The 72,089-nt window shown below is 27.9% G+C and overlaps 1 protein-coding gene across 1 annotated transcript; it reads right to left on the bottom strand.

Moving 5' to 3' along the window:
- Window positions 1-49,198: 49,198 nt before the first annotated feature.
- Window positions 49,199-71,734, bottom strand: LOC113389197 (sodium-coupled monocarboxylate transporter 1-like). The gene is made up of 11 exons (XM_026626256.1): window positions 71,413-71,734; window positions 69,108-69,318; window positions 67,073-67,350; window positions 62,902-63,124; window positions 58,169-58,309; window positions 57,673-57,802; window positions 56,430-56,627; window positions 53,631-53,792; window positions 52,445-52,623; window positions 52,212-52,370; window positions 49,199-49,551 (listed from the first exon to the last, which is right to left on the bottom strand). The coding sequence occupies exons 2-11, from the start codon at window positions 69,287-69,289 to the stop codon at window positions 49,431-49,433; spliced, it is 1,773 nt and encodes a 590-aa protein (XP_026482041.1). The 5' UTR covers window positions 69,290-69,318; window positions 71,413-71,734; the 3' UTR covers window positions 49,199-49,430.
- Window positions 71,735-72,089: the final 355 nt, after the last annotated feature.

Genomic DNA, 72,089 nt, shown 5'->3' with positions numbered 1-72,089 from the left:
AATATTATAGACCTATGAAAAAATTATTTTTTATGAAATTTAGAACAATATTAGCAATATATGGAGATGGTCCAGTGGTTAGGGCTACGGTACCAATATTTTATAAAGTATTTGCAATCATAAATTTGTTACCTACATTTTTTAATCAAAAGATGATATTTGAAGGAAATTTGCAGGTACATATATTATATTTGCGTTAAATATTGATGTAACCTGGAAATTAGATATATTATGAATAATGTAATATGTCATAGGGCTCTAATATTTTAATAACTTTGACTAGGCAAAGTTTTATTTGAAATTCCAGACGAGTAACCCTAAGGTTGTCCTAAGTAATAAACTCAGAAGCAATATATTTATTTGGATACCAAATTTATCCAACAATTTTTTAAATAAAAATATAAACGTTTATTATTTATTTAGTAAAATTTTTATCATGTCTCATTGGTCTGAGTGCGTTTAATAATCAATATTTATCATATAATAATATATCATATTATATAAATATTATTATTATATAGAGCTTGTTTCAGCCTTTAGTGATTTTAATGAAAGGTAGAACAATACTTGCATTGTATTTTAAAAAAATAATAGCAAAAGGTATTTTGATAAATAAACTAAAGGGCAGTATAATTTATTTTACAATTGGATATAACTCTAAAAAATTTCTAATTAAATTTATTATTGAAAAACTGTGTACCCATAGCTTTTTATCCATAAACATTTCATTCTAAAATTAAATTCTATAAAATATCACGCATATCATAAATATAAGAATGTATTTTTCAACCATAGACATTTGTACCAAAATTATTTTTTCAAATCACCAAAAACAAATATTTGTCGGATAAATAATTAGAATTTGACTTCTGAAACTATTTTCGAAATAAATTAAATTTTGGGCTTAGGTCAGCTCGATAATGACGATAAAGTGACAAAAATTGATATAAATTTATCATAAATAATTAATAAATTTGAAGTCAATTTTTTATTATTCTGACAAATATTTGTCCCTGTCCACCCTGCTATTATTTTACAAAATAAGGCTAATTTTTTTAAAAACAAATAATATCATTAATGATCGTTGTTGAAGGATATAAAAAATAATAATAATGATGTGTATAGAATATTTTCTATAGTATTTTTACATAAGGATTTTTTATAAAACACTTGACACAAAAAATAACTCTGAATGGATAAATAATATTCTAATCTAATAATTCTATTTAATGCACTATCGTAAAAAATAGCTGTAGCTTTTGTAGCTTTACAGAGAGATCATAATATATATATATATATATATATATATATATATATATATATATATATATATATACATAACTAAAACTAAATCCTCCTATTTTTAAATATTTTTAAATTTACTCTTTATTTTTTACATAAGAAAGTATTTGTTTTATTATTTTTATTCCTTACGTAACAAAGTTATATTTTTTTATAATATTTACTTGCAACTCATTACATATATTTAAAACCTTTTTTTTACAAAAATAAGACATTTACTCTAACAAATTTAAATTCTTCTATACAAAAATGGTGTACAAAATCAATTGTAACGATTGTGCAAAATCTTATATAGGTTAAATTGAATAACAAATTTAAAATTTATATAATTTTTGTAATAGTACTTACTTGAAACTCAATACATATATTTGAAACATTTAGTCACAAAAACAAGACATTTACTATAACAAATTTAAGTGCTTCTATACAAAAATCGTATACTAAATCAATTGTAATGATTGCGCAACATCTTATGTGGGTTAAATTTAACAAAAAAATTAAAATTGATATATTTTTTTTAAATAGTACTTACTTGCAACTCAATACATATATTTAAAACATCTTTGTACAAAAACAAGACATTTACTGTAACAAATTTAAATGCTTTGATACAAAAATCGTATACAAAATCAATTGTAATGATTGCGCAACATCTTATGTAGATTAAATTGAACAAAAAATTTAAAATTGATATAATTTTTTTAATAGTACTTACTTGCAACTCAATACATATATTTAAAATATTTTTTTACAAAAACAAGACATTTACTGTAACAAATTTAAATGCTTTGATACAAAAATCGTATACAAAATCAATTGTAATGATTGCGCAACATCTTATGTAGATTAAATTGAACAAAAAATTTAAAATTGATATAATTTTTTTAATAGTACTTACTTGCAACTCAATACATATATTTAAAATATTTTTTTACAAAACAAGACATTTACTCTAACAAATTCAAGTTCAGATGCTTCTATACAAAATCAATTGTAATGATTGCGCAACATCTTATGTCGGTTAAAAGGAAGAAAAATTAAAAAATTGATATAATAATGACACTTCAGACAACACGTAAACTTTCATAATTCATTTACCAATAATAAATAATTAAATAAATTTATAAAACACTAAAAATTATTATTAAAACACTCATTATTTTTGATTTCTTATCAACAATTTTACACACATATAATACTCTTGATATAAGATTCATTGTCTAAATACTCATTTTTTACCACGTTAATTTTTAAACACGTCGATTGCAATGTCGGTCATATACGTCTGACTTATGCAATTTGGTAAGAAGAAAAAATTAAATAAAAAACTGAAATTTCCCAGGAATTTTGACAAAAAATGTTCCGTTTGTACTTAAAGTTATCTTGATACATTTTGAACTAAATTGTGTATTGTGTGATAATGTTACCATGGCATTTTATTATTAGTATTTTATTTTTTATGAATTTATTTATATATACATATATAAATAAATATATATATATATATATAAAATATGATCTCTCTAATAACTAATGCTTTATGCTAAAACGCTACAAAAACTAATCACAAGTTTTAAGCAATTTTAAATTAAATTAGTTTAAACTAACAATATGCTTTTAAAATCATTTAAATTATATTATAATGTAATTTTTGATCACTTTTTGATTTTGTTTAGTATAAAAATTAGAATTTACGAGGTATGTTCAAAAATGAAAAATAATGGATTTTTATAATTGATTATTTGGCATACATAATTTGTTCTTGAATAGGAGAAGAAAAAAAAAAATTTTTGACTACATTTTGTAATATTTATAATACAAAGTTAAGTTAATTTTTTTTAAAATTTTAGTTTTTCTTATTTTTTAAATATTTGTTTATACTTAATTAGTTAGACATTGTCTAGTACAATTTATTCACAATGAATATATTTACAAAAAAAATGATTTTCTTATATATTCACTAGTTAGAGTTGTTATAAATATTTATTATAATTTTCTGAACATACCTCGTATTTATTTTAAATTTAAAAAAAAATCATATTTAACTAGTCCTCCCTATTACAAGACTTTGTAAAATAGTTTGTCGTCAGAAAATATTCTTCCAAAGAGCTTTTCTAGTTTAGATGTTATTAAAAATAAAAATATTAATTATTTACGAGATCGCTTTTGTTTAATAGATATGTATACGTACATTTAGCAATTTTAGCAATATTTTTAAACTGCAAAAATATATTTAAAAACATATTTGCAAAGTTTATTTTTTCTAGCTGTATATCAGAACTCTGTGTGTATATATGTAAAAACAAATCATTAGTTACTTGAAAAACTGTTCTTTAGTACTAAATAGTATATTATAATTTGACTGAAAATTCATGAAAATCAGGTAATATATTTTTTGTATAATCACAGATTTTAAAGTAAAAATTTTTTTTAAAATATTAAAGAATAGTTAATAATAATAATTGGTCAATAAATCGATAAAATAGTTCTGTGTGTTGCATCGTTTAGTAAAAAAAATCATTAGGGTATATTAAAATTACTTTAAATATGGTTTGCTATACAGTTTTAAAAATCATAGGAACATTAAAGAAAAAATCTCGGAAGTTTTAAATAATATTAAATTAGAAAGTACAGTAATCATGAATTATTACACATAACGTCTATTGTCACTATTATTTCCATTTATTTTTGTTCTCACGAAACAAACTTATATTTTTTTATTTTTGCTTTTAATTCAATTACTCAAAAAGGATAAAAACACAGCATTTTTTATGAAACAAATGTTCTAAATTTTTATTACTTTAATATTTTTTGATAAATAAATTTTATCTTTATTAATATTGATGTAAAAAATTACAAAAATAGGTTTTGTAGTAAATAAAAAATTTTGTCGGAAAAATATTGTCATACTAAGTACATATTTTGGCTGTATTTGCTTATTGCATTTGATATGCATATTTTGGGAAAAATAAGTAGTTTTTATAGATGTTGAAGAATATTTAAAAAATCATCTATATTGTATTTTTTATATCAAAATGGTTTACAGTTTTTACATGGTTTTAAGAATCGTAGGAAAATTAAAGCAAAATGTCTCTAAAGTTTTAAAAAGTATAGTATTTAGAGTTGCATTATTTAATATCCATTGACACTATTTTTTTTTTGTTTATTTTGGTCTCATCGAACAAACTTATATTATTTATTGCTTCTTTTATTATATTAACTAAAATTGAATACAAAAACACGCTAAATATAAATGTCAAATCATTTTTTGACTAATGAATTCTATTTTCAATAAAAAATTTAAATTAAACATCTTGTCGAGAAATCTTGTCTGAAAAATTATTAATGCTACAAAACTTTGTGGATTTTTTTCATAAATTTATTAAATAAATAGATAAATTCTAACATTTGTTTTACATTTTAAACAATATAATTCACGTTACAAAACTTAATTCATTTCTGTATATATATTTATGAAAGTATAAAAATACTTAATTCAAGTAATGAAAAATTGATTTTCTTTTATATAAAATTATTAAAATTTAATTAAATTACTAAATTGTTATTATTATTAATTTATTATTTATTATATTATTATCAATTATTATTATTATTAAATTATTAAAAAAAATATTAAAATATTCTTCACGAAAAAATTAAATCAATAATAATATCATTATTTTTTATAAGACGATGCAACTTACAATAAAATAAATTTATCAATAATATATTAATTTAATTTTTTTTCATAAATTTGATCTCCTCGCGCGCTTTCCAGCTCAAAAAAGCTTCTCTCAGTATTTTAGTTTATAAGAAAAAGCAATGTTATTATTATAATTATTATAATGAATAATATAATTATGTAATAATCGATGTTCGATGTGATATGTACCATATATAAATATAAATTTATATTTAAATTGAAACTTTCAAACGATTTGTGTATAAATCGATCGTTTGTTGCTCTTCTTATATTATTGTCACTTGTTTATACATAGGATTATTTTTAATAAACTACTTCATCGCATAAGGGAAATAAATAAGTAGTTTGATTAAATTATAATTTGAATTTTTTATTTAAAAAAAAACGTAGAATTTTTCTAATAATTTTACAAGCCAATTTGTTAAAAATAACGAAATTATCTTAACTATTACCCTAATTAAAGTAATAGTTAATTAATAGTTACTCCTGGGGTTTGCAGATTTTCTAGTTATAAAAATATAGTAAATTTTGAATAATATTATTTACTATTATAACTGTATATTATTACCCTGAGGAATTTAAAAGTTTATTTGCCAAATATAAAGACAATCCCAAATACTATTTTTTTTCTCAATTTTAAAATGCATATCACGATTTATTTGATATTACGAAATGTTTACATATTAAAATTAAGATGGGACAAGTATTCCGTTTTAAAATTAATTCTAATAAATTCTTCTGTATGCCTTTTTATAACGGTATGATAAAAGACAGTTTTATTTACTAAACTCGTTTTTTCGAATAAAAACTAATGATTTTTAGAAGTACTATTCAGTACGATTTTGAATGTTGAAAAGTGATTATTAAAATGAGAAATTGGACGAACTGAGGTAACGAAATTATATATATATATATATATATATATATATATTATGTATATATATATATATATATATATATATATATAACATATACCAACATTTTACTACTGAAATCTAAAATTGATAATTAAATATAATATTACCAGATTGCTAAACTGAATTTTATAATTTTTCTTCCTTATAAAAATGGGAATTACTTCTAAATTAGATATTACTTTGTTTTAATATTTACTATGATCATTTTTAAAATATTCTTTTAATATTTGAAGAAAATAATTAAGCATTTTCAGACAACTCAGACGAAATATTGAATAACGAGAAATCATTTTTCTTTGAAATTTAAGTGTTTCTGCAGTTTTATATACAACAAAATTTAATTAAAAAAACACTTTTTCTTATTTTATTATACATATTTCACCTTCATAAATACCTCAAAAATAAAATATATGACATCAAGTAAAATAAAATATTAGATCACTTACTTTAGAACATTATTTTTACAGACATTTTGTGCTTTAAAATTTGAATTTGAATCTGAAATTTAAGTTTTTCTGCAGTTTTATGTACAACAAAATTTAATTAATTTTTTTTATATATATTCTACATATTTCATAATCACCTCATAAATAATTTTTTAATGTACATAACATCAAGTAAAATAAATTTTTAGAACATAATTATTTTCACAGATGTTTTGTGCTTTAAAATAATGTATTTTATATTTTTGTTATAAATGTTTTTTATATTTATTTTGTTATATTTTTCATATCTACTGAAGATGACATCAAATTGTAAGTCAAAACGTGTGGAAATATAAACTTCTTCTAGAACTTTTTTTACTTAATGCTATTTTCTTCAAAAATTTATTTATAGGGATTTCATAAAAGATATATAATAATTTAACAAAACAATTTTTCTTCGGACTTTCTTTAAAATAATTTAACAAAAAGATTTTTTCTTTTCTTTTAGATCAAGTTTTTAAAATATCCAAAGGTATCTACCAAAGGATTTTTTCAGCCAAGTTTTTGCAGTTTTATTTTCATATAAAATTCTTGTAAACGTTCCGAGTTTTAGGCTTATTTTTAGTCCAAATTTATTTTTTTTACAAAAAGCACAAACAGCATTTTATAAACAAATGTGTCTAATTGACATAATAATTCTAAAAATAATTGAGAAATTAACCATTTTTTTCCACTTTCAACAATTTCCAATTATTTATTTATTTATACATTATTTTTATTATTATTATTATTCTTGAATTCTCATTTATTTGAGCAAACTGTGAATAAATTGTTTTTAAATGAATTGTAAATCATTTTGCAATTTGTTGATCTTGTGACTTACTACAGGATATAATTATTCAACATTTAGTTTTTTTTAATAATTTTAATGCCATTAAAATGTGAGTTTGTTTTTCTTTCTCATTTGAATTTGTTTAAATGATGACACACATAGTGTCTATACGAACAAAGAATCCAAAAATGAATAAAAAACGAAAATGTTTTTTAAAAAACCATTTTTTTTTTATTTACTATGTTTGAATTTGTCTTCATTTATTTACTGTAAAGGAATGGTTTTTTAAAAAACTTTTTCGTTTTTTATCACTTTTTGGATTCTTTGTTGGAAGCTCTACAAAATATTTACAAATCCAAGGCTCTATATATGTATATATATATATATATATATATATATATATATATATATATATACAAATATATAATTATAACTTAGAGAATATAATTTTCTAAAGTTCTTTATTTTATTTTCCAGATCAAAAATGAAACACATAGGATTAATATTATTAGTGATCACAATTTATCAAATTTTGGTCCAAGGAGCACCAAGTGACCCAAATATTAGCACAGATTTAAGACTAAGTGAAGACCACATTTCACAAATATCCAAACAACAAATTGAGGAAATAAAAAATTTGCGAAAGCAATTTGCAGAAAAGTTGATAAAAAGTCAAATCAAGAAAGTACCAGATTTCATTGTACAGACACATGATGACAAATTAAATGAAACAAATATTATCAACACCAAAGATAACGAAGATCTAAGTACAATTTTGGATGCCCAAAATGCTGATTTATCGAATAAATATTTAGAGTTTGATTTGGAGCTTCAGAATAATAAAACAGAAGTCGAGGATCAGATTTTTGAGGATTCCACAGGAAATTCTACAGAAAATCCAAATTCTTCCAAATTTATTTTGTTGAACAAGGATCGTTTGCAACAGAAGAAGGATAAAATTAATTATTTCATCGACAAGTATGTTTTGCATCTGAATGTCACCACTACTAGTTCCACGACGACGACGCAAGGGACCACTTCTGGTACAACCACAGGTAAGAGAAAAAAATACTGTAAAAATCAAACTAATTACATCACAACAAATAACACATACCAAACAAGAAGCTATTTTAGTGAAATTTCTCCCAATTTATTGCCGCAGAATTACTTAACTTTGTTATTGAAGTCTAACGTTAAGTCTTCGTTAGGCGCGACTAGGTTGTAAATCCGTACCAATGCAACGGAAGTGCGTTACGGCAGATAAGATAAGAGTCGAGTGCCAATGATTCGTCATTCGCTTTTCGATGATATTCTATACGGGTCGATTGTGATTAGTCGTCGCGTATGTAAATAGAGATCTGTCGTTGTATGCGTATCGGCATCAACGTTGTATGCGTACCGATATCAACAAGGAAATCGGCATAGATAAATGAACATTTTCAAGTTACATTGTAGTACAAATCTTGATTTAATAAAAATGCCTAAATCAGAAGAATATTTTATCCTCTTCCTTGAAAATAATAAAACACATTAAACATTTGTGCCGTGTACTAATCGTAAGTTCATTGATTAGAAATTATTTCTATATTATTCGTAGTTTCTATAAATCTTTGAAGTTATTAAAATGAAAAATATCTTTTAGGCAAGACAGATATTACAACTGTTCAAAGAATGAGATTATATCGCCAGCAAAAAAGTAAAAAAAAAATGCAAACAGTAAATTAATGTATGATAATTTTAATTGCATAAAGTTCTTCAAACACAATTATTACGTGAAGTTGCAATAACAATATTTATTAACTTCTCGAAGAAGAAGTTTATGTTTTCATAAATAAATCCGATTAACTAATTTTATGTTTTCTCGACGTTTCACGCCATTCTGAATCGAATGAGACCAAATTTGAAAAAAGTATGTGTGTGTATGTGGACAGATTTTTTGCCGTAAATTTCGACGATTTCTATGATTTTTTTTGGCGTAGATACCAAAGTCTTGTAGATCATACTAAAATATTACGGTCCTACCACAAGTCGTTTAATTTTGAAAAATCGTCCAAGTTTGCAAAAATTAGTATCGTTTCTTAGCATTTGACAAAATTAAACCTTTGATTGGCGTTTTCTCAAAAACGTCTGAACCGATTTCAGAAATTTAAAAGCCATTTGATGTATCTCGATGAGGACTATCGTTTGTCAGTTTTGTGCGACGATCTGCCAAGCCGTTTCTTTGTAATTTGAAAAAAAGTGTTAAACTTTTCGTCCACATTTAAGCTAATACTACCGAATCGATTTTAAAAAATCAAAAACTGTTCTAACGATATTAGAAATGATACTGATTAGTTTTAGGTGGAAATCTACCGAGCCGTTTTCTTATAATTAACTGTTGAAAAAAAAAATCAAACGGATTTTTATGGAACTTTTTTTGATGATATATATCTTAGGTCTTACACGACTTACTGAAATATTACGGCCTTACGACAAATAGTTCAATTTTAAAAATTCATCAAAGTTTGATGATTAATGAGTAGTTTTGTTGACGTTTATTGAAATTAAAATTAGATGATTTAGTTGGTATAACGATAGATTATTTGGTCTTAATAAACATATACTAAATCATTAACGTCCTACGAAAATTGGTTCAATTATAAAAATTATTGATTTTTAAAAATTGCTTTTAAAAAATACTCCGATCGAGTTGACGTGTTCGATTTTCAATAATGTGTAATAAATCCACTTCGAATACTTTTAACTACTCGTAAATTAATTTAGTTTTTATTGATTAAGTCGATTAATTACATATATCGGGAAGTTCATGTAACTTGCCTCAAGGCAAAATACCAATGCCAACTAGTTAAATATTATAAATATTTTTAATGCCATTATAAATATATAACTTATAATTTATCATTATATTATAAATGTGTATAATGGTCGACACTAATAAATGTATGCATCACGAGTGTTACCATATTACTAATCAACATTATTCAAAATTGTTATATGATGTATTTAGTTTTACTTAAATGCCATCTTGTACAATAGCAAATAAGTTTTATTTCAATCGCGTTTGAACCTTACGCGCACTCTTTTTTTTTTTTTCAAAATATTGACATTTACTCCATTTTGTCCCAAAGGTGAACGGGCAACCAGGTGTAAGCTAACTCACTTTGTTGATAGACAATTTGGATAGTTTTCTTTATCTAGCTTAAAAAATTGTGGTCATACTTCGATCACTTATAAACTATATCTGCTATCCTTTTATCCCAGGTACAACAACCACCACAACAACGACCACAACGACCACAACCCCAAGTAGTATGACAACTGGTGGTGTAACAGATCCAGCAACAGAGATGGTAACAAACCAGCCAACCCAGATGCCTCCTGATCCGACACAACCACCAGTGACAGATCCTCCAGTAACCCAACCACCAGCTCCGACAGATCCTCCGGTAACCCAACCACCACCACCAACAGATCCTCCAGTAACCCAACCTCCGGTAACAGATCCTCCGGTAACCCAACCTCCGGTAACACAACCACCGCCAACACAACCTCCGGTTACTGAACCTCCGGTAACTCAACCACCAGTGACTGAGGATCCTGGCCCTGATCCTGGACCAGGTAATAAAGGACATTTGTTTTGCAACAGACCAATGTTATGGCAAGGCCATGATACGCTCCAACTTCCGCACATTATACAGAATCATACTGTCAAAATGTCATGTATTTGCTGTGCATTTATGCGTTTTACACATAAACTGCAACGTTACTCGTATGTTATGAAGCTGAGTCAGAAAGTCCCTGTTATCTAAGATCGTTTGTGCGGTTTCTAGGTTAGATTTCCTATCTGACAACTTGAGAAACACGCTTGATTGCACAATAACTACATGTCTTTTCCCAATATCTTCTATATATATAAAATAAGTCGGATTTTCTTTCCTGACAAAATAACTCCAGAACGCACGAACCGATTTCGACAATTTTGCATTCGTTGGAAAGGTCTCGGGCTCCGCAAGGTTTATAGCTAAGAATATTAGCGGTGCATAGCATCGTGCCCTAATGAAAATTGCTGGAACTTCATGCACCGTAATTGAAAATTCGAGTAATAACATTAGTACGAATTGTCAGAATCATGCTTGGTTAAGTCAACGAGCAATTCTTGCCGCAAAAATAATGATGTACACGCACTGAATTTCACCATTCAATCAAAAATTGCTGGCGATTTGGCATACCAATGATTCCGACTGGTCTTCCGTTTGACTTCAAACGATTGCAACTTCCAGTTCGCCTAGCGTTCGCAATAACAAGTCGCAAGACCAATCGCTTAGTGTTTGCGGAATAAATTTCAAATAGATTATTTAGAAAATCATTGCTTTTCGCATGGGCAGTTATACGTTGCCTGTTCACAAGTTAAAAAGCCATCCGCTTTGTTTGTGTTAACGTCAGACCAAAAAACAAAAAATGTGGTTTACCAAAAAGCACTTCCATGAAACGGATAATTTGCGGATTCACTTTCATTTACTTAGAGAAGTTCAACTAAAAAACACTTAATTTTTGTAATCGAAATGAATACATCACTGTTGTATAATAAATCAAATTTTTCCTTTTCAAATATAAAACAAACAAAAAATTTCTTCATCTTTCTCACGAAACCATCTGGTGGCGAAACGGAGTTCGTCGGGTTTGCTAGTTTAGTATAAAAAGTTCTTCATAACATAGCCTTGCCATAACATTGGTTTTTTGCGGCCGAATCGGTTCAAAAGATTTTGTAGTTACATATTTTTTTGTTTTAGATTTCCCTGACTATGATGTTTTGCAACCGTCAGGCAAAAGGAAGTTGCTGGTGACCAAATGGAAATTATGAGAGGTATTATTAAAATTTAAGAAACTTCATAACATAGCCTTGCCATAACATTGGTTTTTTGCGGCCGAATCGGTTCAAAAGATTTTGTAGTTACATATTTTTTGTTTGTAGATTTTCCTGACTATGATGTTTTGCAACCGTCAGGCAAAAAGGAAGTTGCTGGTGACCAAATGGAAATTATGAGAGGTATTATTAAAATTTAAGAAAATTATACCACCATGTTTTCTCATTTTTTGGGGTATTTTTTCTCATCTTTGTGAATTCAACAATGTGGTAGCATGAGTAAGAAAAAGGTCTCTCTCAATTTGGGATACAGTTTTATATAGAGTCCGTCAAATAACTTTTTTTTTTGAAAATGCTATATAATAATAGAATATTTTCTCAATCTAAATCTTTTTTATTTGAAAGTACAATCTTTCTGATTAATAATCGAAAATAATTTCATCGAAATGGCTGTCTAACTTTTAAATGGCTGGCAAAATGTTCTAAATTGCTACCAATAAAGAAAAGTTATATGGCGGATTCTTTACTATATTTTTTACTTGTTTTTGGATTTATGGACTCACATGTTGTTTCTGGTACCTCTGCTTTCAAATCCCTGAGTTTTTTTGCATTTTTGCACAAATTTTCATCATTTTTTTAGTATCAATCTTTGGAGCAGACATTGCTGATTGTCTGAAAATGTTGTAGATTTGTCTGGAAACGTCGGGAATTAGCTGAAAAAGTTGGAAATTTTCTAGAAATATTCTCAATTATCTATATATATACTAGCTGACCCGGCTGAAACGATTCATTTAGGCTAACATAATACCGAGCTCCCTTTTTTATACAAAATTATCTGGAAAAGGTGTAAATTATCTGAAGTAATTTCTAGAAATGTATTATATTGATATTCATTTCTATTCTATTATTTACTAGAACAGATTCGACCACGACCGACAAATCCAAGATCATTCCAATAATAGATCAACTATTTGGAAATCTGTTCCAATTCCAAAAACCTGAAAAACCGCAAACTTTGCATTTGCATGAAATTATTGGAGACATAAGGTGCGGTTGATAGTACAAATATACAGAAAGTATTATTTATTTATATTTAATATTAAAAAAAAAAACAAATTTTATACACTATTATGGTTACAAAATGTTAAGTTAAATTAATAAAAGTTAAATTCATTAAATATCATAAATTTTAAAATTTTTTTAAAGTATTTTCAATATTTATTACAGACTTATTTTAATTTTAATTAATTGGATCCAACTTGGTTGTAACTATCCAGAAATATTTTTAGTTAGTTTTAATTTTTATAAAATTGTTTTAGTTATATAATTATTATGCCTCATATTAAGCTGAAATATTGAGAATAAAATTATATAAACTGTGATTTTTTAATGTAATTTTTTATATTAATATTAATAATTCAAACTAGTGAGGTGTATGGCATCATGCCTTAAGGCCAATTGCTGGAACTTCCCGTACCGTAACAAAATGTTCGAGGAATACTAAATGTCTTCAAATAGATTATTATTAATATTGTAGCATTGTCTAATATTTTAAGAATTATATTAACTGAATTGCAAAGTTGAAATTATTTGTTTAAAGTATATTAGAACTATAGTCAGAACTAAAAATAAAATCTGAATTATTTTCGAAAATATAAAAAGTTTAAAAAAAAAAATTGAAACAAAAATTTTTTTACACAATCAATTATTTTGTTGAGACAAGCAGAAAGTTCTTTGAATCAATTAAATCGGACGCTTAGTTCCCTCAAAAACTGCCATTTTTTGTACATTTAGCACCGTATCTTCGAAATGGCTGGGGCCTGCCTTTGCAAAAAACTGATAACGACTTCTCCCAATCATTACTAATTGAATGTTTTTTAAGTCATTCAAATCGGATGCTCCGCTCTCTCAAAAACTCGATTTCTTTTTTCTGCACTTTTTGCTCCGTATCTCCGTAACGGCTGGACTTGCCTTTGCCAAAAACTAATCAGCACATCTCCTTATCAATAGGAATCAAATATTTTTTGAACCATTTAAATCGGTGGATCCGTTCGTACGAAAACGTGGACGAAAAATTGTATCCATACATACATACACACACACATCCATTTTTTCTGAAGTATGCCAAAATGTTCAGAAACCTTCAAAACGTCGAGAAATGTAAAAATTTTCAATTCCGATTTTCGGCCCATTACAATAACTTACCCTACGGGAAGTTAATAAAAACACGACATCTATTTAAAAATTAATATACTATAACGTTTTCTTTGAGGATGCTTTGTTAATATTTCAAGTTGAAAAACCAAGATAATAAATTTTTTAGCGTTTTTTATTTGATTAAAAATTTGAAATTTAATAATTTGATCAAAGAATAAAATATGAGAATTCTCAGCAGTTATAAAAATCCAAAAATTGTTATATTTAATATATAAGAATAGTAATTATCAAGAATAAAAAATATCAAAAAATATTTAATAGTCATATTAGTTACTGTATATTTTCTATAATTTTCTTCAAATAATATTATAAAAATATTTTATATTCTGAAAAAAATTATCACAACTTGAATCTTAAGGGGCACAACTAGTGTAACCGCCTAAAAAAAGGTGATTTTTGGAAATTTATATTAACAAAACTACTCTATCAATCTTTTCAAAATTTAGTAATATATTTATACATGTTTTAAGAATACATAGTAAACTAAATTAAACTAAATTGAAGAAAAAATTAAATTTTTTTTAATTTATCGTCGATCTTCAACGGCGCGACAAAAAAAAGGCCCTTAACTGCTGCAGTGATTCCGGCCTTCTACGCGGATGAAATTTAAAAAAAAAATCTTGTTAAACTAGATAATAATGTCTGTAGAATAAACTACGATGAAAAAATAATCAAAAATTGACAAAATGGCACCGTTTTTTAAAAAAAGTCGAATTTTACCCAAAGTTTTGGTCGTTTTTGGACTGCCAAAACTCGATTTTTGATCCGATCAAAAAATCAATAGTTCATTTTACGGAGAACTATATATAGAACGTGTGAAAAAAATTCGATAGTAATTGCATCATTTGTTTTTGATTAATTGCTGCAGCAAATTCGGAAAATGCTGTTTCGAGAAAAACGCGTTTAAAGATTAAATGATCGTTATACCATATACTATATAAATACTCTTTAAATGGCAGTGACTCAAAAACTATTTAAGATATCGATTTAAAATTTTAGTATGTTATTTTTGAAGGTATAGTCTATCGAAATATGGAAAAATGGAAAATTCGATTTTTTGAAAATTTCACACTAGTTGTGGCCCTTAAATGTCATGTTATAACTTTAGAAATAAAACTCAACATCAAAATTTTCTGTAACAATTTATTTTCATTTTATTGTTTTCTGTTATAATAACAAAGATCACTTTACACTCTTCACACACTTCAAGTCAACATCCATTCTTTCCAACTAAATACTAGATTTTATTTAAAAAAATACAAATAAATAAATAAATAAATAAATTATCTTTCACTTAAAACTAAGTCCCAAATTCTGGTTCTCTTGGTGCACCAAATTTCATTTACCACTATGTACAATTTTAATCCTAAACCAGAAATCGTCTACAATTCTGTCACTTGGACGGAACCGACGACTTCTTCTGGTTTTGTGGATTTTTCATCAAATTTTTCGTCGAATTTTTCGATTTTGGGTTTGTCTTCTTCGGTGACTTGGTCTTTGTCGATCACATCTTTTTCGAAAGTGGTGTCTATGTCTTTTTCGATCACGTCTTCCAAAGTTTTTACCAGACTTTCGACGATGTCGACTTCTTGGTCTTCTACTGGTTTGGTTTCTGGTGACTCTTCTTGGGGAACTGCGACTGTCTTGACAACCTGGTGGTAAAAGACACATTTGGGTAAATTTAATTGATGGTAAAGGAAAAATTGAATGACTGTTTTTAAATTTTTGGTTTTACCTGGGCATCTTCTGGTACATTTGTTTCGACAACTTTTTCGTCGACAACTACTGCTTCTTGATTTTGAGGTACTGTCTTGACAGTTTGGTCAACTTCTGGTACAACTTCTTTAACGACAACTTTTTCCACGACTTCCAAAGGAACTGTCTTGGTTAAGAAGTGCACTTTTTCCACCTAGAAATAGACCAGATTTTAGATCGTTTTGGATTTGTTGTTCAACTATGGGGCAATTCTGCCGTAACAGAAATCAGTTTTCTTTTACCATCAGAAGAACCTTAAGATCTACATGCCTTCAATAAACTATCTCATGAAATAACGTTGTCAATGAATATGTCTATCTATTTGCTGTGCGATCAGGCGTATCTTATATATAAAAATGAATCGAAAAATGTGTTGATAAGCGCATAACTCAACAATGCCTGCACCAATTTGGCCAATTCTTTTTTTAAAATGTTCATCGAAGACCAATGATGGTTCTTACGGAGAGAAAAATGCGAATAATTGCCGGAAAAACCCTAAAAACAGCCTTATCTTTTTCTCATATAAGCGTTTTCTAACTAAAATCAATAGTGTAATCAATTTGAGCTTTGCTGCTATTACATAAAGTTCATATTAAATTACAAGTACCCACTGTAAACTCCTTCTAAACGATTATGCGGATTTTGATAAATCTTTCTGTAGTTTGTTGAGGAAATTTTCTAGGATGTATATGATTATAAAGTACTAAGATGTATGTCATTGTTTGCATTGAAAACAAATGAAAACTAAAATCTAACTAAACCAAAAATTTCAATTTACCTATGAACCTAGACAATATTAGAATATGTATAATAAATTAATGATTATTAATAAGAAAAATTAAATGACTACATTATTATTGCCAAAAAGCAGCTGAGATGTGCCAGAAATTAAAACTAGTTTGTATTGGTATTTTGCTTTGAGGCAAGTTACATGAACTTCCCGATATGTATAAATAATCGATTTAATCAACAAAAATAAATTAATTTATGAGTGATTAAAAGTATTCCGAGTGGATTCATTACACATAATTGAAAACGAACGAACACGTTAACTTGGAGTATTTTCTAAAAGCAAATTTTCACAAATCAACAATTTTTATAATTGAAGCAGACCAAGTACTCTATCGTTATACCAAGTAAATCGTCTAATTTTAATTTTAACAAAAGTCAAAGAAAACTACTCCTTTTCTCAAACTTTGATGAACTTTTAAAATTAAACGACTTGTCGTAGGGCCGTAATATTTTAGTATGATCTAAAAGACTATATTACAAGAAAACGGCCCGGCCGATCTTTACCAAAAACTAATCAGGTCGATTCCAAACCAATATCAAAATAATTACATTTTTAACTAATGCTAAAAAACGGAAAAAATACTTTTATTATGAATTTTCAAAGATTATCTCCAGATAGCAAAGTCATAAGAATCAAGGTTATAGCTGGATATACATCTTTATCCCTCTACTTTCAAATGTTGTTGTGGTGAACTTTTTTAACCCCGGACCTTCATATATTACTATCTATTCTTCGATAAATTCTGGGAAATTATAACTGGGAAAATGTTATTCAACAAAAAGTCCCTTTGATCGATACCGAATTTAGGTTCTGAATTTAAATAACATAAATAAAAAATAATAAGACCTAGAAAATGTTTTATAAATACCAATGAGTATATAATTATATAAATGAGATCTTTCAGAGCACCGTGTTTGAGAAAAATATGATTTGCAAAAAAAGAGTGCTACAACGCCAAAAGTGCTTTTCATATTAGCAGTTCAAAAAAGTTGATATTTTGAGTTTCTAGTAACACTTGAGGCCGGTTTAATAACGTATTTGTGTATAAATAAAAATACAAACAAAACTACTTACTACAATTTAATCATAATTAAATAATATTCACGTAAAACGTTCTATTAAACGTAATTGAACATCATCTGTCAAAAACGTTTGACATTTGACGTATTAGCCAGCGTCCATTGTTTTATTTAAATCACGCTTCTACAAAAATGTTTAAATTAAAAACGTAAAGTTTCTACGCGATTTTGAAATAATATCTCACCTTTCCGACAACCTACTGAACTAGCACGAATTTTTCAAGGCTAAGACTGGCCAAATCGGTTTAGTCGTTTTCGAGTTTTAGCGGATCATTTTATCGAGAGCTACATTTTTATATATAAGCTATCATTTATTACCTTATTAACGTTCCTCAACTCTTCACTATCATCATCTTCCTTGATGATTTCGTTCTCAGAACTCTCCTTAACATCGTTTTCTTCTTCCTTAGCATCAAGGTTGATGATGTTGGATGTGACGTCATTGGATGCAACTTCGTCATCATCAGGATTGCTTCCAGTGACTACTGGAACGTCGACAGCTTCCACAATCGGTTTTGCTGGTTGAACTTGTGGAGGGTTGAACAATTGTTGAACCGGTTTCACAATGGTGTCTTGGAAGTTCTGGATGACTTGTTGGATGATGTTGGGGCGCTGGACTTCTACTGAGGGCTGGTCAGACTGGGCACCTGGTAAGTAGAAAAAAAATAACTACAGTAGAACCTCCTTATTCGCGGGGGATGCGTTCCGCAAAAATGCCGCGAATAAAGAATCCGCAAATACAGAGTGGCATTTTGTATGGGATTACGGGAATACGTTCCAAGATGACAAATAATCCGCAAATAATGAAAAATCCGCGAATACGGGATGGCATTTTATATGGGATTGTAAGGTATACGTTCCAAGGTGACAAAATAATGAAAAGTATAATATAATATAAAAAACTATATTATTATTTATATAAATAAATATTAAAACTATATAAATGCATTTGATTAATTATATTATACATTAAACATTTTGATCCTTTTTGTTTAGAAATAGACAAAGATTTGAAAAACTTTGTAATTTTTTCTTTCTTACTAGGTTTCAAAAGTGTCTTTAATTCAGACTGATAAACGGCAGTGACATCTGAAATTTGCCTTTTAAAGAGAATACTTCTCTCCATATATTGATCAATGTTCTTAAAAAAATCACACAGATCATTTGTCATCTTTAAACCTTCACTGAGATAATCTTATTTTATCTTCAGATTTTTTTATCGATCGTACGATAGATTCATTAACATTATATCAGCGCGATATGGATGCGAAAGACTTTAAGGCGTAAAGTATTTCTATCTTAATTTTAAGGGGCAACACTGACTTTTTTCTTGTCCAAATTTTTTAGTTGACATGTTAATTTAATTTTTATTTATTGCTATATTAATTTAATTTTAATTTTAATGTTTAATTTTAATTTTAATTATTTTAATTATTATTATAATTATATAGAGGAAAAGGTCTATTAGTACGTGTTACTCGATCACAATATTTGCTACAAATGAGAAAAATGAAGAAATAAAGCATGCATATATGATTGATTCATTCATTCCCTGTTTGTTGATCAAAACTTGATAAAAAAACGCTGATAACTGAGAGGACGGCGAACGCAACGCAATTATATAGGTCAAAAAGACGGCATTTGCAGAAAATATTGGATTTCATATACAATGAAATCCGCGAATAACGAAATTTTTAGCCGCGAATAAAGGTATCGGGTCGCAATTTTTTTCGCCGCGAATAGCGAAAACGCGAATGAAGGAGCCGCGAATAAAGAGGTTCTACTGTAGTTGGTTTGGTATTTAGCCTTGAGGCAAGTTACATGAACTTCCCGATATGTGTAAATAATCGACTTAATCAAAAAAAAATGTGTAAATAATATACTTTATCAATCCTACTTTGAAAAAAACGATAATAATTTTAGCAAACTTTGACGAATTTGTAAATTTAAACTACTTGTCGTAAGGCCATAATATTACAGTAAGTTCTATAAGACCATGATGTATATCGCCAAAAAAGTTCCATGAAAATCGGCTTAAATTTTTTTTTCAACAGTTAATTACAAGAAAACGGCTCGGTAGATTTTCACCTAAAATTAATCAGTACCATTCCCAACTAATATCTTTCGAACAGTTTTTGATTTTTTAAAATCGGTTCGGTAGGATGAGCTTAAATGTGGACGAAAAGTTTTTTCGAATTACAAAGAAACGGCTTGTCAGATCGTTGTACAAAACTAACAAACGATAGTCCTCACCGAAATACATCAAATGGCATTTAAATTTCTAAAATCGGTTCAGGCGTTTTTGAGAAAACGTCTATCAAAAGTCTAATTTTGACAAATGCCAAAAAGACCATACTGATTTTTGCAAACTTTGACGAATTTTTAAAGCTGAACCAGTTGTCGTAGGGCCGTAATATTTTAGTTTGATCTAGAAGACTATGGTATCTATTGTCAAAAAAATAATCATAAAAATCGTCGAAATTTTTTTTTAAAATACTTTATTACAAGAAAACGGCCCGGCCGATCTCTACCAAAAACTAATCAGCACGATTCCCAACCAATATCTTTCGAACAGTTTTTGAATTTTCAAAATCGATTCAGAATTTCGGGCTAAAACGTAGACGAAAAATTTTTCACTTTTCTGCCATTTATAAAGAAACGGCTTGGCCGATCGTCGCACAAAACTGACAAACAATAGTTCTCGTCGAGATACATCGAATGGCTTTTAAATTTTTGAAATCGACCCAGCCGTTTTCGAGAAAACGTCGATTTACGGCAAAAAATCTGTTCACATACACACACACACACACACATACTTTTTCCAAATTTGGTCTCATTCGATTCCGAATGGCTTGAAACGTCGAGAAAACATATTTTTTGATGAAAACATAAACTACTCCTTCGGGAAGTTAAAAATTTCTGTTGATTGCTCAAAATATTTTTCTTCTGACAATATATAATATGTATAATATACATATTTATATTATAATTTATAATTAAATATTCGGCTATAAATTACAATTTATAGCCGAAACATTACTATGACAAGTCAAAAAAATTCAGTTTTAGATTTAATTTTCATTTTAGACAATTAAATGTCAAGCAGTACTGATACGAATTGTTTCTTAAAAATATAGATGGGAAGAAATTATCAAAGTTATTACAAATAGGAAGGACATCCATTGGGTTGCCATCTAAAACAGCGTTTCACAATAAAACTCAACATAGCACTCATTTTTTGCTTTGAAAGCTTTAGCATATTGTAACCACGTGCTGGCATTTTTAATTTCTATCTTGAACAGCCTGGTATCAAGCAGCAGTGATGCACATTTTTGCATGAAAATAACAAAATGAAATTTACTCCTGCAACAACGTGGCTGTAAATCAGACAACTTGATATCAAGTAGTACGTTGTCAGTTTTTGCTTAAAAATATAGATCGTGATATGTTTTTGAGTAAAATAGTTTTTTTAGGGCATTGCTGCATGAAAGGAAATTAATTTTTATCTCGGGCAGCTCGATGTCAAGCAGTATGATATCAGTTTTTGCTAAAAAATATAGATCTAAATATGATTATAAGTAATATATTCTTTTGGGGCATTGCTGCATGAAAGAAAATTATGAAAGGTATCACGAATATGAAGGGCTGCTATTGGGTTGCCATCTAAAACAGCGTATTAAAATATAACTCAAATTCTGGTTGAATTTCTATCTCGGACAATCCGGTATGAAGCAGCAGTAATGCACTATTTCGCTTGAAATTAACAAAATACATCAAGCAGCAATAATGCAAGTTTTTGCTTAAAAATATAGATCTTGATATGTCTTCGAGTGAAATAATTTTTTTGGGGCATTGCTGCATGGAAGGAAATTAATTTTCATCTCGGACAGCTTGATGTCAAGCAGTGTGATATCAGTTTCTGCTTAAAAATATAAATCTTGATATGTCTTCGAGTAAAATAGCCTTCTGGGATATTAAGAGAAATTACAGAAGATTTTAAAAATTAGGACAACCATTGGGTTTCCAAATATATAATAGAGCCGTAAAATATAACTTTTCGAGCAGAATAGTCTTATGGGACATTAAAGGAAATTATCAAAGATTTTAAAAATTAGGACAACCATTGGGTTGCCATCTATATCATAGTCGTAAAATATAACTTTTCAGGTAGAATAGTCTTGGGACATTAATTTAAATTATGAAATATTTTATAAATAAGGACAACCATTGGATTTCCATCTATATAATAGCGTCGTAAAATATAACTTAATAATGCATGACTATTTGTTTTTAATGTAACATGATAATAGATAACAGCTTTGGTCTTGCAACCACCGGGTTGCAAATTCAATTTTTACCTATATATATATATATATATATATATATATATATATATATATATATATATATATATATATATATATATATATTATATATATATATATATATATTATATATATATATATTCTCATTTATAATATCTTACCACTTTGTGGTGGATTTGGACTGAAGGCATTCTGAACATTTTGGAATCCACTCTGGATAGCACCTCCAAATTGTTGGAAAATGTTTTGGGGGTTGAATTGTCCATTCTCACCACCAGCTCCTACTTCCTAGAAAACCATACAAAAACTTGGTCAAAATTCTAACAAAAAATAACATATAGTAATATCAAATAGATTTTCTGGATGACCAAATTTCTAGTTGACTCCCAAGAAAATTTTAGATTTGTCTATCAAAATCAATTGGTAACCAATTTTTTCCTAGTCAATTTAGACTAGAGACTTCTAAATAAATAAGGTCATCCTCCTAATCAATGCTTTGTGAAAAGTTTTCTTGGGAGTTTACTACTTTTTCAAATTTTAAGTATCTTACAAAATCTGTCATTATTCTTACAAATCTTAATAAATAAATGAATAATAAAGGATAATAATAAATAGTGATATCAATTAGATTTTCTGGATGACCAAACTTCTAATTTACTTCCAAAAAATTTTTAGGTCTGTCTATCAAATTTATTTGGTAACTAATTTTTTACCAGACAATTCAGACTAGCGAGTTCTAAATAAATTAGGTCATCCTAATAAATACTTTGTGAAAAGTTTTCTTGTTCTTCTTTTTCAAATTTGAAGTATCTTACAAAATCTGTCATTATTCTAACAAATCTTGATAAATAAATGAATAATAAAGGATAATAATAAATAGTGATATCAATTAGATTTTTTGGATGACCAAACTTCTAATTTACTTCCAAAAACTGTTTAGATCTCTCTAGCAAATTCATTTGGTAAAAATTTTTCACCAGACAATTTAGACTAGCGAGTTCGAAATAAATTAGGTCATCTTAATAAATACTTTGTGAAAAGTTTTCTTGTACTACTTTATCAAATTTGAAGTATCATACAAAATCTGTCATTATTCTAACAAATCTTAATAAATAAATGAATAATAAAGGATAATAACAAATAGTGATATCAATTAGATTTTCTGGATGTCCAAACTTCTAATTTACTTCCAAGAACTTTTTAGACCTGTCTAGCTAATTTATTTGGTAACAATTTTTCACCAGACAATTCAGACTAGTAGTTCTAAATAAATTAGGTCGTCTTAATAAATACTTTGTGAAAAGTTTTCTTGTACTACTTTATCAAATTTGAAGTATCTTACAAAATCTGTCATTATTCTAACAAATCTTGATAAATAAATGAATAATAAAAGATAATAATAAATAGTGATATCAATTAGATTTTTTGGATGACCAAACTTCTAATTTACTTCCAAAAACTGTTTAGATCTCTCTAGCAAATTCATTTGGTAACAATTTTTTACCAGACAATTCAGACTAGTAGTTCTAAATAAATTAGGTCATCTTAATAAATACTTTGTGATAAGTTTTCTTGTACTACTTTATCAAATTTGAAGTATCATACAAAATCTGTCATTATTCTAACAAATCTTGATAAATAAATGAATAATAAAGGATAATAACAAATAGTGATATCAATTAGATTTTTTAGATGACCAAACTTCTAATTTACTTCCAAAAACTTTTTAGATCTCTCTAGCAAATTCATTTGGCAACAATTTTTCACCAGACAATTTAGACTAGAGGGTTCTAAATAAATTAGGTCATCCTATTCAATACTGTAATAAGGTTTTTGGTGCTACTTTGTCAAATTTTAAATATCTTACCGATTGTTGTTGTTGGATGGCATTTTGGATATTATTTTGAGCATTTTGGATACCAGTCTGCACGTTTTGGATAACTTGTTGGAAGACATTCTGGTTTGCTGGTGCTGAACTTGAAGATTCTGTTTGAAAAAAAAAAAAATAACAGAAAACTGAGAACCATCGAAGTTCCAATTTGTTGTACTTTATAAGAGTAAAGCAATTTCACTCACATCTGTAATGTGCATACATGTATTACGTTTTTATTTTATTACTTTGAATGATTAGTAATTTTGTTGTTTAAATGGTCAGCTATTACAGTAATAACTTGTATGTATGTTCTGAACCTTTTTAAAATTTAGAAATGTAACGAGTTATATGGATATTTGTGATCTATGCTGAATGATACTATTTAGTGGACAAAAGTGCAGTTTTGCATTAACCTTTTGGTGAGAATCTTGCAATCCAATATTGTGTAGTTTTAGTTTATAATGTACATAATAGCAACCTTAATGTAAGCACTAATTTATTCAATAAAATCTTTTCTATATCTTTTCTATATCATAAGATAAACTATTCCATAGAACAACGATACAAAAATACAAGTAAAAAAAATCTTAAAATTGAAAAATCTGGTAAAACATACCATAATCATAAAGTGCAGAAAAACAAGATAAATCATATCATGGAAAAATGATCCAAAAATTGTAAGTAAATTCTACTTATAGTTGTTCACAATTTTCTATCAAAATAATTATTTTTTTACCATCATTAGCATCATTGTTGGTAGATGGTGGTCTAAATTGGTTTTGGAAGTTTTGGAATTGGCTCTGGACAGCTTGGCCTACTTGCTGGAAAATATTCTGACCTCCTGAAAACACCAATTATCAATCAATACAACCATTACCCTTGACAGTTAATATTTAATATGTCAATAAATTTTATTACCTGGTTGTTGACCACCTCCTTGAACAGGTTCAGCACTTTGTTCTCCACTACCATTGGCTCCACCAGGAATACCTTGTGGAATATTTTGTTGGATTTGGTTCTGAAGTCCTTGGAAATTCTGGTGGATGTTCTGGATGAACTGTTGGGCTTGCTGGATGAAGTTGTTTTGTTTTTCACTACCTGCAAAAAAATAAAACATAGTAAAATTGCATCAATCAACACTAAGGAGGCAATTTGCGAGGCAACAGTAAAAATATATCGAAGCAAGGAATAAAGTCATGGTAACAGAATTCTAGATGGTGCAGTTATCATAACGTTATTTTTTGCTTTGCCTGATCGCACAGAAAACTAGTGGTGTATGGCCTCAAAACAAATTGCTGGAACTTCCCGTACCGTAATGAAATATTCGAGAAATTTTGAACGTTTTTATATATATAATTACAAATACTGTAACTTTCATTATTTTTGCTATCTTGTTATATCTGAGCAAATCAAATGTAAATCATATATAAATAAATTTATCTCCAGAACATTAACAATCGTCATTTCATTTCGAACTCAATTTGAAAAAAAAAATAGTTGCCAAATTTACACAAAATTGAAAAAGTGCTCTCGTATAGTCACAGTCTAAACGCATTTGCAAATAACTACGTGCGACATATTCACTTATACTGTGCTTAGCTTGGCGGCATTTTCACATTTTTCAATATTTTTCACAAAATTGGAAAAGTTCTCCAGTACATAAACAGTCTAAACCCACTTGGGAAAACATTTGTACCAGGCGCTTAGACTGTGCTTAGCCTGGGTAATTTTTACTTCCCGTAGGGTAAGTTATTGTAATGGACCGAAAATCGAAATTGAAATTTTTTACATTTCTCGACGTTTTCAAGTTTTCTGAACATTTTGGCATACCTCAGAAAAAATGGATGTGTGTGTGTATGCATGTATGGATACAATTTTTCGGTCACGTTTTTGGGCGCACGGATCAACCGATTTAAATTACTTTTAGAACATTCGATTTCTATTGATGGGAAGATGTGCTGATTAGTTTTTGGCAAAGGCAGGTCCAGTAGTTACGGAGATAAAGAGCGAAGAGTGCAAAAAATAGAAATCGACTTTTTGATAGAACGGAGTATCCGATTTGAATGATCTAAAAAACATTCAATTAGTAATGACCTGGAGAATAGGTGATTAGTTTTTGGCAAAAGCAGGTCCCGCCGTTTCGAAGATACAGAGCTAAATGTGCAAAAAATGGCTGTTTTTGAGTGAACTAAGCGTCCGATTTGAATTATCTAAAAAGACTTTCTGCTTGTATTGACAAAACAATTGCTTTTGAGCATAAAAAACATTACTTTTTTTTATTTCCCATAAAATATTTTTGTAATTTTGTATTAAAAATTGAAAAAATTACCCAGGCTAAGCACAGTCTAAGCGCCACTCTGGTACAAATGTTTATCCAAGTGTGTTTAGACTGTTTATGAACTGGAGCACTTTCACAATGTTGTGAAAACTATTGAAAAATGTGAAAATGCCGCCAGATTAAGCACAGTATAAGTCACATAAGAAAATGTCTCACAGAATTATTTGCAAATGCGTTTATACTATGACTATACGGGAGCACTTTTTCAATTTTGTGTAAATTAGGCAACTCAATTTTTTTTTGAAATTGAATTCGAATTGAAATGACGATTGTTAATGTTCTGGAGATAAATTGATTTATGATTTACATTTGATTTGCTCAGATATAACAAGATATCACAAATAATGAAAGTTACAGTATTTGTAATAATATATATGAAAACGTTTAAAATTTCTCGAATATTTCATTAACGGTACGGGAAGTTCCAGCAATTTGCCTTAAGGCACGATGCCATACCCCACTAGTTTATTTGTTTTGTTTCTTTTACCTTCGACAGTTTGTTTAACTCCATTGGGCTGTTCTTCGCCTTCAGCAACTTTCTCAGGTTGAGCTTCTACTTCTTGGGTTTCTGAACTGTCAACTTGGCTTTCGATGGAAGATCCTTGTTGTGGTTGTTCGACTTCTTCTCCTGAAACAAGGCCACTGCTTTTTCCGGGAAAACCTGGTGGAGGGTCAGTGTCTGTGCTTGGGTCAGTTGATGGGGCTTGGGTTGGTGGCGTTGGGGTCGGAGTTGCTAAAAAAAAATATAATAAATAGTGGTAACTAGATTTAAAAATTTGGTTTGAAATATATTGCATGTTGGCTTAGTGGTTGTTATGTAAGATTTTGGAGATGGTAAGTGAGTTTTGTTTTGTACTTGGTAGTATTAAAAAATACTGGCAAGGTTAGCACTTGGCAGCGTGGTATCTTAGGTTTAGGTTTACATCAAGGATTTAGGAAAATTTTGACAGAAGTTGATTAGGGCAAATGCAGATATACCATCAAGACCAATTACCATGTGTCCTTTATCCCTTACCTGTAGGGGTCTGGGTTCCAGCAGAAGACATGGTAGTAGGTGCAACCGTGGTGGTGTTAATCTTGAAGACGAATTTATCGATGAAATCATTGATCTTTGTCTTTTTTCTGCTGGACAGCTTCTTTGATATATTCCTGCTTGACTTTGATTTGTTCTCTGACAGCTTGGAAACGTTCTTCGAATTTGCTCTTGGATGCCAACAAATCCGACTGTACCTGGCAGAAAGTCATTTATGAATAAAACATTGGGAAATATTGGAATATATATATATATATATATATATATATACTAGTTGGCCCAACAGAGCGTTGACATGACAGAAAAAATTGTATCATTTTTTTTACTAACATTTTGTAAAACAGTTATCAGACATCTAACCAATTAATAAGGAGCAGCTTTAATATATTTTTAATGTTTTTTTTGTAATTTCTAAATATTAATAAATTCAAAGTCTTTTTTGTGACATTTTCTAAATTCTTATAAATTCATTTATTTTTTTATTATATTCCTAATATCCTTCGTATAGATTTTTAATCGATTGACAGTTTTTGGCGAGCTTTTTTTAATAAATTACTAATAACTTTCAAACTATAGATCCAAATGATATCGAGTATTTGAAAAATTTGTTTAAAATTAAATAATGTAACATTTTGTTTATTATTATAATGTCATACAGTAACTCGATTACTGTAAAATTTCATTTCAAACTAAATATGAAGGCGTTAAAAGCGTATTTTTGTCTATATACGTTTTTTTAATTTTAATTGTATTAATAGTAAATTTATTTAATTCTAAAATTTTATTAATATTAATTTTTTCAAGACAAAAATTAATTTGAGATAATTAAATTAAAAATAACAATTGTCATTTTTAAATTATTTTCAATTAATTTTTGTAATTACATTGAATAATTGTTTCTATTAATTTATTAATACATTTCAAATATTCTTTGTTTTTATTATTTTATTAATTTCTAATTAATTCCTCTTTTTTTATTAAATTCTATTTTTTTAATATGAATTTACTAATTTCTAGTCATGTTTTGTTCGTATTTAATTTATTAAATTCCAATCATTTCTAGATTTTAAAATTTTATTAAATTCAAAATATTTCTCTTTTTTTGTTAATTTACTATTATTTTTAAACTCTTGTTTTTTATTAGTATTAATTTATTAATTTCTAATTATATTTTCTTAGTAATAATTTATTTGATTTTGATTAATTTTTGTTTCTATTTTTTATTCAATTCAATTCCATGTTGTTATTAATTTATTCAATTCTAATTCATTTTCATTATTATTTGTACAATTCTTAATATTTCTTTTCTTAATTATTTAATTTATTTCTAACTAATTCTTATTAACTTAAATGTGATTTTTTTAGTATTATTTTAATTAATTCTTATTATTATTATTTTATTTAACTGTAATTTTTCATTGTTATGAAAATTTCACTATTTTCTTCAATTAATTTACATAATTTTATTTATTTTTTGTTATTATTAATTTATTTATTTGTAATTAATTCTTGTTAAATCTAATCAAATCTTATCAATATTTGTTTTAAATATTAATCAATTTCTTGTTATCACTTTTTATATGAATAAATAAAAAAGTTATATAAATTTGTTCTAACAATAACAATAATAAACATTTAATTTATTAAATTCTCTTCATTTTTAAGCTGAAGCTCAGTAAATTTTAAATAATTAATTAATAATTTATATAGCAATGTTGAAAAACATATAATTTTCAAATGCAAATTACATTAGAATATTAGATGAATTTTCTTTTTCGAATAAAAATTTGTTTGAAATCTAACTTTTTGTGATAATTGATACATTCGATTATAAGGTGTAATGCGTCCACTGTTTTTTCATATTTTTTTCAAAACATAACCCATTTTGTTTTTGAAAATCTCCTTAAAATTGAAATCCGTAATAAGCCTATAATATTAAAATTACCCAAAAAAATTTCGTAACAAAGTTAAAAAAATAAATTCAGTAACAAATTGATAATTTTAATTGTGTGCTCTAAAAAATAAAACCTATATTAATATAAAATATTTTGAATTGAAACTGGCCACAATTAGAAAGAAAACGTGGCATGTAATTTAACCACTAGATGCAAGTAGCATTTTGTCTTAAGGAAACTTGCAAAAAATGTCCTACGTGGACACAGATTTGATTATCAAACTATGATGATTTTTTTTTATAATTAAACCATTTTTTGTAGGCCTATAATATTTTAAGATGCTCCTTAAGACTATGATTTCTTAACATCAAAAAAATCATCAGGACCATAAAAAAGAGTCATCAACAGACATCAACATCAACTTTTTCTTCAGGAGGAAAAAAGCGTGGTTCTTATTTTTTATTTATATTTTCGTAAGCAAAGTGCACAAGAAAAAAACGCACGCCACTGAACTATTTTTGGAAAAATTGTGCGTACTCGTTTTATAATTTTCTAAACCATAAAATTCTACTAACCCGAGTCAACGGCGTCAAGAATCCTAAATCAGTAATTTTACGTAGCAGCATCGTACCGAATGCATTTTCTCTAGATTCGTTTATTTGACCTCCAAAAAACGTACGAGGACCGGAGGTCTGTTGAATAGACAAAATTCAGAGAAATTTTATGGATTGACGAGTATATACGTCGTGACGAGTATATACGTCACGACGATTATATACGTCACAACGATTATATACGTCACGACGATTATATACGTCAGGACGAATATATACATGATGGCAGAATTATATGTGAACGCGACATTAGCAGGTTAATTTGAATCAATAACTAGTGGTATATGGCACCGTGCTTGAGGCAAATTGCTGGAACTTCCCGTACCGTAATGAGAAATTCGAGGAATTTTAAAAGTTTTCAAATATATTATTACAAATACTGTAACTTTTATTATTTTTGCTATCTTGTTATATCTGAACAAATCAAATGTAAATTTTAAATCAATTTATCTCCAGAACATTAACAATCGTCATTTCATTTCGAATTCAATTTAAAAAAAAAATAGTTGCCTAATTTACACAAAGTTGAAAAAGTGCTCCCGTATAGTCACAGTCTAAACGCATTTGCAAATAATTCTGTGCGACTTTTTCACTTATACTGTGCTTAGGTTGGCGGCATTTTCACATTTATCAATAGTTTTCACAAAATTCGAAAAGTACTCCAGTACATAAATAGTCTAAACGCACTTGGGTGAACATTTGTACCAGAGTGGCGCTTAGACTGTGCTTAGCTTGGGTAATTTTTTGAATCCAAAATTACAAAAATATTTTATGGAAAATAAAAAAGATGTAATAATTTTTTATCCTCAAAAACAATTGTTTTGTTAATACAAGCAGAAAGTTTTTTAGTTCAATCAAATCGGACGCTTAGTTCACTCAAAAACTGCCATTTTTTGCACATTTAGCTCCGTATCTTCGAAACCGCTGGACCTACCTTTGCCAAAAACTAATCAGCACATCTCCCTATCAATAGAGATCGAATGTTTTTTTAACTTCCGGTAGTTATAGTGATCCCACAAAAATCGAAAATGAAAATTTTTATATATCCTTACGTTTCAAAGGTTTCTGAATATTTTGGCATACCTTAGAAAAAATGGATGTATGTGTGTGTGTGCGTGTGTGTGTGTGCGGATACAAATTTTCGTCGACGATTTCGGGAACACCGATCAACCGATTTAAGTAATTCGAAAAAAACATTTGATTCGTATTGATAAGGAGACATGTTGATTAGTTTTTCGCGAAGGCAGGTTTGGCCGTTCCGAAGATACGGGGCAAAAAGTGCCAAAAATGGTAACTCATTTTTTAAGAGAGGAGCGTCAGATTTGAATAATTCAAAAAACATTTTACTTGTATTGACAAGATGAAGAACTGATTAAATTTTCATGAAGGCACGTCTAGCGATTTTGGAGATCTAATGAAAAAAGTTAAAAAAATGCCATTTGGCGGTCAAAAATGATTATTAGACATATGCACATCAATTTATCAGATATTTTATAGAGATTTTAACAATAAGTATAAATTTTGTTTACATTTCCATGGGTTCCGTACCAATGTTTATCCGTTAGACGGCGACGCGGCGCTTACGCGCTTTGACATTTCGTCTATATGCAGTTAAAGCAGTACAATTGCTTTCAAAAAAGTTCAGAATTTCAAAAATATGTCAAAATAAAGAAAACATTTTTTCTCAATAATTTTTTTTTAAAAAAAAGTAATTTTTTGTCAAATTTCTAGTTTCTCAAAAATCTATTTTTTTTGTAAAATTTTTTAAAATTGTTAATCATTTTTAAAAAATAATCAATTTTGGTACGGGAAGTTCCAGCAATTTGTCTTAAGGCACGATTGGACATACAAAACACATACACACATGTTCAGAAACCTTCAAAACGTCGAAAGTGCAAAAAAAAATTAGTTTCGATTTTCGGCCCATTACTATAACTACCCTACGGGAAGTTAATAATTAACCAGTTAACAGTCTTTTGAAAAAAAATTCATGACGAGTATGTGCGTCATGACGAGTATATGCGTTATAACGAATATATACGTCACGATGAATATAAACGTCATGGTAGAATTATATGTGAACGCGACATTAGCAAGTTAATTTGAGTCAGTACAAAATTTTTACTAACCTGATCAACTTTGTCCTTGATGGCGTTTCCAACATCGTTGATGATATCTTCCTGAAGATCTTTCACAGCAAATTTATCACCCGTCACTTGTTCTTCAGGTTTGTCGTAGACAACATGCACTTTGATTTGGCCCTCAGGGTATAAATGGCCTTCTTCCATGGTGTCTGAGGGTTGGATTTGGGCCAGAAGGTCCTTCATGGCCTGTTCGGAAATCTGCTGGTCTTGGGGGATTTCAATTTTTTCTGGTTCTTCATTTTTTTCTGGTTCTTCTGGCACTTGGGACTTCACAATGATGGACCACTGTTCCTTGACTTCTTCTTTAGGTAAAGTCAACATAGGAGACAAAACTTTGATTTCATCAGGTTGTTTTTGGTAGACATCATTGGTTTCAGTAGGGGGTGCTGAGTATGAGTCTTGGTCGTCCTTGATTTGGGATAAAGATACAAGTGGTGCTTGTTCTTGGATGAACTCATTTGCCAAAGTTTCTGGAGTTGGATCAGCTTGTCTGATGATATTCTTGTCATCCTCCTGCTTGGGAACTTCATTTTCTGGTGGAATAACATGTGAGATTTGCTCAATTTCTACGACATCAGTTTGTGGCACTTCAGCTTCAACATCAGCCTTGACATTCTCAAACTTAGTACTCGGATCAACAATCTTTTCCTCATTTGTTTCAAAAATCGTGCCTTCGGGTGCAGGCCTTAAGTCCTCCTCGGGCTGATTCTGCTCCCCAATGGTCAACTGTTCCTCAGTATGTTTTGTCGTATGATGTCTACCGACTTGTGAGATATGATCTTCGCTCTGTCTCCATTCAGCCCCCGGATAAATTTTATTAGGGGCAGTTAGAGCAGGGGCTGCCAAAAGGGCCACAAGACACACCAACGCGAAACACGCGCGCGTCATATTTAATTTACAACTTTTGGCCCAAAATTTCTTTTACTATGTCCACCTGTGCTTCTCGGTCGATGTATTTCCAAAAACTGAACATATGAACGGTCGATGATTCGTGTTTTATGCAAACGAGTTGTAAAAAATAAGAACGTGGGGATTTTTACAGTTAGAAGTTCGGATGAAGAGATTTTCGATTGAGGAGGGGATCTACTAAAATCTGATGTGTGTGTTTTATTTTTTTTCACTAAATCTGATGATGTTTGTATGTGTTTTAATTTTTTTACGATGATGTTAGTGTGTGTATTTAATTTTTTTCGGAAGCTGTGTCTTGCCAACCTGGAGTAAAAGTAATAATTTTGTATTTGCCTTTGAAATTATCGAGAATATTCACTTTTTCTCTAAGTAAACATGCGTGTAATTTTTGGCAATTTTTTTTGGATCTACTAAAATCTTATGTATGTGTTTTATTTCTTTTGACTAAATCTTACGATCTCTGTATGTGTTTTAATTTTTTTTTACTAACTCTGTTACCGTTTGTGTGTGTATTAATTTTTTTTCGGAAGCTGTGTCTTGCCAACCTGTAGAGTAAAAGTAATAATTTTGTATTTGCCTTTGTAATTATCGAGAATATTCACTTTTTCTCTAAGTCAACATGCGTGTAATTTTTGGATAATATGAAAAAAATTATAAATAGATTTTGGAAACATTGTCATATAATTTTGTTGAAATATTACTAATATGGGTTTTTATAATTATCAAAGAAGTTGTCACCGTTTTTTTTTTTAAAATAATATACTTTGTATAAAGTAAGTAATATGATTCTGATTAAATTTTTGAAGTTTCAGTTTACTTCAGATTTAATTTTATTAAGAATGAAAATATTTTTTTTAAATAAAAAAAATGCAGAATTGTTAGGACAATTGTAGGGACAATTTTAAAATAATTAATAGTGCCAATAGACGTTAAATAATAAAGATGAAAAAACATATTTAATTTTATTCCTTTATTTTTTATTTTTTATTTTTTAGTATTGCTTTTATTGCTTAAATACTAATTAATTTTATCTATTATTCAAAAGTTATAGTTTTTGTAAGTTTGTCAAGTTTTTCATTGGGTAATTTATACAATTTACTTTTTAAATTTACTTGTTTATTTTATCAAGTATTAAATTTCTCGCTTTTTTATTTATGAAATTATTTATGGAACATTATATATAATGAAGTATTATGTATATATATATATATAAATATATTTATTTATTTATTTATTTACATATATATATATATATATATATATATATATATATATATATATATATATATATATAGTTATATCTGTTTGTATTTATTTATTCTACTATTGCTTCTTTCGGTTTACTTATTTAGTTTTTTTTTTAATTTTTTTATTCCAATCTTCATTTATTTATTTTCCTCCATATATGTTTGTTAATTTTTACGTTTATTTGTTTGATTATATTTTATTTGTTTATCTATTAATTTGTTTATAATATTTTTGGGATCTTGTTTTATTCTAATCAAATGTAAATCATAAATCATTTTATCTCAGTTTCCAGAAACATTGACAACTGTCATTTGTAACTGTCAAAATTAATAGAATTTTGTAAAATTTTAATATTTCGAATATGACCAGAGATTTTTAATATAGCCTATAACCTGAGTTGGATATAAATGCATAAGAGGAGACAATAAAATTCAAAATCGGTTCAGTAGTTTAGAAGTACATTAGGGACAAACATCCCAATATGTATTATTCAATAATATTTTTATTAATTACGATTTATATTTTTGGGATCTTGTTTTATTTTTATCAAATGTAAATCATTAATCAATTTATATTGGTTTCCAGAACCGTTGACAACTGTCAAAATTAATAGAATTTTGTAAAAAAATTTTAATATAAGCTGAGATTTTTAATATAGCCTATAACCTAAGTTGGATATAAATGCATAAGGTGAGACAAAAATAATTAAAATCGGTTCAGTAATTCAGGAGTTTATAGAGGGCATACATCATGATAGGTACTTTATATAAATATATATGTATATATATATATATATATATATATATATATATTAAGGCAATAAAAAAAGTAATGAGGTCGTTGCTCGAAAATTGTAAATGGTTCCAGGTACTTAATTTTTATGGTTCTTGGTCTTGTGCGAATTTTTGCAATAAATTTTGTCAAAATTAAACAAATTAACATATTCATTGAGTTATATAAATTCACTCTTGTATCAAATTACTCAGGAACAATGTTTCCTATTAAATAAAAATGTTCAGAGATCGCTATGTTGCGTTTTAATTCGTATTAGTTGGTAGTGAAAACTGTCTAAAATTGTTTGGAAACTAGTGGGCTGCATCGTGCCTTAAGGCAAATTGCTGGAACTTCCCGTACCATAATTAAAAATCTTGGTACGAAACCCAAAAAAAATTACACAAAAAATGTGTAGACATTATTAAAATCTCTATAAAATATATGATAATTTGATGTACATATGTCCAATAAACATTTTTGACCGCCAAATGACATTTTTTTAACTTATTTTTATTGAGAGTCCAAAACCGCTGCACCTGCCTTCCCAAAAATTTAATCAGTTCTTCATCTTATCAATACAAGTGAGATGTTTTTTGAATTAGTCAAATCGGACGTTCCGTTCTCTTAAAAACTGAGTTACCATTTTTTGCACTTTTTGCGCCGTATCTTCGGAATCGCTAGACCTGCCTTTGCCAAAAACTAATCAACACGTCTCCTTATCAATAGGAATCGAATGTTTTCTGAATTATTCAAATCGGTTGATCGGTGTTCCCGAAATCGTCGACGAAATTTTGTATCCGCACACACATACATCAAACAAAATAGTCAGAAGCCTTTGAAACGTAAAGATATATAAAAATTTCGATTTTTTTGCGATTACTATAACTTATCCTACAGGAATTTAAAAATTATGTATTTTTTATTGGAGCATTAAATAACTTTGCAAAATGTGTTATCAATGAGACAACAGAAAGAAGCACTTGTGATACTGTTGTTTGTTGAGGTTTGTGCCTTTATTTGGAGGTTAGGTTTTATGTGGAAAACTTCTGAGCGCACTGTAAATACATACATTTTTGACAGTTAAAATTTATAATATTTAAAAACAGTAATTTAATTAAAGTCATACTTCAAATTCGACATGATCGGCTTGTCATTGTAATTAGCATTTAGAAATGAACCTTTATTAGAGAAATGAAGTATTTGCTAATTAATAAATTCTGTAATTGTCGTTCACACAGTGGATTATGTTAAACAACGCCTAAACAAATACTGTTTTCGCAACTTCACTCATCATGTAATAATTGTGTTTGAAGAACTTCATGTAATTAAAATTAACATACATGCATTGACTGCTTGTATTTTTTTTACTTTTTCGCTCGCGATATAATCTCATTCTTTGAACAGCTGTAATATCTGTCTTGCCTAAAAAAATTTATTTCATTTTAATAATTTCAAAGATTTATAGAAACTACGAATAATATAGAAATAATTTCTGATCAATAAACTTACGTTTTATACACGGCACAAATGTTTAATTTGTTTTATTATTTTCAAGGATCAGGGTAAAATATTCTTCTGATTCAGGCATTTTTCATTAAATCAAGATTTGTACTGCGATATAACTTTAAAATGTTTATTTATCTATGCCGATTTCCTTGTTGATATCAATAGGCATACAACGTTGATTTCATTGAGCATACAACGACAGATCTCTATTCACATACACAACGACTAATAACAATCGACCCGTATAGAAATGACATCACCTAGAGCAAATGATGAATCTTTGGCACTCGACTCTTATATTATCTGCCGTAACGCACTTCCGTTGCATTTGTACGGATTTACACCCTAGTCGCGCCTAAAGAAGTTTTACTTCAAAATTTAGATATTCTATTTTTAAAGGTTTCAATCATCTGTCGATATCAATATATTCTTGTTTTGATGATTCGTAAAAAATTAAAACTATAAATCGATATTCTCATTGGTTTCCGATTAGAACTTCCAGTTCGATGGAACTTGGATTCCAATTTGAATAATAATTCTCCAACGATCGAATTTGATCTAAATTCTTTTCTGACCTTGAATATATTAAAAGATTAAAAGTATAATTCTTTTAATGGGTTATCAGGAGAATTTTCTCTCACGATATAATAATAGACTTAAAGCTTGTGGTTAGAATACTCAAATTTAAAAAATAATAATTTTAACACTAGTTGTGAGTGGCATTTTGTCTTAAGTAAAGTTGTATGGACCGATATGTGTGAATAATCGACTTGAGATATCAATATATTAATTAACTTCCCGAAGGAGAAGTTTATGTTTACGACAAAAAATCCGATTTGCTAATTTTATGCTTTCTCGACGTTTCAAGCCATTCTGAATCGAATGAGAGCGGATTTGGGATAAGTATGACTTTTTGACATGAAATATTGAAAGGAAAAATGTGTATGAAAATTTGGGACATTTCATTTTGGTTTTTGTCAAATAACTCACAAATTTTATATGAAAGCACCCTTTTTAAGTTAAATAGGGTGAAACTAGATAAAATTTACTACAATTCCATGTCAACACTTATATACAGTCTGATGTAAAAGTTTTGAATAAAATGACTTTGAGTTAGATATTTCATTATTTAGCAATAAATAGAATAAAAATATCACCAGTGTTAACTCTGTTCGTCTCTATTAACATACATTGCTGTTTATTGTCTCTAATTATACTTTCTACAATATTTTACGTGTTTTTCTTGCTATTTATGTAAACATTATTATTATTATTATTATTTTTATTTATAATAATTGATATAAATTGCAATCTGTCTCTAAATATACATTGAGAAATTGGTTTGAGAACTAACAGTGGTTTTTTAAAAGGAAAACCCAATGGTTTACCTTTTATTTTTGTACTAGTTACATTCTTATCTAATTTTCATCTTATTTTACAAAACATATAAAAATAAAAAAATAAATAAATAAATAAAATGAATGTATTATGCACATACAAATATACAATTAGTCTAGTAAAAACAAAACGTATTATTAACTGGTTTGTTTATTTTTAAAAAATATTTCCACCAACTGTATGACTAAAATCATGAAATATTAAAACGCATATAATATTTAAAAAATACTTAATATAAAACATTTTAATAAATACTTGCAAACACTTTTCAGAAACTCTGTAAGAAACAATTTTGCACTAAACATGAAATTTTTAAAAAATAGCTGGTATTTAAAAAAATGTTTTAATCTGAGTTGTTTTATTGTACAACACTTTTTAGTTTAAATAAGACCTGAAAACAATTTTGGAAACAATCTGGAATTTTTCTTTCAAATGATTTTGAACGGGTATTAAATATAATTTACAGAATTAACTTATATTTATAAAAAAAAACTAAATATATTAAATAAACTGAACAATTTTATATTAAGTCACTTTTTATTATAAAAATCTTTATAGCATTTATTTGTTTAAATGAAAATTTCCTAAATTATAATAATGATAATAAAATTTAAGGCATTGTCAAATTATTATTGAGTATGAAATATATTTTTAAAAAACCGTCTAAAATAATTTAAGAGAATTTTATGCTAATATTTATTTCTAAACTAAATTTGTAAAAATCAAGATAAATTCACTATTTATCTCGGTCTGCATAATATATGTAAATTTACATTTTTTATGTAAAATTTCGCCTTCAGCCTTCGACTGGTTTTATCAAAATCAATTAATTTAATAAAATTTCTAGTAAGAAACTTTTTCTTGATAATTCTGAACCAGTCATTTCTTTTTTCTGAGTAATTTTAAGTTGTTTGTTATTGACAAAAAGCGTAAAATCACACTTTTACATTCTGCAAACATCGTCTTAATTGATATTTGCATATGGAATTGGCAAAAGCTAAAAAAACATGATTTATGACAAATATTGAACTTGAGAAACATTAGGAATAAAAGACCCATTTTATGTAAAAATTTTTAAAAAATCAGACAATGATATAACAAAAATTTCTGCAAGTTTTTTAAAGTATATCTTTAATTGGACCTAGTTCAGAATTTAGTTAAAATCAGTACACAAATAATACAAATTGTTTTAAAAAAATCACTGACAAATTTCAGTATTTTTTAGAATAATATAAAAAATTAAAATTTAAAAAAAAATTAGGTTTTATTATAGTACACATATGTGTTGAACCAATTATTATTTAAAACTAAATTATTTTTTTGTATTTTTAGTAATATTTTATTTAATTTTTAGCAAATATGCATCAAAAATATTACTTTCATATATGACAAAATAAAATAAAATATCACGTTATAATTTAAAAAAAATTGGCAAATATTTATTCCAAACATGACACAGATTAAAATTAACTCTTCATCGTTTTTTCCAAATTTTAGCAAATATTTATCAAAAAACATGACACAGTTTAAACAAATTTTCAGTACATTTTGCTCGAATGGTTTCTAGTAATTTGACCCAGAGACAAAATAATATGCATACCATATACTAGTTCATTATTTTTTCGCCAATTAGAAAGTTTTGGCAATTATGCGAAATTTATGTGCTGAAATAAAATCTATCAACAAGATATTTATTGATGACTTATTGGCGCCACTTTTTTTAGAAGCAAAGATTCAGATTTTATTAGGAAATCAGTTTTTTTTAACCGATTTGGCCACAAATCTTTGGTGATTTGAAGAATTTTTTAAACTAAACCACTTATCGTAGAATCGTAAAATTTTAGTATGTTCTATAAGAACATGATAACTATCGTCAAAAAAAGTTTCATAAAAATCATAATTAATTTGAAAGTTTTGGTAATAATGCAAAATTTATGTGCTGAAAAAAATCTATCAACCAGGTATTTATTGATGACTTATTGGCGCCACTTTTTTTGGAAGTAAAGATTCAGATTTTATTAGAAAATCTTTTTTTTAAACCGATTTGGCCACAAATCTCTGTTTTTTTGAGGAATTTTTAAAACTGAACCACTTATCGTAGAGCAGTAAAATTCCAGTATGTTCTATAAGTCTATGGTAATTATCGTCAAAAGAAGTTTCATAAAAATCATAATTAATTTGAAAGTTTTGGCAATTATGCGAAACTTATGTGCTGAAATAAATCTATCAACGAGGTATTTATTGATGACTTATTGGCGCCACTTTTTTTAGAAGCAAAGATTCAGATTTTATTAGGAAATCAATATTTTTGAACCGATTTGGCCACAAATCTCTGGTCATTTGAGGAATTTTTAAAACTGAACCACTTATCGTAGGGCAGTAAAATTTTAGTATGTTCTATAAGACCATGATAACTATCGTCAAAAAAAGTTTTATGAAAATCATAATTAATATGTTTCCAGAATTCCATCTTTTATGATGCAACTGAATCTCGACAGTTTTTTAAGATGTGCATAATAATTTCCAAAGTTCATTCGCCTTTTCGGTTTATTTATTTATTTACATTTACATGCATTCGGTTAGGTTAAGATCTTCGAGGCAAGATCTTTCTTCCGAAGATCTTGTGAAGAACAGGTCGTAAAAATATATAGGTAGTTGCTTCGGTAATTAAAATCGGAAATAAAAACTAACGGGAACAGGTTGAGACGAAAAAAACGGTTAAAATTATTTTGAAACAGCATTGAATAAATAAAATTGCATAATTATCATATAAATTTATAAAGTGATAATTTGTTACTTTTAATTTATAAAAGACGTTTTGAAATATAACGCATTGTTGCAAAATTAAATTTCCAAATTTAAAAAACAATCATAAGAGAATTTATTTGATTTAATTTGAATATACTTTATCCGTGGTACTTTGGTATTTTTGATTAAAATGCATTTTTAAATAATTTATTGCATAATTTTTAGACTTTGATGTTTTGAGTTCATTTAGAAGCCACATTTCATTACTTAAATTACATATTTTAATAAAATATTGAAGCTGGTTTTTATTACGACTTATTTGGAAGAAATTGTTATAATGATAATTTGTTTATATAATTTTTAAACAGCCTTGAGTTATTTATTCAAAATTATTAAGAATTATTAATAATAAGAATATTAAGAATTATTTAACAAAGGGCTAAGGAATTTCATTAAATTAAAAAATAAAATAATTTGTTAACTTACCATAGAATAAGTTATTGAAATCGTCCAAAAATTAAAAATATAAATTTTAGCATTTCTTCACGTTTCAGGAGTTTCTGAACATTTTGGCATACCTCAAAAAAATCGATGTGTGTGTATGTATGTGTGAATACAATTTTTTTGCCGACGTTTTCGGGAGTGCTGCTTAACCGATTTGAATGATTGAAAAAGCAGTAGATTTTTATTAATAGAGAAATATGCTGATTAGTTTTTGGCAAAGGCAGGTCCAGTCGTTTCGGAGATACAGAGCAAAGAGTGCAGAAAATACATATCGAGTTTTTGAGAGAACGGATCATCCGATTTGAATGATATAAAAAAACATTCAATTAGTGATGTTCGGGAGAAGTGGTGATTAGTTTTTGTAAAAGGCAGGTTTAGCCGTTACGGAGATACGGAGCTAAATGTGCAAATAGTGGCAATTTTTGGAAGAACTAGGCATCCGATTTGAATGATTCAAAGAACTTTCTGCTAGTTTAAAAAAAACAATTGATTTTGCAGAAAGAAAAAAAAATCTATTTGAAAACATTTAATATTCCTCGATTACGGTACATGAAGTTCTATCAATTTGCCTTGAGGCACGATGCCATGCACCACTAGTTTATTTTTTGGATTATCAAAAATTGCAAATTGTAATTAACAATGTTTTAATTTTATGCTTCTAAATTATTTTGAGATAGTTTTGGCTTATTCAAATTATACAATGTTAAAGCAAAATTGAATTATTATATATTTTATTTAATTTAATATGTTGCATTTAAAATGAAAATTAGTTGATTTTGAAATAATTTTGAAACATTTTCAGATTTTCAAAATATCTACAAATTAATAAATTCAATTGAGAAATGAATTGATTCATTGATAATATTTTATTTTAAAATCTATTCGATATGCAGTTTTATTAATTAAAATTATTAAAAATGATTCAGATATTTTATTGCCTTAAATTCATTTAATTCATTCAATTCATTTCACTATTATTGTTATTAAATATTATCAAATAATATTGAAATTATTTTGAGATATCTTCGAATTATATTCTGTACAATGAATAGAAATTATACATGTTTTTTGTGAACCAATATAAATTGTTTTGTAAAAATCACCGACAAATTTCAGTCTTTTTAAATTAATTATTAATTTATGAAATTATCATTTATTTTAAATGATAATCTATTGCATTGAGTCATTTTAAAACAGTTTCAGATTATTTTAGTTGCATAAATAAAAGGATTTCGTTAATGTGATTTTAAATTTCTGAAATTGTTGCACCAATTTTTAAGAAAAGGTCATATTTTGGCTCATACACTCATGGATACATGCACACTTTATCAAACTTTATGGTAAAATTTTATTGTTATAGTAATATTTTAATAAGTTTTTGCATCAAGGAATTTAATTTTCACCAATATTTATAATGAATCTACTTGAATTATGTCAATAAATGAGACAGAATTTTATGGTTTCCCGATGTTCGAAGTCATTCTGAAAAGTTTGAAAAAGTAATTGCAACATGAAGAAAACATAAAATTATGCCCCAATTTTTGGCACAATTCGAGAAGATGCTTCATAAATATTAATAAAAATTAAATTACTCGGTGCAAAAACTTATCAAAATGTTACCATAACGTGTTTGTTTATATCTACTTTTTATCATAGGCAAAAAAATTAAATGTACTATTCGAGACGAGACCCAAAAACCAAAAACCGATCTGTCTATCAATCATTCTAAGAAAGAAGAAAGTCCAGTCCCAATCTGGTCTGGTATCATAAAAAAAAATTACAAGAATTGACCGGCTGACCTAAACAACTGTTTCCAATCATTTTTTTTGATTTTTGATACTTGGAACCATATGTTCAGAAGAGCAAAATGAAAATTAGGTGTAAATGGCTTTGCTTTAAGGCAAGACTTATCGAATTAAAATTCAGATTCAAAAACGACGACAAAAATTAAAAATTGACTCGCACACTTTTGTATATGTATATATATATTTATATATATATATATATATATATATATATATATAGTATATTTATATATATATATATATATATATATATATATATATATATATATATATATATATATATATATATAATTTCTTACATTTTTATAACACCTACAATTTAATAGCGCTATAATAAACCACATATGTTTCCGACAAAATCGAACTGATTATTTTATCGTGTCATAAAATTCGGTATAAACTTCGATATCGATATGAGATTTTTTTCTGAGGTCCATCAGACCCGTTACCATGGTCGTGAAGAACATCAACACCGTTATTTCAATATAAAATGAATTGAGGAAGAAAAAACTCGTATATACGATCAATTAGTTTGACAATAAAATCAAAGGTGTGTAGATGGTAAAAATTATATATATATACTAGCTGACCCGGCAAATGTTGTTTTGCTAAGTAAGGTATATTCTGAAAAATTTCTAGAGAATCAAAAAAATTAATACTTTAAGTGTTTAAGGATGTGTTGTTTGAATTCTATATACAATGAGGAATTATAAAAATAATAAACCTCATTAGTTTGTCCATATTTTGTCAATACAATCAAATCAATAATATAAACTATATTGTGAATAAAAAATAACACATTTAAAACGAACAATTATCTGACTATGTTCAGTAAAACTGCCAGCTATTTTATCATTGTAGAAATGTGCTTTTTTAATGTCTTTCAAAAATTTGTTATCTAGACCTTTTTACCATATAGGCGGAGTAACTTGGAACGGCCAGGTGGCAAACAGGTTTATTGTCTTATTTTAATTTTAAAGGTATTTTCTAAAATAATTACATTTTTAACTAATGCTAAAAAACTACCAACGGAAGAAAATACTTTTGTTATGCATTTTCAAAGATTACCGTTTATCTCCCGATAGCAAAGTCATAAAAATCAAGGTAACAGCTGGTTATACATCTTTTTCACTCTACTTTCAAATATTGTTGCTAAACAATGCTTAACTTTACTGGTTTTTGACACATCGCTGGTGGACCTTTTTAACCCCGTACCTTTATATATTACTATCTATTCTTCGATAAATTCTGGGAAGTTTTAACTGGGAAAATGTTATTCGACAAAATGTCCATTTGATCGATACCAAATTTAGGTTCTGAATTTAAATAACATAAATAAAAAATAATATAACTTAGAAAATGTTTTATTAATACCAATGAGTATATAATTATACAAATGAGATCCTTCAGAGCACCGTGTTTGAGAAAAATATGCCAAAAACTGCGTTTTCATATTAACAATTAAAAAAAGTTGATATTTTGAGTTTCTAGTAACACTTGCGATCTGTTTAATAACGTTTTTGTGTATAAATATAACTACGAACAAAACTACTAATACGAACATAAACTACAATTTAACCATAATCAAATAATATTCACGTAAAACGTCCTATTTAACGTAATTGAACATCATCTGTCAAAAAGTTTGACATTTGACGTATTAGCCACCGTCCATTGTTTTATTCAAATTGCGCCTCTACAAAAATTTAAAAATTAAAAATTTAAAGTTTCAACGCGATTTTGAAATAATAGCTCACCTTACCGACAACTTACTGATTAGCATAAATTTTTCAAGTCTAAGACTGGCCAAATCGGTTTAGCCGTTTTCGAGTTTTAGCGGATCATTTTATCGAGAGCTCTTTTTTGATATATAGGTTGGTCCTTAATATGGATTTTTCGAATTTCCTTGCTGAATCTCTGAAAATTTTAAGTCTTAATATTAACTTTTAGATATTCCTCATTCCAACCAAAGTTTCTTAATTATTCTTCTTAAGAAAATACTTTTTTAGTAAATAAATACAAATTGCAAATTGTTTAAAAGTTACATATACCAAGTTTAATATCATTTACTATCTATCCAGTATCAATCTTTACCATCTAATTTTTTTCCAAAGCAAATTCCCGCCATCAATACAATTATAAATGCATTCAACTGCATAATATAAGTGAATGAATGACCGATGCCGTAAAAATTTCCATAATTTACAAAACATCAAAACACATTTCAGTTTATTGATCTCTGACACAGATTTATGAAGTTTGATGGACAACTCCTAAATAAATCTGTGACTATTTTTAGAATATTAAGGTTACTATCTATCATAGTAATCGAATTAAGGGCCTGATTGAAATATTTGATGATACAAAATTAAAATTTTGCTAAACTTGGTATGAAAATATATTGGAAAAAATTTTTTGTCACATTTTTTATGTAATGACATGTTATGATGTTAAATGTAATTCAAATGTCCCGCCATTATTAGTAGTGATGTTAAAAACTATGTAAAATAAACGCTCTTGCCATATATAATTTTGACGATATATAATCAGAAACAAATTTTAGCTTCCCAAATAAGTTTATATTTCGGTCAGATGATTTTCTTGACGTCTGAAGTCATTTTAGCACCGAAAGTATTTGTATGTTCTCATATGTAAGCCTAAATATCAATTTATTCCATCTTAGTACATTTTTATGATAAAAATATATTCTTGTTCCAAAGAATTTATTTTTGCAATACCAATACAACTGGATATATTCATTCAATACAATGCAATATATTTATAATATTGTTTCCATATTTTAATCAACATAATAAGTATACTCGTCATTTTCTTCACTGGCACTAGCACTTCCATAATCCAATTCCTGGTGTGGATCCTTAAAAAAACGATAAAATATTAATTATATTTTATACCCAAATATTTAAAAATTAATATTCAAAGTATTTGTTTAATATTTATGAAAAATATTTCTAATTATTACCTGTAGGAGTTTCAACATTTCGTCTTTAGGATTCAACGATTTGATGAATTTGGTCTCGTCATGTATTTTGTGTTGGTTTAAGGTATGTTTCTGCAAAAAATGGATAAAATAATAAATAATATATATATATATATATATATATATATATATATATATATATATATATATATATATATATTTATTTATTTACCTGTACAGCTGCTGTTTTATGAATAAAATTCATGATTTCTTTTGCTTGTTTTTGCTGCTCTTGAGGACTTAGAGCCTAAATTATTTAAAAAAATGTAATTTTTTTTATTTATTAATAATTTATACTATTACACATATTAAAACAAATGATAATTTGTTTTTAAAATTAAAATGCAATATTATAAACACTTGTGGAATCAAGAATTTGCCAAATACAATATACGATTGGAAAAATATGAATTATTGTTTTTAATGAAGCATTTTTTTTGTTAATTTAATTCAAGTTGACTATAAACATTAATAATTAATATTGACTAAATTTTGATTTAATAATTATTTAAAGATATTTATTTAAAGTTTCATTCGATAATCTAATATATTTACATTATTAATATTATAAAGAATTAGAGTGCAATAATTCTAAATTTAAGAGACAAATTTAATAAAAATCTATTGCTTAAAAGTAGAATCACCATAATATATATTAATATTTAAAAAAACATTTTTAACAAATAACGCCACAATAATATAGGAAAAATTTCACATGGGCCATAGTAAGAAAAAAACAGGAATTGGTTAAAATTATTATATAATTTAGTTAAAAATGCAACAAAGAAGTTTATTCCACCAAATAATTTCTTTTGCTAAAATTCCTCTAAAAACACCATTTATTATTTATGTCAGACGTATATAATTGTCATGTCTCTATATTAAATCATAACAAAAAAACAACAAAAAATTCTTCTATATTAAATTGTTTGTTTTAGATATATTGTTGTCGGGTTTGTCAGACATATATGTCTGACATGGTCTGAGTAAAATTTTTAAGTATCAGACACATATGACTGAAATGGTAATTAACGTGTTAATTATTTTATTATTTATTATTACTATTTTCAGAATTATTTAAAAAATTTCTTACCTTAACAAATGACAGAGTCGCCATTAGAATAAAAAGTAGTTTTATTGACCTGATAAATATTAAAAAAATATTACTTATAAAAATAAAATATCGTGCAAAATTTTTATCCACTTGTTTACATTGTTCCTTACAAAAATTACTTATAAGAAAATGCTAAAGACATAAAAAAAATTAAGCAAAGTTTATAAATATATTTCAATTTACATTAATTGTGTTAATTTCAATTTCAATTGTTTCAATTAAATTTAGTATTAAATTGGAATTTGAATTTAATGATTAATAGAAAAAAAATCGCAATAGTTTCAAATTTTAAAATAACTTACATTTAAACAAAATTATAATTCTGCGTCGATTTTTCACAATATTGAATTTTCAAACTGATTTTTTCCAAATGAACTAAAGCTTTCCATATTTAACGAATTCCAGTTTTTTTCTTCTTGATATAAAACATATTTTACAGAGTCGAATTTGACGAATTAGTAATATTTTTTAAATATGTTCTAAATTCATTTAATCAACCACAACTTGTTAGTGTAAAGATCATAAAATAAAACGTCTCAAAAATATTTTAAAAAAATATGTTCTTGTTCATGATTTGATAAAAAAAAAACGTGACCATAGTTACAGATAGTTTGTATATTTAAAAAAAATATATCGTATTTGTTGCAATAGTTCATTTTTGTATGACTATGGTATACTAATTATAAAACTTTTTTTTGTCAAAAGTGATATAATATAATCGTAAAGATAACGTAAAAAAATTTAAATTCATTTATTTATTTTTACAAGGAACGTCCTGCAAAATTTGTGCACCGGTTTGAATTATTATTATACTTTATTATACAAATAATTTATAATACAATTTAACTTATTAAAAAAATTCGGCCCTGGAAATATAAAAGATTTTTGCGTGAAATCAAACATGGTCTAAATGTACAAAAAACACTACACATTTGATAAACTTTATTGATTTTTCCATATAAACTGTATAATTTTTTTTAATGACACCCATAGTATTGTTATTTTGTTTTATATTCTTATTTTTTATTTTTATCTTGCATTCAAAATTCATATTTTTTATTTAAACACTAAACGATTTTTGATTCAAATGATCTACTTCATTTATTTTAATTGAGATCAGTTTTAAAATATTGAGTTAGTTTTACAGAAACTTGCCTATAGGCAAAACGTAGAGAATCTTTTAATAGGTGTAAAATATAATATTTAGAGAGAAGTTTAAATCTTAGAAAAAGCAAAAAAACAGTAGTTTTTTATATATTTTCTGAACCCAGAATTTTCAAAAAATTTGTTTTATTTATCCACGACGTTTTGGAACTTGTTACGTTCCATCATCAAGGCTTATTTTTGTCATAATCATAATTAAAAAAATATTTCTCACTTACTCTTTGTTTAAATAATAAAAAATTTTAAATTAAGGTTTAGAAAAATTTCTAACACTTTATTAAATTTTTAAATGATTTTTACACACATTTCTTCTTGTTTTGTTGGCATGATGGCATCCATTCATGTCGAAACGTATGAAAAAAAAATGTTTCTGAGTTTTTTACATTTTATAGTGATAACCTATGTCTGTCAAAATTTTGATTTGTTTTTTTATATTATACTGTTAAATACAATTTTAATAATAAGACTATCACACGTTTCGATTTCTAAAATTTCTATGTTTTATTTACTAAGGAAGGTATTCGAAACGTATCGAACTCTTCTAATATAACTTAAATTCTTCTTATTAATTTTTGGATGAATGCTTATATAAAAATCTTTTTGTCGAAATATGATCATATATATACTAGCTGGCCCGTCAAAATTTGTTCCGCCTTAATGGCAATAAATAAGCAGTTTTTTTAATTGGAAAAATTAAAAATAAAAATAAAATACCAGCAGTAATCATTCATAATTATTTCTGTATTTTAGTACATAGGATGCTCTTCATTTAAGTATCTTATTGTGATACACGACATTTTTTATAATCAATTTATATTATTTTATAATATATATAACTATAATCGTCAAAACCATTTATTTAATTTCTTAATTTGTATTCAATGTAACAATTTACACTTGACTCACAAATATGTACAAACCTATTTAAGCATCTTAAAAATAATTAATTACAACAATTACACTAAATTAAATTAGAATTAAATCTTAAACTAACAAATTCACTTCCACGTGTATGTCAAAAATAAAATCACTCACAAATCTTTAAGCAAACACCATGACAAGTTCACTCTTGATGACAAAGTTCTTATCTTTTATTTACAATTGTCTTTGCACAATAATGGATTATTTAAATTAAATCACTTTGATTGATTTATGTGATGTTCTTCATCTGATATTTTGGATCTTCGTCGTCCAATTTGGTCAAAACTTGCATTTTTGAATTGGCCTTCTCGAAGGTGTCGTATTCTGCTGATTTTTGCTCTGGAGCCCACCTGGTAAAGAAAAAAAAATAATGAAAATTTTATCTAAAAAAATATATAACTAGTGGTGTATGGCATCGTGCCTTAAGGCAAATTGCTGGAACTTTCCGTACCGTAATAAATTATTCGAGAAATTTCAAACGTTTTCAAATATATCATTACAAATACTGTAACTTTCATTATTTTTGCTATCTTGTTATATCTGAGCAAATCAAATGTAAATCATAAATCAATTTATCTCCAGAACATTAACAATTGTCATTTCATTTCGAATTCAATTAAAAAAAAATATAGTTGCCTAATTTACAGAAAATTGAAAAAGTGCTCCAGTATAGTCACAGTCTAAACGCATTTGCAAATAATTCTGTGCGACATTTTCACTTATACTGTGCTTAGCTTGGCGGCATTTTTACATTTTTCATTTCATTTCATTTTGTGCAAAATTCCAAAAGTGCTCCAGTATATAAACAGTCTAAACTCACTCTGGTAAACATTTGTACCAGAGTGGCGATTAGACTGTGCTTAGCCTGGGTAATTTTTTGAATTTTTAATCCAAAATAATAAAAATATTTTATGGAAAATTAAAAAAAATGTCATATTTTTTTATCCGCAAAAGCAATTGTTTTGTGAAAACGTGGACGAAAAAATGCGGAAATACAAAACACACACACACATAAACATACACTTACACATACACACATCAATTTTTCTGATGTATGCCAAAATGTTCAGAAACCTTCAAAACATCAAAAAATGCAAAAATTTTCATTTTCGATTTTCGGCCCATTACTATAACTACTAGGGTTTGTCGGTTTTCAAAAACCGGTTTTAAAAACCGTTTTTTTTTACGAAAATGATGGAATTCGAAAACCGGTTTTTTAGTGAAAAAAGTACAAATATAGCCAAATATAAAAGATAGATGAAAGCGTTTTGATTCTTGAAGTCATATCGGTTCAATAGCATTTTATATCTTATAAGATTATCTGATAAGTCTGCAATGGTTCCCAGAAAGGTTTTGTATATACAAATTTAGATTTTTATACCAATGTATGTATTAATTTAAATCAGTGTGACTTCTTGAAGAAGTAATTTCCTCTACTCACACTTAAAAAAATAGAGTTTTAAACCCTAGAAGCCACAAATAAAAGAACAAAAAGCTTAGAATTATTATATCAGGCTTTAAAAACAATTAAGCATAATTTCGTCGTAAGTATGAGAGTATTTTCTATTTCAGAAAATTTTGTGAATAAACAAAGAATACGTCTAAGTAGCAATTTGATAGACGTTCTCAGTTTTTTGAAATTATATATTATTAAACAAAAAAACAATTAGAATGTTTAGAATTAATTAATTGAAATTACTCGAAACAGACAATATCCGAATTTAGCTTAATGTTTTTAAAACTAAAATTGATATTAACAAGTATGTATCAACATGTATGTAATATATCTATTTTTTTTTTAATTTAATGAATTTTTTTATTTAAAAGTGTATTACTTTTATTTATTCAAAAACTTTCCATTCACTATAATAAACATATTTTCATTCTTATATGTGAAAATGATGTATGAATAACGAATAATTATTTTGAAAGTTATTTAATCAAGATAAACTATTATTTTTTAGTTCTACTAATTAAAATTAAAATAATTTTGTTTCCTATCTATAAAATTGAACAATAAATAAATTCAGTCAAATACTGCTTTAAATTACACTAAATTTGCGGATAAATTACGAATAATTCGAGCAAAATTTATTTTTTATATATATATGAAAATAAGTCGGGTTTTCCTTCCTGACGAAATAACTCCAGAACGCACGAACCGATTTCGACAATTTTGTATTCGTTGGAAAGGTCTCGGGTTATATCTAAGAAAATTAGTGATGCATGGCATCGTGCCTTCATGCAAATTGCTGGAACTGCGCGCACCGTAATTAAAAATTCGAATAATGACATTAGTGAGAATTATCAGAATTATGCTTGGTTAAGTCAACGAGCAATTCTTGTCGCAAAGAATAATGATGTACACGCATTGAATTTCACCTTTCAATCAAAAATTGCTGGCGATTTGGTGACATACCAATGATTCCGACTGGTCTTCCGTTTGACTTCAAACGAGTGCAATTTCCAGTTTGCCTTGCGTTCACAATAACAAGTCGCAAGGTCAATCACTTAGTGTTTGCGGGATAAATTTCAAATAGATTATTTAGAAAATCATTGTTTTTCACATGGGCAGTTATACGTTGCCTGTTCACGAGTTGCAAAACCATACGCTTTGTTTGTGTTAACGTCAGACCAAAAAACAAAAAATGTGGTTAACCAAAGAGCACTTCAATGAAACGGATAATTTCCGGATTCACTTTCATTTACTTAGAAAAGTTCAACTGAAAAACACTTCATTTTTGTAATCGAAATGAATTTATTACTGTTGTATAATAAAATCAAATTTTTCCTTCTTAAATATAAACAAACAAAAAATTTCTTCATCTTTCTCACGAAACCATCTGGTGGCGAAACGGAGTTAGTCGGGTTTGCTAGTTTTTTATATAAAATTCGAAAACCGGTTAAAACCGTTTTTTTAGTAAAATTAAATTTCGAAAACAGGTTTTCTGAAATGTCGGTTTTTGTATAAACCCTAATAACTACCATACGGGAAATAAATTTTTTTCACCTTCTAACTTGTGGTGCCAACAGCATTTTATCCAGGTACCCATGTCCTCCAGTAAAATAACTTACAGGATACCCAATTGCTATCACCAACCAAGCACCAATCATCGAATAGTACATGAATCCAATTCGGTAAGGAGCAATCACTTCATCATTTGAATGCCTGAAAAAAAAATTCACTCAAATCCTGCACCAAATCAGTTTAATCTTTGTAATGATTTCTTTGGTTGTTCTTACCCATCGTGATGCTGGGTCTTCCATACAGAATTCACAGTTGTATTTTTACCCTCAGGACAACCTTCAGTCGACATATTTAGGTAAGGGAATTTCAAATTCCCTTGAGCAATGTTAATTTGGGCTCCACTTACCATCCAACTGACCAGGATTAGACTTGCAGCTGCTCCCACCAAAACTCCCTGGATGATAGAAATAGTTTTAGAATGGATTTTTTAACACTTTGGGGACGGCTGTCCACCTCGGTGGACAAACATACTCTATGAGGCACCGGCTATTTTATAAACAATGACTCAGTTTGCATCGACAAGTTGAATAAATTACATATAGCAGTGATAAATATAAATATTGTATTTTGAAAATAATTTTAAGTTATTTTAGTAGTATTTTTAGCCTTTTTCTTTGCTGTATAGTATTTTTTTTTAATATTTAAAACGACCGAGCACTTTTAAATATGGCAAAACGACTGGTAAATTTTGTTAATTGAGCAGTAGTGAAGATGAGTTTCAAATAGACGTTCATACAAACAAATTTTACGAAATTACTATTCGCACCGATGATAGTGATGAATGTGATGATGATATTATTCAATCAACAAAAAGAAGAAGTTCGATAAAATAAATGAAAAGCAAGAAGACATTAGCGAATGTGCCGATTCTCCTTCAATAATCAAGTTTGACATACATCAACAAAACCCCGGCTACAAATACCAAGAAATATGAGACATCCAATAGATTATTTTACTTTATATTTTACAAATGAATTTTTAGACAATATAATAGAAAAAATAAACCATTATGGCAGCAAAAAAATTACCAAATATACTGATTAATCAGTGGCATATTCTAAATGCGAGTGAAAAAAATAGGGATTGTATTGTCTGTTCCGACAGAAAAGCACCAGGAGGAAGGCGGCGAACAACATTTTATTGTAAAACATGTCAAAATCAATCAGCTATGCATTTTGGAAATTGTTTTGAACGTCACCATTCTTCATAAAATGATCAAAAATAAATTAATATTATAAATGTATGTTCTTCAATGACCACAAATTTTTATCAAACAAATTGCATAACATACACAATGAAATCAAGTTTACTACCGGTAAAGTATATTGTTTTGAAATCGGTGCCGTCCCGAAAGTGTTAAAATTGTTTATAGTTAATTGGTTTGTGTTGAATTTTTATTACCTTAGTGTTTGCTTTAGGGAACAAGATTCCCAATGTAAACATTCCCAAAAGTGTTCCTGCAGTTACACCAGTAACACTGATGACAAGGTGCATGACGCTTCCTAATTGTTCTACTACGAAGACAAGTCCCAGACAAATTCCTCCAATTACTACTACAGTCAACTGAAATAAAAATTTACAATTTTATGATAAAAGAAGTGGAAAATATCACCAGTCATTTTTGGAAAATTCTCTGGTGAAAGGAATGGACTAGATGAAAGAGTTGATCGACATGGTTTTACCCAAGTCTATTTTTTGCTTGTAAGTTAAACCCTAAGGGTGTAGTCTAGGTTATTGCAACTTGTGCTTACTTAATTTGAAAAAAGTATATTTTGCAAAATAATCAATAATAAATATTTATAAAATTTTCTAAATTTTTAGAAAATTCTCTGGTGAAAGGAATGGACTAGGAGGACGAGTTGATAGAAATGGTTTTATTCAAGTTTATTTTTTGCATGTAACTTAAATCCGAAGTGTGTAGTCCGAGTTATTTCAACTTGTTCTTACTTATTTTGTAAAAAGTATATTTTACGAAACAATCAATCAAAAAATATTTATAAATATTTCTTTCTATATTTTTTTTGAAATTTATCTCCTACTATTGCCTTTAGATTTTTATAATTTTTGGTAAATCTTTGAAAAGATTTGAGATACTATAGTTAAAAACTATAGTTATAACTAACTACAGTTAGAAATTATACCAATGTTTTTATAACCAGTACGTTCTCGTTAGTTTTTTTTAAAGGCAGGTCCAGCAATTTAGGAAATTCAGAGAAAATAGTGCAGAAATTTCAGTTTTTAAGAGAATGGAGAATTCGTTTAAAATGATTCAAAAACATTTTTTAATACTTATGTCGACAAAATGAAGAATTGATTACATTTGAGAGATGCAATAAAGTTTAAGAAATTGTATACGAATTTTACAAAGTATACGAATAGACAGGTATACGGGTCAACAGGTGGGTATATAGACAGTTATTTAGGTAGACAGATATACAGGCAGACAGATATATAGACAGGCAAATAGACAGGTGAGCATATAGACAAGTGCACAGGTAAACAGGAGGACATATAGACAGGTACACAGGTAAACAGGTGAACAGATGGGCAGATAAGCAGGTTAACATGTTGATAGGCAGAAAGATGGACAGATAGACAGATAGACAACTGAATTGATAGACAACTATACAGATAGACAATGGACAGATAGACAGGTAGACAGATAGGCAAGTAGACAGATAGACAACTAGACAGATAGACAACTAACAGATAGACAACTAGACAGATAGACAAATAGACAGACAGACAACTAGACAGATAGACAACTAACAGATAGACAACTAGACAGATAGACAAATAGACAGACAGACAACTAGACAGATAGACAACTAGACAGATAGACAACTAGACAGATAGACAACTAGACAGATAGACAACTAGACAGATAGACAACTATACAGATAGACAACTAGACAGATAGACAACTATACAGATAGACAACTAGACAGATAGACAAATAGACAAATGGATAACTAGAGAAATGGGCAGATTAACAGGTTGACAAGATGTTAGATTGACAGGTTGCTAAATTGATTGTTAGACAGGTAAAAAAGTTCAGAAGTACACAAATCATTACGTAGAATGATATACAGATTATAGGTCAACTGGTGAAAAAGTAGACAAGTAGACAAGTATAAAAATATAGGAGTAGATGAGTAGTCGGTTGACAAAAAAGTAGACAGATATTTAGGTAGACAAATAGGCAAGTAGTTATATAGACGGATGGTCAGTTTGTCAAATAGAAAGATACAATGATAAATAGGTAGATATATAGATATATAGAAAAGCACTCGGATAGAAAAGTAAGCAAATAGTCAGATAAAAAAGTAGGCAAGTAGGTAGATAGTCAAATGTAATGTATATGTAAATAAATGTAAAAACATAGACAGGCGACAGGTAAACAGATAGACAGGTGCACCGGTAAACAGGCAGACAGATTTTCAGGTGGGCATATAGACATGTAGACAGATATTCAAGTAGACAGATATACAAGTAGATAGATAGACAGGTACACAGGTAAAGTAGACAGGTATTTAGACAGACAAATAGGCAAATAGGTAGATAAATAGGCAAATGGGTAGATAAATAGATGGTCAGTAAGTTAAATAGACAGTTACAATGATAAAGAGGTAGAAATGTCTTTAGATAGAAGAATACTCAGATAGAAAAATAGGTAAGTAGTCAGGTAGAGAAGTAGGCAAGTAGTCAGGTAGAGAAGTAGGCAAGTAGGTAGATAAACAGGTAATAAGTTAGTCAAATGTATATGTAGATATATTCAAAATGGTAGAAAGAGGCAAGTATAGACATATATAGAAGTAGACAGGTAGACATCTGGACAGAAACATATGTGGAAATAACTACAAAAAAACAAGTATATAGGTTTTAAGTACAAATCAAATGATACAAGGTTATTGATTCAATTGATCTAGAATTGAATTGATTACACATGTAGGAAAGTTCTTGCATTTTTTTCTTGCAAGTCCAAGGTGGCAAGTGGACAGGTAGACAGATAGACAGATGGACAGAGTGACAAAGGGATATATAGATAGATGATCAGATAGACAAATGGACTTTTAGAAATTTGTATGACATGACAATTAAAATGAAAAATTACAGAATAATGAGTCTATCCTTAGGTAGTTCGACCATCAGTAAGCAATTTAATACTACTAATGACACTTTTATTATTATTTATTTCACCTTCATAATATTACTGGCAGTCTTCTCAGTAGTGCTAACCGGTAACCACTCCTTAATAAAATCTTCATAAAGTGTACCAGACAGTGTATTAAGCCCTGAAGAAATGGTACTTAAGGCTGCACTAAAAACACCAGCCACGAATAAACCTGATAGTCCTGGTATATAACCTGCCACGTCGTGAACATAATAGGGCAACATCTGGGAAACAAAACAATAAATAATAAAAAAAAGAGTGCGCGTAAGGTTCACATACGATTGAAGTAAAACTTATTTGTTACTGTACAAGATGGCATTTAAGTAAAAATAAATACATCATATAACAATTTCGAATGATGTTCATTAGCAATATGGTAACACTCGTGATACACACATTAGTTAGTGTCGACCATTATACACATTTATATATTGATAAATTATAAATTATATATTTATAAAAGCGTTAAAAATATGTATAATATTTAAAAACAATAATGTAATTAAAGTCATACTTCAAACACGAAATGATCGGTTTGTCATTGTAATTAGCATTTAGAAATGAACCTTCATTAAAGAAATGAAGTAATTGCTAATTAATCACTTCTATAACATTCGTTCACACAGTGGATTATGTTAAACAATGCCTAAGCAAATATTGTTTTCGCAACTTCACTCATCATATAATTGTGTTTGAAGAACTTCATGTAATTGAAATTAACATACATTCAGTGACTACTTGTGTTTTTTTTTACTTTTTTGTTGGCGATATAATCTCATTCTTTGAACAATTGTAATATCTGTCTTGCATAAAAAATATTTTCCATTTTAATAACTTCAAAGATGTATAGGAACTACAAATAATATAGAAATAATTGCTAATCAATAAACTTACGTTTAATCCACGGCACAGAAGTTTAATTTGTTTTATTATTTTCAAGGTGCAGAGTAAAATATTCTTCTAATTCGGGCATTTTTAAATTAAATCAAGATTTGTACTACGATGTAACTTTAAAATGTATATTTATCAATGCCGATTTCCTTGTTGATGTCGATACGCATACAACGTTGATGCCGGTACGCATACAACGACAGATCTCTATTTACATACACGACGACTAATCACAATCGACCCGTATAGAAATGATCTCATCGAGAGCGAATGACGAACAGTTCGGGCGTAACGGACTTCCGTTGCATTTGTACGGATTTACACCCTAAAGAAGTTTTACTTCAAAAAATATTTTAAAAAATCTCATTATTATCTTACTTGATCTGCTTTTTTGACGTCACCAGTACTCAAGGGATCACAATCTTTGTAATGGGCATACATCAATAGTCCGGTGAAGCAGGATATTGATTTTGTTAAAACTAAACCTATAGTAAAATAGATAATTGACCTAGAAGATAAATATATAAATTAGATATCATGTCGGCGAAAAAAATAATTAAATATACTAACATTTTTAGAAGTGTTTTAGATTTTTAGAAAAAATTTTAAGGTATGTTGGTTCTGACAAAAATTTGAATAGTTTTACGTGGAATTACTGTAAAAAATTTAGTAAAGTATTAAGCAAGTTGCTGTAGGTTCGATATCATTAGATGGAAACTCTATTTTTTACATTTCATTCAAAAATCTGGTTCTACAGAATTGTTATCAATATTAATCATTGATGTTTTCTCCTACACTTTTCTATCGGTTTAAGATATGGTCTGGAATTTTTTTCTCCAAAAGTGTGTTTTTTGATTATTTTATAATTACTTGCCTTCTGGCATCCTTTAAAGTTGGCACAGACAGGAACCTCTGAATACAACTTTGACTGACACCAAGATTGGACAACCACATGGTTGTCAGTCCCAAACTGACACTCCAGAATGATGTACGTTGGTATATACTTGGATTCATACTGAAAGAAATATTTTTTAATATAATACATATCAGTAATAAATATAAATACAGAACTAGTAATGAATGGCATCGTGTCTTAAGGCAAATTGCTGGAACTTCCCGTACCAAAAATTCTTTTTTTTTAAAAAGATTAATATTTTTGATGAAAATTTACTCTGAAAAAATTATATTTTTATGAAACTATAAATTTTTGACAAAAATTTACTTTTTTTTGAAAAAAAAGACTTTTTGAAGAGCAATTTATTTTGACATATTTTGGAAATTCTAAACTTTTTTTCAAAACAATCGTACTGCTTCAACAGCATAGCGACGAAATATCAAAGCGCGTAAGCGCCGCGCCGCCGTCCAACGGATAAACATTGGTATGAAACCGATAGGAATGAAAACAAAATTTATAATTATTGTTAAAATCTCTATAAAATATCTGATAATTTGATGTGCATATGTATAATAATCATTTTTGACCGCCAAATGGCTTTTTTTACATTTTCCATCAGATCTCCGAAACCGCTAGACCTGCTTTCATGAAGTTGATCAGTTCTTCATTTTGTCAATACAAGTAAAATGTGTTTTGAATTATTCAAATCGGACGCTCCGTTCTCTTAAAAACTGAGTTACCGTTTTTGGCATTTTTTGCCCCGTATCTACGGAACGACTAGACCTGCCTCTGCCAAAATCTAATCAGCACGTCTCCCTATTAAGATGAATCGAATGCTTTTTGAATTATTCAAATCGCTTCGGCCATGTTCCCGAAGTCTTCGACGAAAATTTGTATCCGCACACACACACGCACACACACATACACATACACACACACATACATCCATTTTTTCTAAGGTATGCCAAAATGTTCAGAAACCTTTGAAACGTAAAGATATATAAAAATTTTCATTCTCGATTTTTTTGCGATTACTATAACTTGCCCTACGGAAGTTAACTAGTGGTGAATGGCATCGTGTCTTAAGGCAAATTGCTAGAACTTCTAAGAAAAAACTTCAAATGCATCCAATTAGGTATATCAAAATGTTCAGAAGACCTTAATATGTGCAAAAATTGACATTTTGGCTTTTATGCGACTATTATAACTACCCAAAGGAAAATTAAAAATTATACAGATAATTACAATACGTGGATTTTGAAAATATTAATATAATTTATAATAATCCGAACTATTTTTTTGGAATCTGATGATTTTAAAATTGAAGGTTTTACAGTCCTTACAGGAAAGTTATTGGAAACAGATTTTTTTCTACGACAAATTTAGATGGAGAATCTAATAGGAAAAAGGTGCGGTTAGTTGCAAAAGGATGTTTACAAAAATATGGTGAAAATTTTTGTGAGACATATTCTCCGGTGGCACGACCAACTTCTATCAGACTATTGGCAGTATTATCTGCGGAAATGGGTTTAGAAATTCATCAAATGGATGTCGTAACTGCATATTTAAATGGAGAACTTGAAGAAAAAGTCTACATAAATCTGCCAGAACAGTTATGTGAAGTCTTATATAAAATTGTGAATAAGAAACCAATGGGTACTATTAGAAAACCGGCTACTGAGAAAATTAGAGATACAGCGAAGACCTAGCTAAGAAATATTGAGAAAATCTCAGATCCCGTATGTGTATTGAAGAAAGCACTATTATATGGATTACGTCAATCAGGTTACAAAAAATTTGTAACAAAATTGCAGACAATGTGATTTAAAGCAATGTCACAAGTTTTACCCGGTGTGATAATTTTTGCAATTTAGACGATGCTCTATTAGCCAGAGGGCTAATAATATTAGCTTTAGTACCTTTTATTTTGAACGTTGATGATTTGTAACAGACCAATGTTATTGCAAGGCTATGTTATGAAGGACTTTCCATACAAAACACTGACAAAAGCCATGTTATTGCTGTGCAGTCAGACGTTTTTCTCACGTTGTCAGATAGAAAACCTGACCTAGAAACCGCACAAATGTCAAACAAACGATGTTAGATAACAGGGTCTTTCTGACTCAGCTTCATAACATACGAGTGACGTTGCAGTTTACGTGTAAAACTCTTGAATGCACAGCAAATACATGACATTTTGACAGTATTTCGTATGATTCAGAAGCATAATAAAAGTAACAAAAAACGATGTTAGATAACAGGGTCTTTCTGACTCAGCTTCATAACATACGAGTGACGTTGCAGTTTATGTATAAAACGCCTGAATGCACGGGAAATACATGACATTTTGACAGTATTCCGTATGATTGAGTAGCATAATAAAAGTAACGAAAAACGATGTTATATAACAGGGTCATTCTGACCCAGCTTCATAACATACGAGTAACGTTGCAGTTTATGTGTGAAACGCCCGAATGCACAGTAAATACATGACATTTTGACAGTATGATTCAGTAGCATAATAGATGGAAGTAGGAGCGCAACATGGCTTTGTCATAACATTGGTCTATTATCTTAGATAACAGGGTCTTTCTGACTCAGCTTCATAACACACGAGTGACGTTGCGGTTTATGTGTGAAACGCGTGAATGCACAGCAAATACAGGACATTTTGACAGTATTCAATATGATTCAGTAGCATAATAGATAGAAGTTGAAGTGTAGAATGGCTTTGCCATAACATTGGTCCATTATTTTAGATAACAGGGTCTTTCTGACTCAGCTTCATAACATGCGAGTTACGTTGCAGTTTATGTGTAAAACGCTGGAATTCACTGCAAATACATGACATTTTGACAGTATTCCGTATGATTCAGTAGCATAATAGATAGAAGTTGGAACGTAACATGACTTTGCCATAACATTGGGGTATTATCTTAGATAACAGGGTCTTTCTGACTCAGCTTCATAACATACTAGTGACGTTGCAGTTTATGTGTAAAACTTCTCAATGCACAGCAACTACATGACATTTTGACAGTATTCAGTATGATTCAGTAACATAATAGATAGAAGTTGGAGCACAACATAGCCTTGCCATAACATTTGTCTGTTGTGCGTGAGAATTGGTCTCTAAGGTGAACAAATGGATTTTATTAAGTTTATCATTACTTGAAGAATATAAAATACATGACATTTTGACAGTATTCCGTATGATTCAGTAGCATAATAAAAGTAACAACTAGCTGTAAGTGGAATTCTGTCTTAAGGCAATTAAGGCATCGTGCCTTAAGGCAAATTGCTGGAACTTCCCGTACCAAAAATTATTATTTTTTAATAACGACTAACATTTTTGAAAAAATTTTACTTCGAAAAAATAAGATTTTTGAGAAACTATAAATCGGACAAAAAATTACTTTTTTTTGTAAAAAAAATTTAATTTTTTTTTTTCAAAAATTTTTTTTTTCTTTATTTTGACATATTTTGGAAGATCTAAACTTTTTTTCAAAGCAATCGTACTGCTTTAACTGCATAAAGGCGAAAAATCAAAGTGCGTAAGCGCCGCGTCGCCGTCTAACGCGTAAACATTGGTACGGAACCCATAGGAATGTAAACCAAATTTATACTTATTGTTAAAATCTCTAAAAAATATCTGATAATTTGATGTGCATATGTATAATGATCATTTTTGACCGCCAGATGGCATTTTTTTTACTTTTTTCATTAGATCTCCGAAACCGCTAGACCTGTCTTTATGAAAATTTGATCGGTTCTTCACCTTGTGAATATAAGTAAAATGTTTTTTGAATTATTAAAATCGGCTCCGTTCTCTTAAAAACTGAGTTACCGTTTTTGGCACTTTTTGCCCCGTATCTCCGGAACGGCTAGACCTACCTTCGCCAAAAACTAATCAGCACGTCTCCTTATCAATACGAATCGAATGTTTTTTGAATTATTCAAATCGGTTGATCGGTGTTCCCGAAATCGTCGACAAAAATTTGTATCCGCACATACATACACACACACACGCACACACACACACATACATCCATTTTTTCTAAGGTATGCCAAAATATTCAGAAACCTTTGAAACATCGAGAAATGCAAAAATTTTAATTTTCGATTTTTCTGCGATTACTATAACTTGCCCTACGGGAAGTTAAAAAACGATGTTAGATACCAGGGTCTTTCTGACTCAGCTTCATAACATACGAGTAACGTTGCAGTTTACGTATAAAACTCCTCAATGCACAGCAAATGACATGACATTTTGACAATACTCAGTATGATTAAGAAGCATAATAGATAGAAGTAGGAGCGTAACATGGCCTTGCCATAACATTTGTCTGTTGTGCGTCAGAATCGGTTTCTAAGATACACAAATGGATTTTATTAAGTTTATCATTACTTGAAGAATATAAAATACATGACATTTTGACAGTATTCCATATGATTTAGTAGCATAATAAAAGTAACAAAAAACGATGTTAGATAACATGGTCTTTCTGACCCAGCTTCATAACATACGAGTGACGTTGCAGTTTATGTATAAAACTTCTCAATGCACAGCAAATACAAGACATTTTGACAGTATGATTCAGTAGCATAATAGATAGAAGTAGGAGCGTAACATGGCCTTGCCATAACATTTGTCCGTTGCGCGTCAGAATCGGTTTCTAAGGTACACAAGTGGATTTTATTTCTATTATTACTTGAAAAATATAATCCTGCCTCCTTCGTCAGCCCTTCTGAAGACTTCTGCGATTCCTCCGACGTCTGCTACTCCTATCCAGACGACGGCGAACATAGCGCCGCAGGTGACGATGGACTGAAGCGTGTCCGTCCAGACGACGGCTCTCATTCCTCCGAAAGACGTGTAGAAAACGCATATGACTAGAAGGGTTAGGGTGACTGCGTGGATATTTACACCGGTAACTGGAAATAGAGAAAATATATAAGATTAAACACAGTTACGGGATCTATCCCGCTGACACTGCTTACATCTAATTACACGAACCACCTTGCTGATAGAGCATATTTTTACCTATAAAAGATCCGAGATCTCTATGCTCGTAGAGGATTATTATAAATAATTTATACCAGTACATATACCAGTTCAGTTATTCAATTATTATTCATTATATTATATTTTAAATTTGAAGTATTTTATATAATTAGTTGTAATTTTTAAGAAATAAAGTTTTTTAACTTCCCGTAGGGTAAGTTATTGTAATGGGCCGAAAATCGGAATTGAAAATTTTTACATTTCTCGACGTTTTGAAGGTTTCTGAACGTTTTGGCATACCTCAGAAAAAATGGATGTGTGTGTGTGTGTGTGTATGTATGGATACAAATTTCCAGTCACGTTTCCGGTCGAACGGATCAACCGATTTGAATGGTTCAAAAAGCATTCGATTCCTATCGATAGGGAAAAGAGCTGATTAGTTTTTGGCAAAGGCAGATCCAGTCGTTTCGAGGATACGGAGCAAAGAGTGCAGAAAATAGAAATCGACTTTTTGAGAGAACGGAGTATCCGATTTGAATGATCTGAAAAACATTCAATTAGTAATGTTTGGGAGAAGTGTTTATTAGTTTTTGGCAAAGGCAGGCCCAGCCATTTCGAAAATACGGAGCTAAATATGTAAAAAATGGCAGTTTTTGAGAGAACTAAACGTCAGATTCAATTGATTCAAAGAACTTTCTGCTTGTCTTAACAAAATAATTGATTTTGGAAAAAAAAAGTTTTCATTTTTTTTTTTTTTTAGTTATTTGTATATCAAAAATAATTCAAATTTGATTTTTAATTCTGTCTATAGTTCTAATATACTTTATAAATAATTTCAACTCTGCAATTCAGTTTATATAATTCTTATAAATATTAGACAATGTTACAATATTTATAATAATCTATTTGAAAACATTCAGTATTCCTCGAACATTTTGTTACGGTACGGGAAGTTCCAGCAATTTGCCTTAAGGCACGACGCCATAATTGCCTCAAGACAGAATTCCACTTACAGCTAGTTTTGTTTTTTCTTGAATAACGAGAATAAAACTACACACAGGCTTTGGGTGAAAAGGTTGAGCACCGATATCTCATAAACAAGTAAAGTAAAGATATCTCGTAAACGATATCTCATGAACAAGTAAAGTTAAGAATTATTCAATAACAATATTTGCAAGTAGAGTGCAAAATATGTATAACTAGCCATGACTTTGGTTCTTACGACATTGCTATCGGGAGATAAACAGAAATTCATAACAAACATATTTTCTTTCGTTGTCAGTTTTTTTGGTCCGTGAGCACTGTTGTTTAGTTTACGAGACCTTAATCTAATTTTTAAGTACACGTTATTCAAATGTTTTATAAGATGTATTGTTAATTTTAAGTTAGGTTCAACAGTTTTTTTTATAAAACCTTTATAAAAGCTTACACCTGGGTGGGGTAAAAAAGACCAACTGAACCTTCACCCTGGCAAAGGTGTGAACAACAAAAATAGTAAATTGAGTAAATTTTACAAGAGATAATTTAAATAAATAGTTATTCCAACTATGTTGATGATTATTTCTGACGAAATAAGAGATCAAGGTTATATACAGTGATATCTTTGTAAAAGATGTACCAATGAAATTTATAATTTCCATTGGTTGGATAATGTAGCTGTTATTTCGTGAAATTTATTTAAAATTAATAATAAAACACTGGGTCTGTTTGCCCCATCGTTGTCCCATTTTAGGGGGTAAAATGGACCATGAGTTAAGTTTTTGTAAAACAGCAAATAAGCACATTTTTACTATGATGTATTAGCTGGTAGTTTTACTTAACATAGTCAGGTAGTTTGTTTGATATGTGTTACTTGCTGTGATGTGATTGGTTTGGTTTTGGTTTTGGCAATATAATTGTTCAAAGTCAGATTGGACCTTTGTGCTCCACCCTATCTAAATTTGGAATATAATTGGTAATATAATATTCAGAATTTTTGAAATTTAAAAAAATAATCTTCTATATAAAAGTAACATTGTAAATATTTTTTAAACATAAAATCAGATACTAAACATTCACAAAATATATATGAGACACACAGTTTGATTTTCCACCGACAATTTTACACACGAATATCTTAAGATCTTTAAGAAAAGGTACAAAATTAAAGCAATTTATACGACCTTTTAATTTACAATTTTATTTGACAAAATTATATTTTACCCAAGAACTCTTTAAGGGGGTTGTTCTTTTTTTTATATTTTATTGTTTCGGTTTTGAGATTTTTTGATATTATGAAAGCTAAAAACCTTAGAATTATTTTAAAAAAAAAATCATCTCAATATCTATTTTTTGAGGAAGTTATAGATATATATATCTCTCTACGTATGATCCTCTTAAAGCGTTTTTTTATCGTTCCGCGAGCTATTGTATGCCAGCTGCCTCTTTTTCATTATAATACCTCATGCACATGACCTTTTTAATGTGTCAGCATCTTTGAACACCATCGTGTATTTCGTACATTAAATTAAATGATGTATTTAGTACATTATATTAAAAACTTTAAATACGTTTTTCTCAAATTGACTTTTTTCAATGCGGTGCCACAAATTAAAAAAAAACTACAAGTCGGATCGACTTGCATTTTTTTTTAATTTGTTCACCACTGCAATACCTAGTCCCCCTACCTCAAACAACTTGATAACATTACGCAAAAAAAATTTGCGAACCTTCTCGTCCCAAAACAAAGGCCTTTTTGGACACTTTTTTTTTAAATGGCTGCCATTTTTTTCCTTCTCGCTTTTTTGCTTTCATTCTGGTAGGGGGACCGGATTCAAACTTCTTCTTCAACGTAGTTTTGTTTTTTTTTGTTTCAGGCGATGCGCAACGGATTTATCTGCGGCACCGCAAAAGAGATCGATTTTGCAATGCCCACTTTGGCGCCCCCTGGTTAAAAAATGACGGCGAAACAAAAAAAATAAAAAATGTCTTAATATTCTATGATTTTGTAATTTTTGTTTAAAAAAAACCGCATGTCTTTATGATGAATACATTTCGAGAAAAACAAAAACAAATACCTTGCATGTTTTGTAACAAAAAAAAGAACAACCCCCTTAAAGCACGAAATAAAACTAAATTTAAATTTTTAGTTCTTCTAAATATAATTAGCAATGCACCTATGGAGTATATATAGTTTAATTTTCAGTAAGGTTTATTTAAATTAATTCATTTATTTTACTTTAACTCAAAAAATGTATATTTGAATATTATAATGTATTATATAATGGTGGAATGGACATAAATCTGCCATCGAGTACTAAACTTCATTATTGCATACGAGTATTTTAGATTAGCTGTTAGATTTTATCAAAATATTTTATTTACTAAATATGCAATTAAATATTTCAAGAATATGTTTTAACCCAAATTGATGGCAAAGCTGTAAAATTTTCCACAATCTCAATTTTTTTCAATCTCAGTCAAGTCTTTGGGCATGTTACATAACAATATAATTTAAAAAAAAAATATCGGATATTGATTTGTAATTCAAAAATTTACTGAATTAATAAAAAGCGTAGTAATAATATATCAAAATCTTGAAACATTAAATGCGCCAATTCAATTTAAATAGAATCAGCTTTAGACTTGGTTGGCTCTTGCAAAGACTATTGAGGGACATTCATATGTAGCATGCTTTGCAGTGGGTAACCTATTCATATACTTTTTGTTAGCTGCTCCTTACGCTTATGCACCACATTTGCAATCAGTATTTTTGTACTACACTTTAGATACTAGAAATATTTTTTTTGGTAGAACAACGCTTTTCTTACTATGTATATATATATATATATATATATATATATATATATATATAATTATATAATCAATTTTTCCCTTACCTTGACTAAAAGCAATAGCAGGCACATAAATAACAATAGGCAGAAACAGGATCAAACTCAGTGCAAATATCAAACTGGCCATTTTCCTGGCACTTCTATCAAATCTTCTCTCTAAATACTCATAAGCTGATGTCAATTGCAATCCATAAAAAACCGGCAAATAAACATAGGCTATTATTATCATACAAATCGGCCCAGAGATGCAGGAGATCCAATATTGGGTCCCTTGGGTGTACATTTCTGTTGGGACTGCCAGAAGGGTAATTCCTGATATATGGCTAAAAAAGGAAAAATATTTATATATATATATATATATATATATATATCTTATATATAAAAATGGAGCTCTCGATCAAATGATTCGGTAAAACTCGAAAACGGCTAAACCGATTTGGCCAGCCTTAGTCTTGAAAAATTCGTGCTAATCAGTTGGTTGTCGGAATGGTGAGAGATTATTTCAAAATCGCTTAGAATCTTTATATTTTTAATTTGAAATTTTTGTAGAAGCGTAATTTAAATAAAACAATGGACGGTGGCTAATACGTCAAATGTCAAACGTTTTTGACAGATGATGTTCAATTACGTTTAATAGGATGTTTTACGTGAATATTATTACATTATGATTGAATTGTAGTAAGTAGTTTTGTTTGTAGTTTTATTTGTACACAAAAACGTTATTAAACGGGCCTCAAGTGATACAAAAAACTCAAAATATCAACTTTTTTGAAATGTTAATATGAAAATGCACTTTTTGGCGTTGTAGCATTCTTTTTTTGCAAATCATATTTTTGTCAAACACGGTGCTCTGAAAGATCTCATTTGTATAATTATATAGTTATTGTCATTTACAAAACATTTTATAGGTTATATTATTTTTTATTTATGTTATTTGAATTTGGAACCTAAATTTGGTATCGATCAAGGGGACATTTTGTCAAACAACATTTGCTCAGTCATATTTCTCCAGAATTTATCGAAGAATAGATAGTAATTTATGAAGGTCCGTGGTTAAACAACAACAATATTTGAAAGTAGAGGGAAAAAGATGTATAACCAGCTATAACCTTGATTTTCATGACTTTGCTATCGGGAGATAAACTAATCTTTGAAAATCAATAATAAAAGTATTTTCTTCAGTTGGTAGTTTTTTAGCATTAGTCAAAAATGTAATTATTTTGTAAAATACCTTCAAAGTTAAAATAAGTCATTAAACTTGTTTGCCTTTTGGCCGTTCCATAATATAACAAATTTTTGAAAGACATCAAAAAAGCACATTTCTACAATGATAAAATAGCTGGCAGTTTTACTGAACGTAGTCAGATAATTGTTTGTTTGAAATGTGTTATTTGTTGTGATATAATTGGTTTGATTTTCAAAATATACTTCATATTTGCTCAAAGTCAAATTGGAACTTTGTGCCTCGCCCTGCTCTACATATATACTTTTTATTAAATTTGCTTTAATTCATCGAATGTTATTTGAAGCTTTTCAAAAAGCAGGTCAAAAAAGAAATAATAATTCATTTTTTATCTCTCCTATCAGTAATTTGAAAATTGTGTATAAGCTCATTAGTATTATTTACAATTATACACAAAATCCAGAATCAAAAAAGAATCTGAAAAACTTGAAACGTAATCAATAAGTCGAAAGACCAAAAAAAGACTTGGATTGGATTATACCATGTTTTGTATAGAAAGTGTATAAAACTTCCAACAAAATATAGACAAAGTAATGGAGTTTAATGTTTTTATAATACCTCATTGTATTCAAAGCATTCAAACAACACATCCTTATACATTTAAAGTATTAATTTTTCTGATTCTCTAGAAATTGTTTTAGAATATACCTTACTTAGCAAAACAACGTTTGCCGGGTCAGCTAGTATATATATATATATATATATATATATATATTAATATATATATATATATATTAATATATATATATATATATATTATATATATATATATATATATATATATATATATACATATATTATCCCATAGTTATTTCTTTTTTCCTGGTCAATTATTACCTGGCTATCAAAGACATGGCAATAGGAAAAGTGCCCATGCTTTTTCCGCCCATAAGGTAGTCGGCAGTGGAGTCCTGTTTCGTTTTTGAAAAAAATCCAAACCAGACCCCTATCAGGGTCGATAGGGCCAACATGCCCCCGAAAAGGGTATAGTCGAATATCGAAAATTGGGCGTCCGCCATTGTGGTGAAGGTTTTGTTAGTTTCTGCGACTGGAAGGAAAAAATAGGAATAAAAATATTAAAAGTCAGATTTGTATAATATCTTCAAATATCTTTTGATGGTCAAAAAATGTTTATATAATTTATCTGATGTCAACATCTAACATCGATATACATATACATATATTCAATTATTAAATCTAAAACAAAGTTAAATAATTTAGAAGTGACTTTAGTAAATTAAGCTATAATAATATAAAATATTAAAATATTTGTTAATTTCAATTAATGTTATGATTTGTGATTACTTATATTTTCATTTTTAGTGTTTTATATTATTTCAATTATAGTTTCCTTGTTATATCAGCTCTGTAACTCATGGAGTCATTTTGACTCTGATTGGTATAATTAAATAATATAAAAAAGTCAGATTCTATTTTAAAAATATTGTTGCAAAATTCTTATAGCTAATTTTGTGACCGATAGTGAAAATTATGACTAAATAAATATTGTCGAAATGAAAATTTATTAGCTTAATATTAACTTAAAAAAGCCTTTCAATTTAATATTATCGTGACAAACTTTAAAGTGTTATTTTCGTGCCTGCAAAAAAAACTAAACATGGTAAATTTTAAATTTATTAGCGTAGTATTGTTTAATGTTTTACTATTGCAAATGTTTTTTAATTTAATGTTATTGTCGTTCAAGATCCTGTTAGAAATGCATTTTTTTAATAAAATTGTACTTTTTCAATATTTAATAATCAAATCACAATAAATTAAATCTAATCATTGTAATTAAAGCCCAAAAAATAATTAAAATTTATTTTTGACTCGATTGAAGAATTATTTTTCACCAGACTTGTTAATTGCATATTTTATTAAATAAATTATTTTGTAATTGTTATTATAATACTTCAATTAAATAATTCATAATATTTTTACACACTATTTAAAACGCAGTCTTATTTATATTAAATTTTTTAAACAAAATTTTCATTTGATTAATAAATAAACAATATAGTAATTGTTAATTCGATATTTTGAAAGTAATGTTTTTATTTAATTTGATTATAAAACTTTTTAACTAATTTTTTGAACCAATCTTATTTTCTAAACCAAACTTTTTGGAAAATTGTGATTAATAATTCAATTTATCAATAAATAAATACAGTGAAAAATATTATTTATATTACTGAAAAAATTGCAATTCATATTATTTATTCTAAAGCTATTTGACGTTAAAAAGTTCAGAGAAATGAACAAAAATAGTAAATTAATTATTAAAAGTGTTAAAGTGAGTGTTAAAATATTTAAAATAATTTGTATTTAAAAACAATTGACTGAATTATTAGAATTAAATTTTATTATTAAATAGGTGCTAGTTTAGTTAATATTTTTTTGCTCTAAAACAATTTAATCGTTTATAAAAAAGTTATGATTAATAAACAATTTTATATAAAAAAATATATCAAATATTAAAATTTGTTATGTTCTATTAATATTTAACCTAAATGTAATTTTTGAATATGAAAATATTTACCCAAAATTAAAAAAATTACAGAAAAAATACATCGCAGTTTCAAAAAACTAAAAAATAATTTATACTTATTCAAAATTAATTTTACTAAATATTTACTAAATTATAAATTAAATAAACCAGTAAAAAATTGTTAAAAGTTGTCGTTTAATTTGGAATTTAATTATATAAATTATAATTTTTGTATAGAATTTACTCAAATTGAATATTCCAAAAAATACTGAAAATATACCACAAAATCGTAAAAAACTAACGAAAAATATCTTTTTGAGCGTTTTACCCTCTAAAAATTTGTGCTCTATTTTATTTTGAATTTTTTAAATGATAACCATTTCTCAATTAGTTAAATAATAGGAGTAAAATATAAATATTCTGAAATTTATTAAATTATTTAAAATTTCTAATAAATTTATAAATTATTTTATATTTATATTTTACAAATTATAAATAACAACTATTCAAAATAAATCATATAAATGCAATATATTCTAAATATATTTATTTAAATTAATAGTAAATAGTAAATAATAATTTCCGTATATGCTTCTTAAACTAAACTATTATATTTGATTTTTATATTAAAAATATTAATTTGTTACTACATACCAAACAGTAAAGATAAATTTTAATTTTTAGTCTTTGTGATTGGTGACCACCTTCACTTTTTTTGTTTTATTTTTTTAATAATTTATATATACACTATTTTTTTCTTAATTAATATTAACATATTATTTTGACTATTTCTGTATATGACTTTGACTAAAATTAAATTTGAACGAATCAAAGAATTTATTTTATTTTTAACACCAAAGGTAATAGCACACTTCACATATTGTAGAAACCAAAATTAGCCAAACTGAAAATTTATTTATATATTAAATTTTAATATTTTCTAAACAACTTTAGATTTAAAATCATTTCATGTTATCTTAATTTTATACCAAAATAAATTTGACCACTTATAAATTATTTTATTACTATTTTCTTGGCCATCTCGTCGACAGCTCTGAAATTTTTTGAATGAATTATTAGAAATTCAAAAATTGCGTCTTCCTAAAATTAAATGGATGGATGTTGGCTTGTCATCTTCAAGTCAAGATGATAAGAAAAGACGATTTCGGTAAATAAATTTAGTTTAATATTAATTTTTGATAGTGATAACGAAGGTAAATAACAAATAATTGGAGGAGCAGATAACTTGAATGAAGTTGAAATTCAAATTCAGATTTTCACAGGACAGAACTACAGAAGATATCAGTGAATTTTCTACTAAAGTGTCTTTA

Source organism: Ctenocephalides felis, unplaced genomic scaffold, assembly GCF_003426905.1.
Source record: "Ctenocephalides felis isolate EL2017-DRISC unplaced genomic scaffold, ASM342690v1 CF-g0.4_SCAFFOLD_03573, whole genome shotgun sequence".
In the NCBI taxonomy this organism is placed as follows: Eukaryota; Metazoa; Arthropoda; class Insecta; order Siphonaptera; family Pulicidae; genus Ctenocephalides; species Ctenocephalides felis.
The sequence above is the reverse complement of the archived record's forward strand: the minus strand, read 5'-3'. Positions and strand labels throughout refer to the sequence as shown.

Bases quoted from the DNA above. Each gene is read 5' to 3' on its own strand.
- LOC113389197 (XM_026626256.1), bottom strand. From the start codon at position 69,289: ATGGCGGACGCCCAATTTTCGATATTCGACTATACCCTTTTCGGGGGC. The intron at 52,624-53,630 runs GTAATAAAAATT...TCTATCATCCAG, and splicing joins TCCCTAAAGCAAACACTAAG to GGAGTTTTGGTGGGAGCAGC. The intron at 49,552-52,211 runs GTGAAAAAAATT...TTTCTTTACCAG, and splicing joins TTGGCACCACAAGTTAGAAG to GTGGGCTCCAGAGCAAAAAT.